The sequence below is a fragment of the Rosa rugosa genome, chromosome 2 (genome assembly GCF_958449725.1).
Source record: "Rosa rugosa chromosome 2, drRosRugo1.1, whole genome shotgun sequence".
NCBI lineage: Eukaryota > Viridiplantae > Streptophyta > Magnoliopsida > Rosales > Rosaceae > Rosa > Rosa rugosa.
This window is the reverse complement of record NC_084821.1, coordinates 46399242-46470075: the sequence shown is the minus strand read 5'-3', so window position 1 is coordinate 46470075 and position 70834 is coordinate 46399242. Positions and strand designations below refer to the sequence as shown.

General features: G+C 41.4%; 1 protein-coding gene and 1 long non-coding RNA gene across 2 annotated transcripts; both read right to left on the bottom strand.

Annotated features, from left to right (window-relative positions):
* Window positions 1-50625: 50625 nt before the first annotated feature.
* Window positions 50626-55018, bottom strand: LOC133728077 (uncharacterized). Its single transcript, XR_009855603.1, has 4 exons — window positions 54791-55018; window positions 54635-54697; window positions 53697-53760; window positions 50626-53580 (listed from the first exon to the last, which is right to left on the bottom strand). It is a non-coding gene; the product is annotated as an uncharacterized LOC133728077 (long non-coding RNA).
* Window positions 55019-60646: 5628 nt separating this feature from the next.
* LOC133730863 (rust resistance kinase Lr10-like) lies at window positions 60647-61733 on the bottom strand. The gene is made up of 3 exons (XM_062158375.1): window positions 61721-61733; window positions 61482-61564; window positions 60647-61210 (listed from the first exon to the last, which is right to left on the bottom strand). The coding sequence occupies exons 1-3, from the start codon at window positions 61731-61733 to the stop codon at window positions 60647-60649; spliced, it is 660 nt and encodes a 219-aa protein (XP_062014359.1).
* Window positions 61734-70834: the final 9101 nt, after the last annotated feature.

Below are 70834 nucleotides of genomic sequence, written 5' to 3'. Positions count from 1 at the left end.
ATATAAAAAGAAGGGGGGAAAAAACCTAAAAAGGGCCCTATCAGGATTCGAACCACAGTTGGAGTGGATGAATAATTTTCAGCCTACCCCTGCACTGATGCAAATATAGATGATTTATGTGCAAAGTTTATAGATATATATGAACTATATCAAAAATAAAATTTCCAGAGGCCCTCCGACAACCAGTGGCCTGAGGCGCCTGCCTCAGGCCGGCTCTGGACAATGCAAAAGGTTTGAATTCCAAACATACGAAAATACACGTTCTAGTGTCTTGTTTGAGTTCATGTACTAATTTGATGACTTCAAAAGTTCAAAGTTTAGCAATCTACTAGTCTACAGTTCAAACACTACTACTGATAAATACTTTTTATGTTTTTCTAGAGTCATGTCTATCACAATAAATTTATATGTAATTCTTGGCATTCGCACAACATTGATAAATTTTATTGAACTATAGAAGAATGCAACGATAAGATGCAAAAATGCATACATAAAGAAAAAAAACAGTACGAAAGGAATAGATGCACAAAATGCATCGAAAATACAAGGAAAATTAAAGGAGCAATACCAGCAGCATCTAAAAGCAAAGCTGATTTTACAGTATGGATTGCAGCCATGTAGTGAATTGAATAATTGGTGGTTTGACTACCCATGCAAATTCAATGCACAAAATGACAAAAGTCAATTTGGCGTAGGCCAGAGAGCAATCTTTCACCCAAAAATCGAAGCCGGCCAAGATTGTCAGAACATGGCCATATTTGCAGACGATCTTTCACAAACAGTTACCATAGACATGGTTTTCAAATACAATACCAGTAATGCACAAGAGCCCCAAGCCAATTTAGCAAGTGATAAACAGCCCACAAAGATAGTGGGCAGCAGTCCAAGCCTAAACCCCACTAGGATCCCAGATCTGGACCCATTTGCAAAACCCGCCCGTATCCCAGATCTAGATCATTCTACATAGTTGCCAGCTCGATCCTTAACTGCCAACCCAGCACCACAGCCAGTTCGATCTCTGATCGCTAGCCCACCAGCGGCCTGGAGAATTCCAAGAAAAAGATCGAACCAACCTGCATAAACAAAACTAGAATCCAATATCACAGGATCCAACAATCCCTAAACAGCCAAGCTCGAAGAGGATACCCAGTTGTTATCACCATCAGACATAACACACCGCCCTCGTAGCGACCTAATCACCAGATCCACCATTACCGGATCTATGTGAACCATCACCTGCGCCGACGACAATAACATCCTCCGAAGACCATGGTTGGCAGAGAGAAACACCACTGAAAGACGTGGACGATGCCCAGCCTCGAAACAAGATCACCATCGTCAATCGTCCTTGAAATAGCAGACAACCGCCATCGTCAATCTGATCTGCACAAAGTTAGTGCTCAATTTAAAATCCTATCAATATAGTAAGAATAAGTAGGGATCGTTCAACCGGGGATTAGAGACTTATTAATTTCTAAAAAATAAAACGTTAGACCAAACAAAACTATATATTATATACATATTCACAATATTTACGATTTACATATAGAAGGGGATTTAGGATTTATTTTCTAAATTAACAACTAATATATACATGTGGCACATCAAAACACAGAATCAAGTAGATTTATATGAATGGAACAAATTTAAATGTTAAAGCTGTAATACCCGAAAAAATCCAAATTAAATTCCGTGGATTTTTAGAAATGATTTCACGATAGTAGGAGCGAGTACGAAGCTTGGAGAAGTCGTGGAATTAGTTCGAACGATTTTATTTTCGAAAACGAACGTTTTTAGGGGGTCAACAAAGTTGACTTTTTATACGTTCAAAATTTGGGAAAACTTCCTTCATGAAAGTTGTAGAGCTCGTCGATACGAGTTCGTGGACATGTGGAACGCAATATTCGGAGTTCGTATGATTAAGTTATGAATATTTTAAAATTGGGTTTTTTCTATAAATAGAGAAATTTTCCAAATTCTTTCATTAAGGACGAAACTTTTCCCTTTTTGCTAAATAGTCCCTCCGGTTCTCTCTCTCTCTCGATCGAAAACCCTCAGACCCGGAACTATTCGACTGACCCGACCCGGACCCATCTCCGGCCTCCGGCGTCCTCCGGCCACGACCCGGCCCTCCTTGTGATCGCCGCAAGCCGCCCAGTCGCCTGGTGCCACTGTCTTGCACCACCGTTGCCCCCAAACCTGGATCGAAGCGACCCCAGGCGAAGTAACCGACCCGACCGGATCTCATCGACGCCGGCGTTGCACGGGCCGATCCTCCCCATTTTCGTGATCTCCTCCTTCCCCTGATCATCCTCATATCCTCCTTGCTTGACGATTTGGAGTGTGGAGTGAAAGATCACGAGTTGAAGATTTCGACGTCCCTGATTCAATCTGGAATCTGATCAGACGCACGAGATTAATCCAACTTCAACGCTTGATCTAGGACGATCTAGGCCGAACCAGGCTTAGCTCCAGGTATGAAAGTCGACCACCCTTTCATTTTGAACCAGTTTGTAGTTGGTCACTTTGCCATCTGAGGTGGTTGACCGGCGTTGACCGCCGCGTTGACCGCCCACTGACCACCGTTTGTGGCGGCGCATCAGACCATATTTCGAGTTTTCATTATCTAGGCGATGATCTATGCATCCATACGAGCGTTTTGATATATAACATGGTCATGTTAGAAAAAGTTGATAAATAGTGGATTTACGTTTTGACGTTACTATTTAACGTTTTTACGTTTATCTTCGGGTTACGATCTGTGAAGATCTGACCATCGGTTTTGCTTCAATTTTGGATATGTTGATCGTATGACTGTCCCGGTGACCTTGTGAGGTCACGGGCGAAGATCCGACCGTTGGATCTTCGTATAATTGAGAAATAGTGATTCGGAAGGCGATTCGTGAGAATCTGACCGTCGGATTTTCATATAATTTTGTGGAGATGTTAGTAAAGGCGATTCAGGAAGATCTGACCGTTGGATCTTCGTGATAATTTTGGAGGATGATCCTAAAGGCGATCCGTGAGGATCCGACCGTTGGATCATCATTAAATTCAGATCCGACCGTTGGATCATCGTTTAATTTGAATCTGAGCGTTGGATCGTCGTTTAATTACATATTTGAGTTGTTGGCTAAGTCAAGATCATTATTGGACTAGGTGATTGACGGTTTGAGTTGGTGGACGATTGTGGATCGTATTTTGAGCTGAATTGAAGACGCAGCGGGATTATCGAGGTGAGTAAACCTCACGTGGTTCATATTACGAACCCAATACAATTAATTGCTTTATTTTGTTGCAATCATATGAACTATTGTTGGTGTTACTAGACATTCCTGTGTGAATGTCTGTATATATATTATTACGTGAAATAATATGTATTGTTGGAGTTGTGTTGAGTTATTGTTGAGAAACAATATATTGTGAGAGATATTGAGTTTATTGTTGAGAAACAATATATTGTGAGAGGTGTTGAGTTTTATTGTTGAGGAACAATAAATTGTTGTGATCTGTGGAGATCACTAGGTCACGAGGTGACCATGGCATCTATTAGTGAATCACGCTCTCGTACCGGGCTGGTGGTTATTAATAGTATTAAATCGTAATCACGTCTGTGGCCGGACGAGTGGTTACGTTCAGTTAGAGCTCTAGTCTGTCTGCCAAATGTGGAGTGAACTTATGAGTGAAATTGAGAGTAACTCATAAGTGTCAATATATATATGGTAACCTTATGAGGGAAATTGAGAGTAACTCATAAGGGTCTATATATATATATGAGTCTGTCTACCAAATGTTGGGAAATCTTATGAGCGAATTTGAGAGTAACTCATAAGTGTCTACATATATATATGAGAGTGAGTGATCTTATGAGCTAAATTGAGAGTAACTCATAAGTGTCTATATATATATATGAGAGTGAGTGATCTTATGAGCTAAATTGAGAGTAACTCATAAGTGTCTATATATATATATGAGAGTGAGAAAGTAACGTGGGTTTGTGGTAGTCTTGAAATCTAATAAATCAACAATTCTTTCTTGTTTACTCATACTGGCTGTAAAAAGCTTACCGGGTTTTGTGTTGTTGCAACTCCCGGTACACTATTCAAATTGTGTAGCGGGTAATCCTACAGGACAGGAGAACCAGGACGGTGATCGTGCGGTTAGAGCAATTGTTAGAGTTTTACAACAATTGTAAGTTGTGAGGTGTGTTATGCTCATTTGAGCTTTATAATATATTGTGAGAGTGAATTGTAATAATGAACTCGAAGTTTCGAGATTTGGTTTTTTTGTAATTGTAATTATTCAGGTTTCGGATTTGAATTTATTATTCAAAATTCGGGGCGTGACAGTTTGGTATCAGAGCGTAAGGTGCATATTTGGTGATGTGTCAATACCTTCCGAGTGATGGCCCGTCTGCAGCGGATCCCCATCGTGTGCTCTTCGGTATTGGCTAAGTCATTGGGTATGCGTGAGTGTTGGGAGTTGTTTAGGCCGCTAGGTCGTTTAGGGAACGTGAATACCTTCCCTATAGTATTGACTTGGTTAATATGAATTTGTATTTGACTTATACTGTGTTTTAAGTGTTATACATGTCTTAGCCAAGCATACTATACTCCTTAGGTGATGGAGATTCGAAGGGGTTGTACTTAGAACCTTACAGTTGTCTTGTAGGTTCGTATTGGAATAAGTTCAGTGGCCGCGAGTTACAATCCTTGAGGAATAGGAACCTCTTGATTCAACTCTGTTAAGTCAACGAGGATTGTTTTATGGAAATGAGGTTCTTTTGATTGTTGAAGTGTTTGGTTGAAGACATGGTGTGGACCTATGCACGTACCTAGTGTGGATACGAGTATGAATTGTTATAAATTTTGTCTTCTTAAGTTGGACGTACAGATGTTTAGATGAGGTGTACGTATCAAGGATTAGATATCTTGTTTTATAAAGAGACGTCTTAGTGGAGTTTTGGTAATTGACATGTGATACGTGATTAAAGTGACTCTGAGGCAATTATGCTGACCTTGTGTGAGATTGAATTCTTAGTGTAGACTAAGAAGGTTGTGTGGTGATTTTATATACACTACGTGATGAACTTTTAGAAGGAAAAGTTATGAGTAAAAGTATGGGTTTTTCCCTGATGTCTATAGCAGACTTGTGAATATAGTTTTGTTCAAGTGAATGAAATTGAATTTTGAGGCCTATGTATGGTGCAGGAAGAAGCATGGAGGACATGTTAGAGTCAGGCAAGGGTTTGCCTTTGGTGATTGATTTTAGGTGATATAGTTAAACGCAATTTCAGATATTGATTTTAGTGACTTTGTTAGGTATCCATAGTGGTTCAAGTGAATTACTATGTGATATGGAGTTTGATTCGATTTCTGAATCGCTAAATGTTAGGGATTGAATTGTGGTGAGTTTTTGTTGAAGCAATTGATAGATGGAATTATCGAGATTCTATAAGAGTTGTAAGAGTAACTCTAAAAACGTGGGTTTTTCCTAGCTAACTCAGGATGTGTTTAGCTTTATAAATCCCTAATCCTATCGATGAAATTGTTGTGTTTGGTTTGACTCAGAGGATACTAGCTAGACCTCGATGCGACTTAATTGATTGTTGGATTCTTTTTGAGTGATTGTTTTTATTGCATCATTATGAAAGATGTGTGCAGTAGAGTTGTTTATGGTTTTGAAAATAGTATTGGGTGACCAAGGTTCGATCCTTGGTGTTGTTGTTGGTTAAACAAACAGGAAAGAAAACATGCACACCATCTTATTTTGTTTATATTACAAAAAAAAAAAGAAAAAAAAAAAAAAGAAAAAGGAAAACGAGGACTATGCTGTACTAAGCCTAGTCAGCAGCTCCGGATGGGTTGAGGCTGAGCTCAAGAGAAACTGGAGATCCACGGTTGTAACCGCCTGAGCCACCGAAATAGTAATCATGTGCACTACCTTCCTCGGAAGTAGTCTTCAGGTTACCAAAGACGTCCTCGCCGTGCACGGGGAACAGAGGAAGAGTTTGAACCTCCTGGTGATCTCCTCCTCGTTGTTGCAGGGATGTTTGTCCTCCTGTTGTGCCAAAAGAGTTGGACTGGTATTAGTGTTGAAGTGTGAGGAAGAATATGAAACAAAATTTAAATCAAGAAATCCTTCATTACCAGTAGAATAGGTGGAACCAAAGTTGAGATCAATGGATCTACCATCATCAGTAGAACTAGTGGACCCAAAATTGATGTCAATGGATCCACCAGCTGGCCCAAAATTGATGTCGATGGATCCACTAGCACCAGTAGAACCAGTGGACCCAAAATTGAGATCAATGGATCTACCAGTACCAAGAGAACTAGTTCCCATGGGCACTGGAGCAGCCTGATTACACCTATTCATCTGCTTCTCTCGAGCCCTGACGTTCTGGAACCAAAAGTAAATGTTCTTACCCTCAACATACCCATACTGGTTCAGCTGGAGACAGATCTCGTGAATCTGCTCTGTAGTTGGGCACTTAAATCCCTTGACATAGTAAAGATCCTTGAGGATTCTTATTTGTTCTGGAGTAGGAATCCACCTGGTACGGCTTCGCCAGAAATCCATGTTGGCACTACTTCCAGCTGCTTGGGTGTTTCCTCCCTCCTCTGTTGGTTGCTGTTGTTGTGGTTCCATTTGTTGCGGGGTTTGGAGCTCCATTAGTTGCAGAGTTCGTGGCTCTTGGGTCATGGGGTGAGAGGATGTGGAAATCGAGGAATACATGGTTTAGTGTTTGAGGGAGATTTTGTTAGAAGGATTGGAGTTGTTGAACTGGTGATTGGAAATCTGAGATTCTCAGAGGAAAGATGAGATCGAATCTTCAAATGGAAGAAAAGATCTGAGAAAGAAGGATTGAAGATTTGGAGGAAAAGATTGAAGATCTGAAAGTTCAGAGGAAAGATGGGATTGAATCAACTAGATGGGAGAGAAGATCAGAAGAGAAGGATTGAAATTGATGAAGAAAGGATTTGAGAAGAGAAAGGCTGAAGAGTTGAGAGAGAAAGGCTTGAGCTCGGAAGAAAATTTCTTTTCTTTTGGAGTGAACAGTTTTTCCCCAGAATGCACCTATTTATAGAACAAGGTGAGCAGATCTCCACCGTTGGATGAACGATCTCAGAATTTGAATCCACGCGTTGGATTAAAGTCATCCGAAAACCCGGAAAAGTTGTTGGCGCGTGGAGAGCGTGTAAGGGGACAGGCCGAACCTCGAGATGCTGTGGCAGACAGCTTTAGCCGAAAGCAGATTTGACTGCCGTAAATCACGGAAGGGATAAGCCGTGACACAAGTGGGCCGTACTTGGGCCTGTCTCGGATCAAGGCATCACTGTAGCTGTGGGTGGAGGCCTGATGGGCCGAGTTTCAGAAACAGTTTTGGACATGATGGGCCGAGTTTCTGAAACAGTTTTGGATGAGTTGGGCCGAATTGTTGAAACAGTTGAAACAGTTGGTTTAAATAAAAGGATTGGTATGGATAATAACGTGAGCAGCCGTGCTCGAGTGGTTGAGTGTACAGTTCGTGTACAAGAGGTCTGAGGTTCGAACCTCGCCTCTCGTTTATTTTTATTATGTTCGTTTATGACATAATAAGTATAAAATTTGTACACATTATATTAAGCACAGCTTGTGCTCCAGTGGTTGGGGGACAAAGGTTTCGTGCGGCAGGTTGAGGTTTCGAACCTTGCCTTCCCCGTTATTTTATTTATGTCACTTATGACATAATAAATATAACACGTGAGCATATATTAATGAAGGCAGCTCTTGCTTCAGTGGTTGGGAGCAAAACCTTCGTGTTTGAGGTCGGGAGTTCGAACCCTACCTCTTACAAATATTTTTGGGTCTCGTATATGCTTGATATACGGATGTATATACGGTATGTACGGTATACATACGTATATACGGTCTGTACAGTATGCATACGTATATACAGTTGTACGGTATGCATACGTATACACGATCTGTACGGTATGTATACGTATATACGGTATGTACAATTTCATACCGTAGCCGAGCTGGAAGTTGGTGGGCCGATTGGTAGGTCCAAATAGTAAGCCCAATTGTTCGGCCCGAATAGTAGGCCCAAATGTTAAACCCAAAGTGGTTTGGGCCGGTTCGAAATGTGGATGGTCCGATTTCTTCAGGCCCAATTGGCCAGCCCTAGTGCTTAGCCTAAGGATTGAGCAAGCCCAAGTCATCATCATTGGGTGACATAATTAATTGGCGTGCTTTTGGGGATGATTTGTTTTGAGTGATGCATCTCTATGGTTGTGAAGAGTGGTGCATGCTTAAGTTTTACTATGGAGATTTACCGTGATGCTAATTGAGTAGCGAAACACTTTGTGAGAGTGTTTACTGTGCTTGTATGCCAGCACAGAGTGATGATCTATGTGAAGATCTATGTGATGATCTATGTGAAGATCTATGTGAGGATCTATGAGATGATCCATGTGATGATTTTGTGTAATTGATGTGGATTGATGTTGAACAGTTGTGTTGTGCGTTTACGTTTGTGATGAAAGGATTTAGTGGCCATAGGAATGTATTTTTATACAAAGGGTTGAGGCTCTGTAGATTACTACAGATTTGGAAAAGATGGAGATTCTATGGTTAGGTCAACCTTAATCGAGAGGAATTGACTTACGCTCAAATTTCGGGACGAAATTTCTTTAAGGAGGGTAGATTGTAATACCCGAAAAAATCCAAATTAAATTCCGTGGATTTTTAGAAATGATTTCACGATAGTAGGAGCGAGTACGAAGCTTGGAGAAGTCGTGGAATTAGTTCGAACGATTTTATTTTCGAAAACGAACGTTTTTAGGGGGTCAACAAAGTTGACTTTTTATACGTTCAAAATTTGGGAAAACTTCCTTCATGAAAGTTGTAGAGCTCGTCGATACGAGTTCGTGGACATGTGGAACGCAATATTCGGAGTTCGTATGATTAAGTTATGAATATTTTAAAATTGGGTTTTTTCTATAAATAGAGAAATTTTCCAAGTTCTTTCATTAAGGACGAAACTTTTCCCTTTTTGCTAAATAGTCCCTCCGGTTCTCTCTCTCTCTCGATCGAAAACCCTCAGACCCGGAACTATTCGACTGACCCGACCCGGACCCATCTCCGGCCTCCGGCGTCCTCCGGCCACGACCCGGCCCTCCTTGTGATCGCCGCAAGCCGCCCAGTCGCCTGGTGCCACTGTCTTGCACCACCGTTGCCCCCAAACCTGGATCGAAGCGACCCCAGGCGAAGTAACCGACCCGACCGGATCTCATCGACGCCGGCGTTGCACGGGCCGATCCTCCCCATTTTCGTGATCTCCTCCTTCCCCTGATCATCCTCATATCCTCCTTGCTTGACGATTTGGAGTGTGGAGTGAAAGATCACGAGTTGAAGATTTCGACGTCCCTGATTCAATCTGGAATCTGATCAGACGCACGAGATTAATCCAACTTCAACGCTTGATCTAGGACGATCTAGGCCGAACCAGGCTTAGCTCCAGGTATGAAAGTCGACCACCCTTTCATTTTGAACCAGTTTGTAGTTGGTCACTTTGCCATCTGAGGTGGTTGACCGGCGTTGACCGCCGCGTTGACCGCCCACTGACCACCGTTTGTGGCGGCGCATCAGACCATATTTCGAGTTTTCATTATCTAGGCGATGATCTATGCATCCATACGAGCGTTTTGATATATAACATGGTCATGTTAGAAAAAGTTGATAAATAGTGGATTTACGTTTTGACGTTACTATTTAACGTTTTTACGTTTATCTTCGGGTTAAGATCTGTGAAGATCTGACCATCGGTTTTGCTTCAATTTTGGATATGTTGATCGTATGACTGTCCCGGTGACCTTGTGAGGTCACGGGCGAAGATCCGACCGTTGGATCTTCGTATAATTGAGAAATAGTGATTCGGAAGGCGATTCGTGAGAATCTGACCGTCGGATTTTCATATAATTTTGTGGAGATGTTAGTAAAGGCGATTCAGGAAGATCTGACCGTTGGATCTTCGTGATAATTTTGGAGGATGATCCTAAAGGCGATCCGTGAGGATCCGACCGTTGGATCATCATTAAATTCAGATCCGACCGTTGGATCATCGTTTAATTTGAATCTGAGCGTTGGATCGTCGTTTAATTACATATTTGAGTTGTTGGCTAAGTCAAGATCATTATTGGACTAGGTGATTGACGGTTTGAGTTGGTGGACGATTGTGGATCGTATTTTGAGCTGAATTGAAGACGCAGCGGGATTATCGAGGTGAGTAAACCTCACGTGGTTCATATTACGAACCCAATACAATTAATTGCTTTATTTTGTTGCAATCATATGAACTATTGTTGGTGTTACTAGACATTCCTGTGTGAATGTCTGTATATATATTATTACGTGAAATAATATGTATTGTTGGAGTTGTGTTGAGTTATTGTTGAGAAACAATATATTGTGAGAGATATTGAGTTTATTGTTGAGAAACAATATATTGTGAGAGGTGTTGAGTTTTATTGTTGAGGAACAATAAATTGTTGTGATCTGTGGAGATCACTAGGTCACGAGGTGACCATGACATCTATTAGTGAATCACGCTCTCGTACCGGGCTGGTGGTTATTAATAGTATTAAATCGTAATCACGTCTGTGGCCGGACGAGTGGTTACGTTCAGTTAGAGCTCTAGTCTGTCTGCCAAATGTGGAGTGAACTTATGAGTGAAATTGAGAGTAACTCATAAGTGTCAATATATATATGGTAACCTTATGAGGGAAATTGAGAGTAACTCATAAGGGTCTATATATATATATGAGTCTGTCTACCAAATGTTGGGAAATCTTATGAGCGAATTTGAGAGTAACTCATAAGTGTCTATATATATATATGAGAGTGAGTGATCTTATGAGCTAAATTGAGAGTAACTCATAAGTGTCTATATATATATATGAGAGTGAGTGATCTTATGAGCTAAATTGAGAGTAACTCATAAGTGTCTATATATATATATGAGAGTGAGAAAGTAACGTGGGTTTGTGGTAGTCTTGAAATCTAATAAATCAACAATTCTTTCTTGTTTACTCATACTGGCTGTAAAAAGCTTACCGGGTTTTGTGTTGTTGCAACTCCCGGTACACTATTCAAATTGTGTAGCGGGTAATCCTACAGGACAGGAGAACCAGGACGGTGATCGTGCGGTTAGAGCAATTGTTAGAGTTTTACAACAATTGTAAGTTGTGAGGTGTGTTATGCTCATTTGAGCTTTATAATATATTGTGAGAGTGAATTGTAATAATGAACTCGAAGTTTCGAGATTTGGTTTTTTTGTAATTGTAATTATTCAGGTTTCGGATTTGAATTTATTATTCAAAATTCGGGGCGTGACAAAAGCATATAATCATCAAGAACAAAGATGAACACATACAAATTTCTTTTTACTTCCCTTAATTAAATTTACTAGATGAACTCACCATAATTAATCCTATTAAGCATGCAATTACTAGTGATAGCTGATCACTAACAAAAACACTTTTAACGCATAAAGCACCATAGAAGTTTTATCAATTCAACCAAGAACACAAGTTAGAACGCTAATCAAGCATGCAGGACTCATTGTTAATTTACCTAAGTAATTTTAGGTTTTCCACTTAAATTATTAAAGCCTAGAACGCTAGCACTGACTTGATACACATTTACGCAAGCGTACGTATCATTATCAAGATAGGGAAATATTATGCCCAAAGTTTATTGTACCATGAGGATTAGTGGCTAACCCACAATCCTTGGGTAATAGGAAATAAAGACACTTAGCAAACAAAGAAAAAGAAAAAGAAAATAAATAAAAATGCTACTGTAAGGCACCAAGTCTTAGCAATGCTCAGCTTTGGTTTGCACCAAAGCCTAATCAAAACTAAGACCTAGTGATGACTATTTACAATGAGATAGAAATTGTCACCGATAATTGTAATTTGAATTTCTAATAACTAAAGTGTAAGAATTTAAATAGAAACTTTAACCAACAACTAAATTAAATAAAGTAAAGAAAACTAGAAAATGAATATAAATATGGAATCGGTAGTTAGGGATGAATCCTAATCCTAATTCAATGCTCTAGATGCTAATTTGGTTGACATGCAATTTATTAAAGATGGTAGAAGCCGTACCCAAGGCTTTTCAAGGCTCAAGGGCCAAAATTCCCTTTCATGGTTTTCCTACTCCTGTTCAAGGGCCGTAGGAACTCACTTGGCATAAATTAGAGCCGGTTCAAGGGTCACTAATTCACATCAAGAGACCTAGAGATCGAAGAATTAGGCAACCAAGCTCACCATAATTGCGATCAAGTTAATCATGTAGTGAACCATTCTTATATCTCCCACGATCATTAAATCGGGGTTCTAGCTCTAAAATCTAAGGATGTCATCCCCTAAATTTCAATCTAGAAATATTAAAACACATACCCAAGAGTTGACAATTCCTAAGCATGCATTCTAATCAATTATCATTAAACACAAGCATCCAATAATTAACAAATTCCATATACAAATCAAATTAAGCATCCATTACATCAAATTTGGGTTAGGACACACAACCCTAACCCCCAACAAAGAAATTACTCACAATCCATAATTATGAACAACAAACATACAAAATTCAAAGAGAAAAGATTATAGAAGTGTAGGAGAAAACAAAGGTAGCCACAATTAGCTAGGAAACTAATATGACTTCCCTTGAATTACAACTCCCACAAATAATACCTAAAGCTTGAATCTTGTAGCTCTTGATGAATGCTTGAAGCTTGTGTGAGAAATTCTATGAATACCCAAAAGAAAACTAAAACTATTATGAAAAATGGAGAAGGAGGGAGAGAGAGCAGCCCAAAGGACTGCCCCCTGCGGCTACTGTTTGTGTGTGCGGCGCTGTTCTATATGTTCCCAGAGATTGAATATATAAGGGTCACTTCGTGGCTATTGTTTGTGAGAGAGGAGAAAAGGATACGGGTTTTGGACGATCCGGTGCGTTTTGGAATTAAGACAAGGGAAGGAAAAAAATGAAATGATCCATGGTTGCTCCATCCCACGGGATTAGCTGCTGCATAATTTGAATGAAGACAAACGAGGTCCATGCCACTTGTCAACTCACAATTGGTCAGACCAATTAATTAGACCAAAACGTGCATGCCTGCTTAATTAACAAGTTAATTAACCAATTAACAATAGGTTAATTAACTAATGGTTAATTGGTTAATAAAGGTAAAATAATTTTGTCCTTCTGTCGAGAATTCCGACTTTCACCATTTTGCATCATTTCTGTGTCCATTTTTATTCGATTTCCGCAACTCCGCTGATTTCCTACAAATAAATAAAAATAGATTAACTACATGTTAATTTACTTAAGGATTAGCTTATTTCACGTGTTTAGAATGCAATTACGTGCATAAAAATGCGTGTAATCAAGCACCTTAATATGGATTCAATTACATGTTCATCAACCTAAGTATGCGTCCAAAGATCAATTAATACATAAAAGATGGGATTGAAGCTCGAAATTAACAATCATGCATAACATATTCAAATCGCAATTTATCAATTTAAAAACCTAAAACCTAAAACATGCTTCATAGTATTCGAAAACTACATATCTAAAATCAATACTTCACCATCACAAGAAATCGCAACATGTAAAACCAATAAGAAAACCAAATCGCAAGTTAATTAAAACCCGAAATAATTTTACAATCCAAAACGGAAAACAAAATAAGGTGTTCATGGTTACACTTTTTGATCTTCAAGGACGTAAGAAACTTCAAAAGGTGGTGGAATAGATGAGGATCACGGCAAGGATGCTTGAATGGAGAGGAGGATTGCTCATGACCTTGAACTTTTGTTGCCGAAACATGGAAGAGAAGGGGAAGTGTTTGTGGCTTTTGATTCTAAATTTTGTGGTGTGTAGAATGGCTTCAGAAACCTCCTATATATAGTTAATGACAAGGGCTAGGATATCAAGGTTGAAATCTACTTGTGACATCATCCGGCCAATGAAAATATTTCATGAGAATTGGAGAACAAGTCACCTCTTTATTTGCCGAAATCTTCCATGTACCCAGACCATATTTCAGCCTCCAAGTATGTAGAATGGAATCAGAAATCCAAATTCAATATTTATTCCTTTATTTTCTTCTCCAAAATTCCATAGAAATCCAAAACTATCCCAAATTGTGCATTGCCGAAATTCCTTGAATATCTCTTTTAATTATCACTGCAAAAAGCAATTATAAATGGGCCATGGACTCCTCAAGACGTCATGGATAATTCTAGAGACTGATATGCCAATCACATGCTTCAATCTTCAGGCCAGGCTTCTTCAAATGATCCAATTCGAAACCCATCTTCAAATGTAACGCCATTTTGCTTCTTCTAGAACATTTTTGAACAATCTTGAGTCATCTTCAAGACACAGCATCTCCTAGTCTCACCAGGTCTCCTAGTAGCATCAAGATTCCTAGTGTCATCAGGTTTCCTAGTCCAACTGGGACTCTGTCATTTCTTCATTTCTGAACATCATTTTTCCGAGCTCAGTCCTAGTTGAGTTAGGATTCCTACTTTGACTGGGATTCCTTTTTCTAGTAGAACTAGGAAAACTTCATTTCTCCATTTCTTCTCATTTCTGCGCCCTTTTACTCCTTGCCTTCCATTTCCAGACTCAAAACTACCTAAAAACACAAAACAAGTTAGAAATGACAATGTCAAGGAAATAACTAAGCAAACTGTAGAGAGAAATGTACTAAAAATATAATCGAAATTAGTCTCAACACAATCGCACCGCCATCGGTACTTTGGAGAGCGACGAGAGCAGCTAGGTACAGGCTGAAACCCGATAGTGTCTCCATGAAGATGGAGCATGTACAAGAACGACAAACCAAAGAGGCCGCTGATTCCCAAAACCTAGCAGAGCTAGGTCGGGTGCTCTTGATTTTCTTAAATTGACAGAGCTGCACCACATTGATAAATATATTTTCACTTTATAATTTCATGATCTTTAAATTATTGGGTACATCATAAATAATTGGATCATTAAATTATAAAGTAAAAATACATTAATCACAGTAGGAGTGAACAAGCAAGAGTGAAATTGTTATTGAGGCTCCACTTGTCTTTTATGTATTACACACATCTTATACATAAGACTTTATCTCCTAAAGTATATCAAGGGGTTTGCTTTTCAAAAAATTGGTCTCACAAAAGAACCTTGTTTAACCCAAATGTAATTTTTGGCTTTATTTTTATGCAAGAATGAAAGACTTCCAAGACAAAATCTCTAAAACAGCCACTTCCCAGCTGATCCAAATGGAAAATTGAGAATAAAGAAGAGAGAGGCAATTAAACCAAATTGAAGTATCCCTATTAGAATGGCCAAAGCTAGCTAACTTATCAGCATCAAAATTAGCCTCTCTAAACTTGATGTGTTTGTTTTATATATTTAGTGTTATTCCTAAATATAGAGATACATCTCTCTCTCTCTCTCTCTCTCTCTCTCTCTCTCTCTCTCTCTCTCTCTCTCTCCGAGTCGAGATTAGCTCCTCAGTGCTATTATAGGTCACTAAAGCAAAATCTTGACTTAACACGCCTACAATCTCAAGATTTTACAACATGACATTAATTGTACATATTGTAAGTGTATTCAAACGCTCAACCTTGTATATGTTGTGAAAATCTTGCAGTTACACAATAATATTTTTGTTTTTTGTTTTTAGGGCTCTTGACTTGGCCCAAGAAATGCCCATTTATTCGCAAGGTTCTAAAAATCGGCCTAGGCGCTAGTCGCCGGCGTACTGTTCCGATTTTGGCCTGGGCGAAGGTATTAGGCGCTGGCCTCTTAGGCGACTGCCTAGGCAAGATAGGCGGAGGTTAGGCAGCCTGAGCGGAGGCTGCGCAGAGTAGGCTTAGCGCTGGGCGCATGAATTTTTTTTTAATTTTTTTTATCCTCATTTGTCAAATCAACGATTGTCTTCTCTCACTCTCTTAGTTTGCTGACAACCCAGAACTGAAAAATCCATATTCTAAGCATACAAATCACAATTCAAAATCAGAATAATCTATTTGGGTGCAGAGAAAACATGGGATTTTTCTCTTTGGTTCAAGAAAAGCAAAAACTTCAATCTTTACTATAATCCCCAATTTTCTTGACCACATTTTATGGGCAACAAAACAGAGAGAGAGTAATAGCTTACTGTTAAAGATTGGAAATTGTAGGTGGAGATCTTAGAGGTCTCAGATCTGTGGTGGCCTTGCCTTGGGTCTTGACGTAGAGAAATGGAAGAGCTTGCCTTGGGTTTTGACGAACAGAAAAGGAAGAGAGAGAGAGAGAGAGAAGTAGTTGGTTTGGTTTAAAGTAGTGGGATAGGTTGGAATTAAGCTGAAGACTCCAGCTGGGATTTTTTTTTATTTTTTTATTATTATTATACTTATTGCTCAATTGACGTCTTTGTCCGTGCCATTCTTTCTATTTTCAAACATTGTATATATCTTATATTATTATTTAAATAATTATATGTTATAAAAATAAAAATAAAATATAAAAATTAAAACCGCCTAGGCGCCTAGTCCCTAAGGCGATAGTCGCTTACTCCACTAAAAAGATTATGTGTCCACTTACCCCATTTTAAGATAAAAAAAATATGTTTCCCTCCGAATAATTAAAAAGTCATTAGAGACTTTGCTGGAATCCATTGCCAATCGCCCGACTCCGATCACCTGTCACTAGTTGCCAGAGGTTACCGAAGGTCCCTAAAGATGTAGTGCCCCGGAAATTCATATTTATTTTCTGAGGATTTTTCAGAATTTAATTTAGTGATTATTGGATGGCTTTTGTGGCTCGTGGATGGAGCAGAAGTGTTTCGAACGAATTTTTGTTTGAAAAATATGGTTTTGGGGGGGGGGGGGGGGGCACGAAGGTTGACTTTCTATACACAGGGTTTCTCCGAAAACTTTCTTCACGAAAGTCGTAGAGCGTGTCGATACGAGTTTGTGGACATGTGGAATGCGGAAATCGGAGTTTGTATGTGGAAGTTATTGTCTGCGGAAGATTCGGATATTTTTGGAAACCTTCCATTTCAGGAAATTTACTATTTTCAGTTTGGCTTCCATTTCCGGAAATCAGAACCTCCGTTCTCTCTCTTCTTTGTGTTAGACCCGACCCAAACCCGGAAACCCGACCCGGCTTTTCCGGCGACCTCTAGCGGCGGGACCTAAACAGACCTCTTCGCCTCCTTGTTCCGGTCCTTCTGGTGTTGCCCTCTAGCGTCGATTCTCGGTCACGGTGGTGCAACAAAGCGGCGAACCATTGTGCAGTCGGACCCAGTCGGAAATCCTAGTTCCGGCGACGACAAAGGCTCAAACTCGGCTTCCTGAGTTCGCAGCAACCTCCTCTGTCGATCCTTGGTGGTTGTTTGGAGTGATTTACGTTGGAAGTGGTTCAACAGGAAGTGAACAGTGATCCTCTGCTTGCAGGCTTGATATAGGTTGAGTTGGCTTGAACCCCAAGTATTAAAGTTGTTATATTTGGTGTTCTTGACATTTTGGACGGTTGGATTAAGATGGTTTTGAGTTTTGGCCGGTGGTGGTTGTGCCACATCCTGTGGCGGTTTGGCGGCGTTCTGGCCAGGTAAGGATGGTTTCTTGTGTTATTTATCATCTACTCATCGATACGTGCATTTAGATATATAATATGCAATTTTTGGAGATTGTACGAAAATGTTATGATTTTTAAGGTTTCGAACCGTTCGATTATTCGATCCGTGAGGATTCGAGCGTTCGATCAACTTGTGGTTTTGGCATATTGATCGTAGTAGCATTTCGGAGATTTTGGGTGGTCTCGGACGAGGTTTCGCCTCGATTGGCGTTACTTTCAGGGTTGTTGTTCGATTAGGGGATTCGAACTTTAATCACTTGGTGATTCGTATACTGATTTGATACCCTTAGTGATTAGGTGCTTCTTAAGGTTATTTGGACAAGTTGTTGGTGAGAGTGTTAGTTCGGTTCTGTATAGAAGACGCAACAGGATTCTGAGGTGAGTAATCTCACATTGTTCATTTACGAACGAAGTTACCTTTATCGTTTTGAGAGTTATTTAGTTAACTGCAAACTATAGTTGGTATTAGTGGCAATTCTGAGTGAATGACCATGTATATATATATATATACACGTGAAATATGTATATTCTTATGGGTTGATGGGTGATTTAAGCAATAGGGATTGATGGGTTTCATTCTATTGTTTTGAGGCTTGACTTTTCGGGAAACATTGTTTTAGGAATTGGGAAGTTCTATTGTTTGAAAAGTGTCAAGATTTGGTGGGAGTTGCCTTTAATGAGTTTAAACGTTTTGATCTAACTACCGGGGGTCTGAAGATCTAAGAGTCACAAGTGGTGATTTCTCATTTTGATTTGATTTAACATTTTGGGTCCCGAGCGACTTGTTTAATGTTTTGATCTGACGACCGGGGAGGTCTGATGATCGGAGATCACAGGATGACATCTCCTTTTGAGAGTCGAGTAACTTTTGGTCCTGAGTGACCGCTTTGAAATGTTTTGATCTGACGACCGGGGAGGTTTGAAGATTCGGGGTTGCTGGGAGTGACCTCAGGCATATATATCGGGACTTCAAGCCTTTGGCCTGGTGAGTGGATACGATCAGTTAGAGTTCTAATATGTTGCCATTGTACATCATGGGGGGTAGCGGGGAGTTATTTGATGCTCATGAGTACGTGTTTTAAAAGGGAGTGTCGGTGATTTTTTTTTTTTTTAAATGTCCAGGGAGTACATGTGTATCATGTTTAATTGTTAGAGTTTTAATTTATATGATTTTGTCACAGGGTGACTTTTGTTAATTTGTGAACGTGTTTTAAAAGGGAGTTTCGGGGATTCTTTCTCTTAAACGTCTGGGGTGGACTTGTGTATCATATTTAAATTGTCAAATAAGTTTCAATTTATATGATTTTGTCACGGTGTGACTTTTGTTGTATTCTTTGGGGGAAAAGCATATTTGAATTGTCAGAGTTTCAATTAATATGGTTTTTGTCACGGGGTGATTTGTGTGGTTTTCTTTTGGGAAAAGAATGTGTTGTTTTGGGAAAACAGGGCGTGTGATCCTTTTTCAAGAGTTGATAGGTGTTCCTCGGTTGGGTGAGTTGTGCGTGTGTTTGAGTTACTCATACGAGCTTTCATAAGCTTACTAGGTTTGTTGTGTGGCAATCCGGTGCACTATTTAATGGTGTAGGAGTTAATCCTATAGGTCAGGATAATCGTAGCTGAAGTTGAGATCGTGTGCTTATCGCTATATGGTAGGAAGCCAATTTTTCTAAGGAGCATTTACTTATTATTTTTTTATGGCAATTTAATTCGTATGCTTGTGTAATATTTGACTTTGCGGAGCGAGTCTGTATTGACATAGTGGGTTCAGGGCATCAGTATGTACTTGGTTTAAAAGGAAAAAAGTTTTCCAGGTATTTTATATTGATAGTTGAACCATCACGCTTGTATAATTAAGGGATTATATATCGATTTTTATTTTTGTTTAAAAATTGGGACGTGACAAAAGAGATCATCGGAGATCTTATAGGTCACTGGAGAAGTCATCAGAGACTTCTATTACCGAAAATAAAACTCAATAATTTTTATTCAGGGGCAATAAAAGTTTATTGGGTTTTGTCATGGGGGGCAAGAAAAGTTTATTAGTTATTATTAGGGCGAAATAAAACCGGATGCTGAACTCCAGTCATCGGAGGTCCTTAAAGAGGTTATCGAAAATCTTATAAGTCACCAAAGAGGTCGTCGGAGACTTTTATTACCTCCAATAAAACACAATAAATTTTTATTGGGGGCAATAAAAGTTTATCGAGTATTATTGGGAGCAATAAAACCGGACGCCGGACTCCCATCACAGGTCGCCGGAGGTTGCAGGAGTTCCCCAAAAAGGTTGTCGTAGATCATATAAGTCACCAGAGATGTAGCTGGAGACTTTTATTACCCCCAATAAAACCCAATAACTTTTTATTGGGAGAACATCAAGTATTATTGGGGGGCAATAAAACCAGACACCGGACTCCCATCACCGGTCGCTGGAGGTTGCAGGAGGTCCCCAAAAAGGTCATCGAAGATCTTATAAGTCACCGAAAATGTCGTTGGAGACTTTTATTACCTCAAATAAACCAGAGAGGTCGTCGGAGACTTTTATTACCCTCAATAAAACCCAATATATTTTTACTGGGGGGCAAGAAAAGTTTATCGAGTATTATTGGGGGGTAATAAAACGGGACGTGGGACTTCAGTCACGGGTCACAGGAGGTTGCAGGAGGTGCCCAAAAAGGTCGTTGGAGATTTTATAAGTCACCGGAGACTTTTGTTACCCCCCAATAAAAATTTATTTGGTTTTATTGGGGGGCAATTAAAGTTTATTAGATATTATTGTGGGCAATAAAACAGGATGTCAGAGTCATGTCACCGGTCCGGAGGTCCCCAAAGAGGTCATCAGAGATTTTTATTACCTCCCAATAAAACCGGATGCCAGATTACAGCGGTCGGTGAAAGAAGTTTGGCAAAGTTTTCGATGACTTTTCTCTCTCTAAGTGACAAAGAGAGAGAGGGAAAAATTTTCCCAAAAATAAAAAAAATTAATTGGATATTAGCGCAAAAATATGTAATTTATTGGGTAAATGGATAATCTTATAAAATATTTGGGTAAGTGTAGCTCAAATTTGAACAAATGGACTTTTTTTTTTTTATCAAACTAAAATTTTAGATTAATATATTGTATTTAGAAGCTGACTGCAATTACAATACCCAATGATTATATCCACGAAGACCACCACTAATAAACTAAAACTATGCATCCTCACTCAAAATATGAGACTAACATGCCAATGGAATCAATGATGAGAACAAGATTGAGCAACTAACCAAATCAAATTAAGAAAAATTAGCAATAGTTAGGACATGTGATCACAACAATAAACTGTTGAATGAGCCATCCCAAGATATGCCAATCACATCTAAACAGGTAAATACTAAACCACACATCCTTAAATCGGCTAGGGACTGGGTCCTATTGATAACAAATTAACTACCTAAATACATATGCCCTTTGGAATCCAAGACTACAACCCTGACTCAAAGAAGTGTGAACTCAGTAGATTGAAATTTGCACGAAATAAAATAGGTTGAACTCACACGACTAAAGAGCGAGTCATTTACATGTCAAATCGCCAACATGAATGAACCTGTATAACTCATTATTAAAAGGATTAGGTTTGGTGAGTAATATTCACATGGTTATCAGTGACCAAGGATTTTGTGGTCACTCACCGTAAAATTTAATATCAAGGGTTGAGATTAAAAGAATAAAGTTAAAGTGTTTTAATCCCAACCCTTGAAATTAAATCCAAGAGTGAGTGACTACAAAATCCTTGATCACTTGGTGATCGTGGGATCATCGCTGTAAATTTGTTATTTATAATCCGCAGACACAATATGAGATCTCGGAATTTCGGTTTCCTATTTTTGAAAAGAAAATTAATTTCAAGCTATTTTTAGTTGAATTTCTATTATTTTAAAATTATTTAAATTTTTGGTTTGCCAAAATTTATCTTTCAAGCCCGTAGGATTAAACTAGACGTCGTTACGAGTTCATAGGAATTTTCGTAAGATTTTTCAGATATCCGAGCTATTTTTAATGATTTTTAGATGGTGGAATTATTCAGAAATTTAATTACAAATAGAATTTAGAGGCGGCTGAATCTGGAGCTTTCATTTCAAACACCACTGAATCTGGAACCTCTGCCGACCCGGATACGCACGACGGAGACCCGGCCCTTTCTCCGTCATCCGGCTGTCTCCCGGCTTCACACCGGTGGTGCTGGCTTCGTCTTTAGATCTCTGGCGTCATGGTGGTCCTCATTTGTCAAGTCGTCAAGCGAGGAAGGAGAATCAAAGGAGAGAAGGTGGTGGGCTTTTCCGATCGGGTTTTCCGATTCCGACCATGTCACGGCATCTCACCGGTGCCGGCAGCTTTGTCTCCAGGTCAGGAATCTTTCTCTGGTCTTCCTTGGTCCAAATAATGACCGGTGATTGAAAAACGAAGTCCGAAAGCTACGGTTGGATTTCCTTGTTTTTCCGGCGGTTCCGGCCATGAACGGCGGCGATTAAGGTATCAATATTCATCTACTCAGTGAGCTCTACATTTTGGTGTACTTGGTTTTCAATTTCAGTTCATGTTTCAAGATTTGGAGTGTTGGAGTTCCGGCGGGTTTGCTTAGTTTTCCGGCAACTCCGGCCTTTTTTCGGCAAGTATGATATCAGAATTTCTCCTCTCATCGAGCGCTATCTGTTTGTGTAATTGGTTTCAGAATTAGTTGGGTTTGCAAGAATTGGAATTCTGGGGTTTGTACGATCAAGATGAGTTTATTGGGCATGGTGGTGATTTGGTTTTCCTTAGCTAGGTTCAGTTATAATTCGTCTCTTTGGACATATTTTGATGCTTGTACAGGTAGAAATCATATTATTGTGAAGTTTGGAGTGAAAATCGCAGAACAGAGATGTAAGGTTTTGTGTTAAGAAGCTATGTTCTTGGAAACTTGCTGATCTTCGTTTGTGTTGGTTGATGAGAGCAGGAAGGTATTGGTATGGTGTTAGAGTTGTGTGAGGACGAGGGAAAGCTGCTAAGTTCTAAATATATGATTGATTAGCAGAAACTGGAAAATTGTGTGGAAGACTAGAGTTGAGTTATCGAAGTTAACCTTGATATTGTTGGTATGGATTTGGTGACTATTGTGAAACTTGCGAGAATCCTAAAACTTGGTATTGGAGTTGTGGAGCAATGGTTCAGGCTCTACTGGCTGTAGAGATCACATCGGATTCTGCATGGGTGTCCAGAGTAATTTATGAATCCTTTTAGGAAAATATATTTTCAAGCTATCAATGGTTATTTGGTCGACGTTATATTGAAATTCAATATAAAGTTATTTGAATAACATGTTCAAGGAGAAGTTTGGAAGAGGTTTAATATATTAGTTTCTTAAGGAAGAAGAAATTAATGTATCGAACAATGAACACTAGTAGCAGTTGGTATATTGGGTGTCCTTAATAATTTGTAGGATTTGCACCGATTTGGAAAATAAGGTAGTTCTCAGCTTTCGAGCGATAGATATTGTTTTGAAGTACTTCACCGACTGTCATTGATTAAAGATTCAATACGAGGATTGAATGATTATCGGCAATCCCAGCAGCATACCAATTTTGAGTATCGATGTAATTAAAGCTTGGACTTCCAGGTAGGGTCTCTCGGGGAACCTTGTCTGTTAAATTGATAAATAGTATTATATGCAAATCAATGAATTGTTTGATATTGCTTGACTTAACTCTCGGATGTTATCGCTTTGTATAAAGGCATGTGTAGTCGATGAGTTACTTATTGAATGTAATCACTTTCAATATAAGCATATGCTGGATATCATATTTCTTGCATTAATTGATATTCAAATTGGCATACATAATGCATGGAGAGGCATTGAGAGTATGCATTTGAAAGTGGTGTATGTGGAAAAGGATGTGAGCGATGTTGATATCCCAATGAGATCGAACGCAATGATCCTTTTGTGTGGTTGAGTTTGGCGTCATGAGACATTCAGGATCTATGATCAGCCCACAAGTGCACATTGAGGGAAAGTATACCCTTTTTCAACAATGAGTGTTGATAAAACGATCTCATTGAGTTTCGGGTCTAAAGATCATGAGCAAACAAGATGACTAACAAAAGGGATATGTGCATTGAGTTCTTATGGGTTGTTAGATCATATATTCAAAACATCTAGGGTCACCCTCGGTTAGTAAAATACAAGGTATGGGACGTGTAGGCTCTCTCGTTTTTGATATATGGACAAACGGGTACTTAAGTGAAGTTCATTTGGCATACATGCATCAATTGTTATCATTTATAAATTATTTGTTGATAACTTGATTGCTTTACATAGTTAAGAATAACCTAAAGAGGTTGAGCCCTACTGAGTGAAAGCTCACCTTTCGCTCACCCCTATAGATTTTGACTTTGTTCAGGACGTTTGACACGTTTATCAAGAGGACTAAGCGAGATATTAGTACTGTTTACGAGACTCCAATAAATTACAAAAGACGAGAGTGAGTTAGATTCAAGAGCAAGATGTAATTTCTCTTTATTTGAGCTCAAGTTTTGTTATTTTAAATGTTACATTTTCGACGATTTCTGAAAATGTATTTGGTATTGTTTTTAATTTCGTTTTACTTTTCTATCGTTGACACCTCGGATTGGGCGGTGGGTACCAAATCTCACATCCACCTAGTTCGAGGCGTCACACACAATCCATTAAAAGTAACTTTAAATTTAGGGCAAATTTCATTTCACCTCCCTAATATTTACACCTTAAATCATTTGTGCCCCTGCACTTTTAATTTCATCATGCATGCCCCTGTACTTACCAAATCTTGTCTAACCCTTGGCTTTTTTTGTCAACTATTATGTGATGTATTTTAAAATTGTAGTCACATACGGTATAATTTTGCATGCCACATTAGTGAATCATCATCATATAAGAAAGCCCATTAGAGCCACATTTTCAATTTACAAAATACTTGACAAAAAAAAAAAGAATTATGGACATGATTGATTAAACTGGAGAGCATCAGAGTACATGTGACGAAATTACAAGTGCAGGGCCACAATTGATTTAACATGTAAATGTTAGGGATGTAAAATGAAATTAGCTCTTATATTTATGGCGAAATTGTATTTTAAGTCCAAAATTTATCCTCTATGTTGGATGCAATCCACACAAAACCTTTTGTTAATTGCGGTCCAGTAACTCACCTGTCATATTGGAATTAGTGCATTAATTTTTATAAACTTCTTATATATAGGTTAAGCACCCAACAATCACAATGTTTCCTTCTTTTTCCTATTGAATCATCTCTTTCTTCCTTTGCTTCTATTTTTTTTTTGGTCGAAAGGTAGCATCAATTAACAAGGCTCAAAGCCAAACAACAGTACAAGGGACACAGCCCAATACAGACTAAGTCTGCAAAGCATGATCCACATGGTCATCTGCCAGAACAAGCAAGACCAGAGAAATCAACATACAAGAAAGAAAACAGCCGAAAGCAAAAAGGCCAAAGCAGCCCAAAAAACCCAAATCATAATCAAAGCTTCTTCTTCATCTCTAACTTGCAACCACCATAGCAGATTCGACTCCGGAGCTCCGACGGAAGTCATGAGCAAGGGCTGGTAACCAAGGGTGGTCAGCAGAGGTGAGGAGGACAGAGTCTCGGTACATTCTCCAGTTGACCGATTACGAGAAGATCTCGCATAAAAGGATAACAACAACCAAACCAAGATAGAACTTAGCAAAGAAACCTGAGATCTGAAGAGGTGATTGCAGAGGAGTTCGAACTCTTCCATGGCAGAGCAAGGTAGAGAAGAAGAAGGAGATTTGTTCACGGTTTGGACATCTTGAGGAGCAAAGACAGAACAAAAACTGAGAATGACCATGAGAACAAAACTGAGAATATATCTTAGAGATTCAGATCTAAGATCTAAAAACAGATTTGAACAGTGAGGACAAAATCAGATGCAAAAGAAGAGGAAAACAAGGAAATCAAAACACCACTTGGGTGAGGAATCACCACAGAGGATGAGGAATCACCACATGGGTGAGGAAAATTTAGGGAAGAAAAAGTTGTTGCAGAGAAGAGAGAGCCTGGGTAAGAGAGAAGCAGGAGCTTCTCTCACTCCTGTGGGTTTTTTTTCTTCCTTTGCTTCTTCCATGGCTATCTTTCATGCAACAACTTTTTTTTTTTTTTTTTATCTCCACTATTTCCCACTTTTGATGGGGCTCTAACACATGACTCCCCATATAGGAAGCCATTGTCTTAATTATCACCCCAGCAAACACATGCACTCATCTTTCTTCCAACACATGCTTTTCATTTCTTTGTTTCTTTCTTCTTATCTCATATTTATATCTTTGGTGTGACTTCTCATTTCTTAGTTCATTTTTATGTCTTACTAATCTGACTTCTTCAGTTTGTAACTACCTTTATTATAGACTTGGTAAGGAGTTTTTGCATACCTTTAATATAGAATCCATTATGGTGTTAGCCAATATTTTTCCTACAATTTGATTATATATTTTTATTTTACATTTATTAGCCTTATTTGTAGGTAAGATCTCACAAGTTTTAAAAAAATTCAAGTTTCTGTGTATCTCTATATCTGAGTTTATATTTAGGATTTCAACGTCTTCGATGAGCCAACTTGAGAAGTTTTACACTGTATGTTATTTCAAGATTTCATGCATAATTTTCAGTTAAGTCGCTAAAATGTCTTAAATGGATCAGAAGGTGGGGTGGGCTTTCAATAAGGACCATTAAAATGGGGACTTCATGAAGACTTTCTAATCAACCATAGTGAGACACATTTTTCGATCACACTTCAGCAAATCAACCGTTAGATGTTTTTAGATATTCATGAGTGGATCACTTATGCAAATTTTCATCCAAATTGAAAATGTTAAGGCATTCACCCAATCGTGGTGTATCGGTTATTAACATGAAAGGTTCAGATTTGACCGATTTATCATTTATTAGCATATCTAAACATCTAGCGGTTTATTTGTCAAAATGTAATTGAAAAGTAGGTCTCACAACCAGTGGCTTAGCCAGAATTTTTTTCTACGAGGGTCAAAATTTAAATATATAGCTATTACTATTATCTAATAACACATAAAATTCTAGATGCATGCATCTTACAACATATCATAGAAGATTGAATCTGTGGTTAGCTTGTCAACCTCTACCAGTGACGAGAAGAAATAAAAGAAAATGGCTTAACAGAAGGAACATAAAAGTAAAATATAAAACTTTTGACTGGAGGCTAGGGTTTAGAAAATAAAGGGATTTAATGGGCTTTGGCATTTTTTGTATTTATGTTTTTATTTCCTATTCTGTCTGAAGGGTCAAAATGTTGAATTATGATATTACATTTTGAGAAAAGTAGAAGGCATTCAACCAAGCAAATGACATTGTAAAAAGTTGAGAATATTCAATTGACCCTTCTAACTCCACCATATATAGCTACGCTATGCTCACAACTAGTGATTAGAAAGTCCTCATGAAGTTCTCATTTTAAAGTAGAAGCTCCCCTTGAAAAGGTAACCCTTTTATATGGTGAAAATAATTTATTAAATTAAACTTGACAAGACCTATTTATTAAACAAGTTACGCAAGTCATTGCGACACATTAATAAATAAGTTGCATTTGAGCTTGAGTTTGTCTATTATGACACATTTAATACTTTGACACAACATGAACCTCATGACTTGTGACAACCCAAAATTTTAATAAATATTTTTATTTACAAATTTGTATACATATATATGTGTGTGTGTGTGTGTGTGTTGTTTCCTTATATATACTTGTTTATGAAGAAAGATAAATACCAGTTCACTATATAGTCCTTGTATACAAGTATGTAAATTATAATTACAAATACTAATTCGATGACAATATCGTTGGATTGTTGTGTTTGTGAACTTGTATTGCATTGATAAATTTAGATGTTGTGCTTAGGTACTATATTTAAGATTATGGTATACTTGTACACATACGCTAGACATAGTTATTAGGAATTTATACATTTCCCCCCACACTAGTTTAACGTCCTTTATATATTTATGTGAAGAACTAGGGTGCAGCTACAGCTTAATTGAGCAATGAATTAATCTTTGGGAGCCATGTATCTACCTTGATATTATATGACCTATTGTTAAGTTTATAGTCCAAAGTAATTAGATCTTGATAGTATGAGTAGAATTGGAGGTGGCCGGCATTTCCTAATCTAAAAGAGTGATATGACCCTAGTGTTGGTAGCACAATGAAAGATTGAAGATTGGGATGATGAATCTCTTATTATTCATTGTTCATATCTAAGTGTGAGTAAGTATTCTATTTGGGTGATTATGCAAAGTTAGGAATTATAGGTGTTGATGAATCTGTAAACTAAGCTAGCTAGTACCTGGAGGTGGTGATTACACGCATTTTTATGAATGTAATTATATCTAAAACACTGTAAATAAATTAATCCTCAAGTTAATTATTATGTAATTAATCCATTTTCATTTATATTGTAGTAAATAAGCGGAGTTGTGGATTTCGGAAGAAGTTGTGCGAAATTGGAGGAAAATGGAAACTCCAAAAAAGGACAAAAAAATCAACATTGGTCAACTCGAGCGAGGATGCGGAAGCCGACTATCCCAAAGATTATCTATGTGGATGTGCTTGAAGATCGGAAGAAGAAACAATTGTCTTAACTAACTATTAGTTTCATCAATTATGCATGCCTAATTAACTATTAGTTTAATTAACTAAGCGTGCCTAAGCCAATTGCACGTGCATGCAATTAAACATTGTTTGCTTAATTGGTTTCTGCCAATTATATGGCTACACGTGTTCAACTATCCAAGACCTAATCCCTTTTTCCACCACGCAAAAAAAAACGGAGGCCTGGGATCTTCTCCTCCTTCTTGGATCAATCACAGCCACCCATTATCAGTTACACTCTCCTCTCACATTTTAACACACAGACCACGACCTAATTATCCATAGAGAAAATGCACCACCAGTGCCTCAACTCTTGTGCACCGGCCAATTTGATACCCACACTCTCAATGGTATCAATGTGATACCTGAACCCATATTTCGCTATCGACGAGGTACTTCCGTCAGATTTCGCTGATGGCTGCGTTAAAAAAGTCACGTGCAAAGCACGTGGGCCCAAAAAAAAGGGCAAACACGTCTTTTTACCCACACTCTGAAGCTGTTGAAGTACGAACTCTGTTCTCTCTCTCTCTCTCTTTCTCCCCGATCAAAACCTCCACTTTTCCTCCATTCTAAGAATCATCCAAAGCAACCAATTCTCGGCATAGGCTCTCTCGTCAACTCCTCCTCCACTGCCGGCGACACATCCGCCTTCGCCCATACCCGAATCGACTGGAAGGAGACCCCGGATGCCTATATCTTCAACCCATGACCCTGCCTTTTTTCTCCAGTCGGCTACACCTGCAAATCCACTACACAGTCGACCCAATCGCTTATGCAAAACCCACCAATTCTTCTAGGTTCGTGTATGGAAGAGAGAGAGAGAGAGAGAGAGCAGAGTTCGTATTTCTCTCTGATCATCAAATCCCGGCCATGCATCCTGGCAGTCAACACAGAAGCTTTTCTCGGTGACCAACGCCCAATCTCCTTTCGGTATCGGAACCCAGCGAGGGTATTAGTCATGTCAACCTCTTGGTCTCGGCATTGGCACCAAACTCGGCCTCGGTGCCCCATCCCTCTTCGCACCTTCCGATCTCAGATTCAATTTCAAGCGGCACCCTCGGCACCTCTGGATCTCGGTTTGTTCGGTTGTTCCTCTACTCTTATGTTAAAGCTTGAAGCTTTTAATGTGGGTTTGGATCAATGGGTTTCTCTCAAATTGGAAAATATTCTTCCGTAAGTGATTTCTGGGCAAGCATTGATTAATGGGTTTTTGATCTAGCTCGTAAGGAAAGCAAGCATAAAGCTTGAGTCTATGTTTACAAATGGTTTTTTGATTTTGAATGATGTCAAATGCCAATTGATTGGAAAATATATTGTTTTCCAGATTTTTTGGTTTGGTTTAGTTAGGGTTGGGATCATTGAGCTGTATGTGACTTGTGGGAGGGTGGGTGATGCACAGAAGGTGTTCGATGAAATGTCTAAAAGAGATGTGATTGTTTGGAATTTGATGATTCGTGGGTTTTGCAAGAGTGGCAATGTCGATACTGGGTTGTGTTTGTTTAGGAAGATGGGTAAGAGGAATGTTGTTTTGTGGAACTCGATGATTTTGCTTAGCGCAGTGTGGGAGGGACAGTGAAGCTTTGGGGTTTTTTAATGAGACATGGGAGCAGGGTTTTGAACCGGATAAGGCTACTGTGGTGTCGGTTTTGCCTGCGTGCATTCGGTTTGGGGATGTTGATGATGGGAAATGGATACACTCTCATGCAGATTCTAAAGGGTTTGCAAGAAGTTGTGTCTGTGGGGAACTCACTTGTGAGTTTTTACTGTAAACGTGGAGATTTGGATGTTGCATCTAATGTTTTTGAACGAATGGCCCGGAAGGATGTTGTTTCCTGGAACTCTTTGATTTCGGGGTATGCATTTAATGGGAGAGGTGTACTTGGGATCAACTTGTTCAAGGAGATGATGCAGTTACTTAACCCATTGGATCAGGTTCCAAAGAAAATGGACTGATGTGATATTATGTTACTAAAGTTAATTTGGAGGGAAAGTTGTATGGCAAATGAATTTTGGAGGGAATCAGTTGTTGGGAGAAGCAAAGGGTCATTCAGGTCATTTGCCCTTTTTTTAAGGCCCACGTGCTTGGCATGTGACTTTTTTAACGGAGCCGTCAGTGAAATCTGACGGAAGTACCTCTTTTATAGCAAAATATAGGTTCAGGTATCACATTGGTAGCACTGAGAGTCTGGGTATCAACTTGGCCGGTGCACAAGAGTTGAGGCACTGATGGTGCATTTTTCTCTTATCCATATATATAGATACCTTCTACAACAGCCGCAGACGGATTCGACCCCATTCTCTTTACCTCTTCCTCACCTGCAGCAGACCCCCAGATCCATTTTACTCTCCCTCACCTCAATCCCAAATCAGCCGAACCCACCTCCATCTCTCTCTCTCTCTCTCCTCCATTTTTAAATCTCTTACCATTTTCTCTCACCCATCACCTCACACTCTCTCCTCTTCCCTTCTTCATTTGTTAATTCCAATGTTTTGGGATTGGACACTTAAGGCCTCATGGGAATCATCATCAAGAGTACCACATCTTAATTTGGGTAGTTGGGTGAAGAAATTGCTTGATTCATACTAGCTCATAGCTAGAAGTGACCAAGCTAACTCTCCCCTCTCTTCCTTATTATCTATTTCATAATTTTTATATACTTTTGTTGATGGATTCTTGTATGGGTTGTGAGTAATTCAATCTTGTATAAATATTGATGCTTTAATTTTAATAAATGCAATTTTCATTGTGTATGCTTTAAATCCGAATGTATTGGTCCTTAGAAGCATGTTTCTAGGCTTTGTCACCCTTTGAAATTATGTTGTGGGTTATTGTGATGAATAGATTGATAAATTGACAACTTATTGGTCTTTTTGCATCTAGGATTTAAGTGTGGTAACTATTAGCTTGCTTAATTGTAGCTAAGCTTGCTTGAGTCTCTATTATCTTGCTCTCTAGGCCTCTAATTTTGGATATTGCGGCCTTAACCGGCGTAATGCCCAAATCAGAGAGTTGATTGTGGCTTTAACCGGCATAGTCAATACACCGAAAGGATAATTGGTTTAGTAGCCTTAACCGGTACTAGATACGGGACTCGACACATATAGGAAATGCATGCATTTGTGAAATTGACATCGATATTTGCAAGATAGTTAGTGTGAATCACCCGACACTCCCAAGTTCCCATTAATTTGAAAATCCAAATTTAATTTCTTGCTTGATAATTAGTTGTTTGCTTTTATTTTAGTTTGCATTTAATTTACTTAATTCCCAATTCAAAACTTCCAAACAAAATTCTACCTTCCATTGTGCATAACTCATTTGGGCTACAAGTTAGTGGCTTTGATTAGGTTTAGTGTGAGCTAAGCCGAGCATTGCCGAGGCTTTGTGCCTTGTGAATATTATTTCGCTTTATTTTATTTTTATTTTTCATTGTGTGCTTTTAAGTTACTTTACCGCCAATTACCTCGGTTAGGTCCAACGCCTAATCCCCGAGGTACGATAATCAAGGTTCAAATGCTTCCTTTACTTGACAACGATTCGTACGCTTGCGAGAGTTTATGAGTCAAGTCAGGTGGCATATCACTCAATTTCTAGTCTACTGCTATAACCTGGATATCCCCAGATTATAGAAATAGAGCTTATCTTATTCATATATGTTTTTATATATAATCTTGGTCATTAAGTTATATAGGGATAAGAGCTTTCATACCTATCTCTGCAATACTTACTGATGAAGGTTTCCATTAAGAGATAGGACTACACAAGCCCTATGAAGGGAGTCAAGGCCCAAATTCTTCATCTTTTGGACCCCACGGTCATGGAAACACACAATTTGGTGAACAAAATCATTATGGACAGCAAGCATCTAGTTACAATTCTCAAGGCCAAGGGCCATCTTTTGGTGCTCCAAATGTTTATGGAGGAGGCCTACATGACACTCAAGGGTTTGGTCAAAGTTCCCAATCATTTGGAGGTGTTAATCCTACACAAAATGCTCCTCCCGGATTTCAAAATAGGCAAGCACCACAACCGGAACCAAAGAAGTCTCATATGGATGATATATTGGCCACCCTAGCCCAAAGTCATACTTCTCTTACACAAAGCCAAGCGAAGACCGATCAAACTCTTAATATTCTTGCTCAAGGTCAAAGCTCACTTGCACAATGTGTGGGAAAATTAGAAGTCCAAATGGGACAATTAGCTAAAGAGCTTGGAGCACGTCCACATAGTGCATTACCTACACAACCGGATCAAAATCCGAGACATGAACAAGCTAAGGCTATTACTGCACTTCGAAGTGGGAGGGTTTATGACAATAAGGTATGCATGCCTAAATCTTCTAACTCCCCTTTGAATTTGCATGATGACATGTATGCTCCCACTTACCCCACATCACATTCTTATGATACACTTGTTTCCACCCCTATACATGATTCTCATTCTTCACTTTCATATTCTAATGATGATGATCATGTGTTAGTTGAGGATTACATTGATAATGATGATGATAATGTGTTGCATTCATATGGGGCCAAGGGGGAAGAAAATGTACCTCTTGGCCATGTTGCTAATGATAATGTGCATATGCATCGTACTTTTATTTCAAAGGAGGATGGGAACCGGGGGGAAGAAAATGTACCCTCGGGAATTGGAGTGGGTGATGTGACTTTGTATACAAAATGAAGAAATAAGGGGGTGGATAAGGAAGCCGGGGAGGAAGAAAATGTACTTCCCAGAGGTGCACAAGGAAGGAAGACCTCTTTATCTCATTCTACATCTTCAAAATCTCAAGCCTCTAATTCTTCATCCGCACCACCTAAGCATGTGCATTTTGGCCCCACTACTCATTTATCATCACCTAGGGATCTTCATCAAGGGGGGAGGAATAAGGCGGAAGCTACTTCATCTACTTCTATTGATACACATGGTTCATCCTCGGGTTTGAGTTCTAATGGTTCATCGCCTATTTCGTCATCTAGTGAGCATCGGGAACAACATCAAGGGGGAAGTAATAAGGAGGAAGACTATTCTCATGTACCTAGACCTGTAAATGGACCGGATTTTGATCCGGACCCGCTCCATATCCGTGACTATTAGACGGGTTTGGATCGAAAGTTTTGATCCGTTGATCCGTTAATGATCCGAATCCGTTAGCCCGTTTATTTAACGGATCAAATACGGATCTAGGTCGATCCGATCCGTTAATGATCCGGCCCGTTTTTGTAATAATAAAATATTATTTTTTATTAATATATTATTATTTTTAAAAAATATAAAATATAAAATATGAAGAATTTCTAATACAATTTTTTTGCAGAAATCTAAGGGACAGTCTATCACCCAAGATTCCAAGAAGCATTAAAAATTTTGATAATGTAATTCTACTTTTGGTGATACTTTTCATGTTGTTTTAATATTTTATTAATATCTTATGAGGTATCATGATATAAATTTAATATTACTATTTAAAATTTTATAATATTTGAAATTATAACGGGTCGGATTGGCGGATCGGGTATCCGTTAACCCGGCGGATACGGATTTGGATCGAGCTATCAACGATCCGCCGGGTTAACGGAGCGGGTTTGGATCGAATTTTTTTTTAAGTAAACGGATTTGGATTTAGGTCGATCCGATCCAAATCCGGTCCATTTACAGGTCTACATGTACCTTTGGATTCTAGGGATAGGAGTGGACCGATCCATTCTACACTAGGAGAGGCCTTGAGGGCTAAGAACCCTAGTGGGACGGTTACCACCCTTAGGGGTTCAAGGGGGAGTCTCACTTTTTCTCCACCTCTTGATTTGAACTCATCGGAGCCTAGACTTCCCTATCCACAAGTTAAGAGGGCTCAAGATCAAAAGAAGCGGAAGGAGACACAAAAGCAAGAGTTCATTGAGCTATTCAAGTCCGTTAACATCAATATCCCATTACTTGATGCCATCAAGCAAGTACCGGCCTATGCAAAATGCTTGAAGGACATGTGCACTAATAAGAGAAAGTTTGTGGAGAATGAAGATATATACTTAAGTGAGCAAGTGTCGGCCGTACTTCAAAGGAGGTTGCCTCCTAAGCTTAGTGACCCCGGATCTTTTACTATTCCATGCACCATTGGGTCACGAAACTTTGATCGAGCATTATTAGACTTGGGGGCTAGCATCAACCTTATGCCATATGATTTGTACAAGACTTTGTCATTGGAACCAATTAAGCATTTGAAAATTAAGCTTAAGATGGCGGATAGGAGAATTAAGTACCCTCGTGGTGGTGGAGGATGTTCTTGTCAAGGTAGATGAGCTTTATGTGCCGACTGATTTTGTAGTACTTGATATGGACTCTCCTTCTTGTGAAGATGATGATGATGAGTTACCTGTCATTTTTGGTATGGCGACCGCCGGGGTGAAGATTGATGTTCAAAAGGGTCTACTTACCATGACAGTCTTTGACACTACTATTGGGTTTCGTATTTTTGATGCTATGAGGAGTCCGTTATATCATCTTGATGAGTGCTTTCGGATTGATGTTATGGATGATATAGTTGGGAAGAACTTTATTAAGCATTCATCGACTGATTACATGGAGACTTACATTGCTCCAGGTGGAACTAAATTTGAGGGTGATGAGCACATTGAGGCTATTGCACATTTGGAGGCTTTGAGACCATATGTTCCTAGACGTGTTACACCAGTTTTACCTTCTACTCCCTCTAGTACACCACCTATTCCTTCATATGAGACACCACCAGATTTGGAGCTGAAGACTTTACCTTCGACATTGAGATATGCATTTCTAGGGGAGGGAAGCACATTACCGGTTATTATCTCATCGAAATTGAGTAAAGCTGAGGAACATAAGCTTTTAAGGGTGTTACGTGAGCATAAGAGAGTTATTGGTTGGACCATTGCCGATATCAAAGGCATTAGTCCATCCAAGTGTCAGCATCACATTTACTTGGAGGAGGGGTGTAAGCCCACACGAGAGGCTCAAAGGAGGTTGAATCCTCCCATGATGGAGGTAGTGAAGAAGGAGATTATTAAGCTTCTAGATGTTGGAGTCATTTTCCCGATTTCTGATTCACCGTGGGTTTCACCAATTCAGGTTGTCCCCAAGAAGGGAGGAATTACAGTAGTGCAGAATGAGAAGGGTGAAGATGTGCCACAACGAGTTCAGAATGGATGGAGGGTTTGTATTGATTATAGGAAGCTTAATGGAGCTACAAGGAAGGATCATTTTCCACTACCTTTCATTGATCACATGTTGGAGAGATTAGCAGGTCATAGCCATTATTGTTTCCTAGATGGATATTTGGGGTATAATCAGATTGCTATTGCCAAGGAAGACCAGGAGAAGACTACTTTCACATGCCCATTTGGTACTTTTGCGTATAGGAGGATGCCTTTTGGACTTTGCAATGCACCTGCCACTTTCCAGAGGTGTATGATGGCATTGTTCCATGACATGACTGAGCGCTTTATGGAGATATTTATGGATGATTTCTCGATTCATGGTGATTCCTTTGATGATTGTCTTCGACACTTAACCCTTGTTCTAGAACAGTGTGAGGAGACCAATTTGGTCCTCAATTGGGAGAAGTGCCACTTTATGGTGGATGAGGGTATTGTGTTAGGGCATGTAGTATCATCACGTGGCATTGAGGTGGATAAGGCGAAGATTGAGTTGATTTCTAGTTTACCACCAACGAAGAATGTGAAAGGGGTTAGGAGTTTCCTTGGGCATGCAGGCTTTTATAGACGTTTTATTAAGGATTTCTCTCAGATCACCAAGCCATTGTGTGACTTGCTAAGCAAGGACGTACCATTTGAGTTCACTTCAGAGTGTTTACAGGCTTTTGAGCTACTGAAGGAGAAGTTGACTCATGCACCTATCATGATTGCACCTGATTGGACTAGACCATTTGTGTTGATGTGCGATGCTTCAGATTTTGCTATGGGAGCTGTTTTGGGTCAAAGGATCGAGCGAGCACTCCGTGTGATTTATTATGCTTCTCGAACTTTGAATGATGCTCAAGTCTACTACACTACTACCGAGAAGGAGCTTCTTGCTATTATTTTTGCATTGGAGAAGTTCCGGAGTTATCTTCTTGGGAGTAAGGTGATTGTTCACACGGATCATGCGGCATTGAGATATTTGTTGAGCAAGAAGGATGCCAAGCCTCGTTTGATTCGTTAGGTGCTATTGCTTCAGGAGTTTGATATAGAGATCAAGGATAAGCCGGGTAGAGAGAACCTTGTTGCAGATCATTTGTCTAGACTTGAGCATGGCGGAGACTCTTCTAACATACCATTGATTGAGCATTTTCCCGATGAGTACTTATTCCGTGTTGACAGTGAGATGCCTTGGTTTGCAGACTTTGTGAACTATTGGGCTGGCAATTGTACTTTCATTTCGGATAACTATGATGCACGGGCCAGAAAGAAGTTTCTTAGAGATGCTCGGTCATATATTTGGGATGACCCGTACTTGTGGAAGGTGGGTAAAGACCAAGTGATTAGACGTTGTATTCCTCAATGGGAGGCCCCAGAGATTATTTCATTGTGTCACTCATCTTTGTGTGGAGGTCATTTTGGTGGGAGGAGGACAGCTTTCAAGATCCTTCAGTCCGGTTTCTTTTGGCCTACTTTGTTTCAAGATTGTCATTCTTTCGTGCTTCAATGTGATAGATGTCAAAGGACCGGGAATATGTCCTCCAAGGACTAAATGCCTCTCTCTAACATTATGGAGGTTGAGATTTTTGATTGTTGGGGCATAGACTTTATGGGGCCGTTTCCAAAATCTCATGGGAATGAGTATATCATAGTCACGGTTGATTATGTTTCGAAGTGGGTTGAAGCCAAGGCCACAAGGAAGAATGATGCTAAGGTAGTCACCAAGTTCTTGAAAGAGCATATTTTCTCTCGATTCGGGACTCCTAGGATTATTATTAGTGATGGTGGTACACATTTTATCAACCGGACTTTTGATGCTTTGTTGAGGAAATATGGGGTCAAGCATAAGGTTGCCACACCTTACCACCCTCAAACTTCCGGTCAAGTAGAGGTGTCAAATAGGGAGATTAAGAGGATTTTGGAAAAGACGGTCAACTCTTCTAGGAAGGATTGGGCTATTAAGCTTGATGATGCTTTATGGGCCTATCAGACCGCATATAAGACTCCTATTGGCATGTCTCCCTTTCGCTTATGCTATGGAAAGAATTGTCATCTTCCGGTTGAGCTTGAGTACAAAGCTTGGTAGGCTATCAAATTTTTGAATTTTGACTTGGAAGCTAGTGGTGACAAGCAGAAACTTGACCTTTGTGAGTTAGAGGAAATTCGGGAGGAGGCATATGAAAATGCCAAATTGTTTAAGGAGAAGACAAAGGAGCTACACGATAGAAAATTGGTGAAGAAGGCCTTTGAGCCCAAACAGAAGGTTCTCCTATACAACTCTAAACTTCGTCTCTTTCCCGGTAAATTAAAATCAAGATGGAGTGGACCCTATGAAGTAGTGGAAGTGTTCCCTCATGGTGCTATTGAAGTAAGAAATTTGAATGATGGGAGAATTTTCAAGGTAAATGGGCACCGGCTTAAACCATATCATGACTCCACTTTTGATTCTCATCATGAGGTGACTTACCTCGATGATGCTTCTTGAATAATGAAAAACTCTATGGACCGGCAATGAAGTCCTTAAACAAAGCGCTCGCTAGGGAGGCAACCCTAGCAATACTTGTGATGTTTTCTTTGTTTGTGGTAGTTTGTTGTTGTTTCTTTCTTATCATTTTTGGGAGGTTGGGAGGTGCTTGAGGTGTGGATAATAAGGAGATATTTTAAGCTACAATTCTTATATGGAGGTCATAGAGGACAATTTTGGGTCGTGGATTGATGAGATCAAGGCTATGAGCTTAATGGAGGACCCATGTCCTTATTCTTTGAAGTGGCCTATCGGGTGACGCATTGCTCTAGGACATTCGCTGTTCAAAATTGAGTCGATCATTTTATGAGCACCTTGAGCTATTATGGAGTATGCGGAAGGAAGTCAAGGCCTTGTGCCTTGAGGTTGGTGTCTCATATTGGTTTTCTCCAAGGGTCATGAGCAATGGAGGTGTCTACAAAGGGGGTTTTCCGTAACTTTACTCCGCCTTTAGATTTTTATTTTCATAGTTAATTTTTGTGCTTTCGCCCGGACTTCACTCTCATGCCTAAATCCAACACGGATTCTAGCTTTCGAGCTCACTTTACAACATTGAAGAAAATGTTGGCTTTAAGTGTGGGGGTGAGGGCTCGGGTGCCCTATTTTCGTCACTTAAAAAAAAAAAAATTAGATTAGCTTTATGTAATTATATTTTAGTGGTTAATGCCTTTTCCAACCCCAATGACGAGCCATGGGCTTAACTTGTTGTGATTGTGAATAGATTAAGCATGATCTAGGACTTTGAATTTGTTTTGTGATTAAGTGTATATGTGATATATGCTTGACTATATGTGTGCACATAGCCTATTGTTAGGTTCGTTCATCATAGTTAGAGAAGCATATAGATTATTCGATTAACTTGCATGCCTTATTTGTGAGCTTTTGAGTCTAATATCTATAGTGTATGCATCGTTCATTCACTTATTCTTTCATGTGTGTACAATTTCATGACATTGCGTATCTAGAACTTGCTTGAGACCTCTCGAGGCTACTTTTAGCTTGCGACGGGATAGAAAGGATTGAGGCAATTAGGCTTAATACCACCATGGCCAAAGAAGAATGTACCCCAAAATATTTACCACTAGATTGCCACTTTGAGCCCATTTATATATTTAGCCTTTTTGTTTATTCGCACCACAAATGCCTACCTAGCCTATACACTTTTATCCTACCCTTCCATGGTAGTTGGTGAAGCGATTCGAGAGAATGACTTTATGTTTGAGTGCTTCACAAGAAAGAAAAAGTCCAAAGTGTGAGGTTACAAAAGAATAAGTGTGGGGGTGAGTGATTTGTATAGAAAAGAAAGTCTCAAAAAAAAAAAAAAAAAAAAAAAGAGAGAGAAGAAGAAGAAGAAGAAAAAAAAAAGTTTGTGAAAATAGAAAGAATGTTTAAGGAAAAGAAAAGTAGAAGAACAAAAAAAAAAAAAAAGTAAGTTGTGTGAAAAAAAAAAAAAAAGTATTACGTAGTATAGTGTGGGTTGTACATTGGGATTAGAGTGAGTGAGTTAGCATTTGGAAAGCAAAGTCATATGTCTCTACAAGAGAGAGTTGCTTCACTAATTTTTGTGGACTTTGTATTTCCTTATCCTTCATTTCTATTAGCCATTTGCCCTTTAGCCCCATTACAACCAAATAAAGGACCTCTTGATCTTGAATGTTGTGAGCTACCTAGCGGAGATGAGATCGAAGAGCAAGCATATGACAGCGCGTGTTGTGAATTGCTTTTGAGTGAAACACATATAGCCCCTAAACACTTGAGCGGTAATATTTAGTGAACATATGTGAGTTTAGTGGGTTATATCGGGTCTTCTATATGTTTATTTGATTGTGGTGGATTGATTTGACACATGGTCAACACATGCATATACTTGAGCATTTCTCGCATGTGCATCTTAATTGCCTTACAAATTTATAATTTCTATGTCATGCTTTGTCGACTTCATGGTCATGTACATAATTAGTTTTCTGAGGGTTATGGTTGGAAAAGCTAATACTACACTTCCTTTATGTTTATGAGTTAGTAGATTTTCGGATTATGTTTCATTTAGTTTGCTTGAGGACAAGCAAAGTTCAAGTGTGGGGTGTGATTACACGCATTTTTATGCATGTAATTATATCTAAAACACTGTAAATAAATTAATCCTCAAGTTAATTATTATGTAATTAATCCATTTTCATTTATATTGTAGTAAATAAGCGGAGTTGTGGATTTCGGAAGAAGTTGTGCGAAATTGGAGGAAAATGGAAACTCCAAAAAAGGACAAAAAAATCAACATCGAGCGAGGATGCGGAAGCCGACTATCCCAAAGATTATCTATGTGGATGTGCTTGAAGATCGGAAGAAGAAACAATTGTCTTAACTAACTATTAGTTTCAACAATTATGCATGCCTAATTAACTATTAGTTTAATTAACTAAGGGTGCCTAAGCCAATTGCACGTGCATGCAATTAAACATTGTTTGCTTAATTGGTTTCTGCCAATTATATGGCTACACGTGTTCAACTATCCAAGACCTAATCCCTTTTTCCACCACGGAAAAAAAAAACGGAGGCCTGGGATCTTCTCCTCCTTCTTGGATCAATCACAGCCACCCATTATCAGTTACACTCTCCTCTCACATTTTAACACACAGACCACGACCTAATTATCCATATATATAGATACCTTCTACAACAGCCGCAGACGGATTCGACCCCATTCTCTTTACCTCTTCCTCACCTGCAGCAGACCCCCAGATCCATTTTACTCTCCCTCACCTCAATCCCAAATCAGCCGAACCCACCTCCATCTCTCTCTCTCCTCCATTTTTAAATCTCTTACCATTTTCTCTCACCCATCACCTCACACTCTCTCCTCTTCCCTTCTTCATTTGTTAATTCCAATCTTTTGGGATTGGACACTCAAGGCCTCAAGGGAATAATCATCAAGAGTTACCACACCTTAATTTGGATAGTTGGGTGAAGAAATTGCTTGATTCATACTAGCTCATAGCTAGAAGTGACCAAGCTAACTCTCCCCTCTCTTCCTTATTATCTATTTCATAATTTTTATATACTTTTGTTGATGGATTCTTGTATGGGTTGTGAGTAGTTCAATTTTGGGAGTTAGGGTTGTGAAGCCCTAACTCATCTTGTATAAATATTGATGCTTTAATTTTAATAAATGCAATTTTCATTGTGTATGCTTTAAATCCGAATGTATTGGTCCTTAGAAGCATGTTTCTAGGCTTTGTCACCCTTTGAAATTATGTTGTGGGCTATTGTGATGAATAGATTGATAAATTGACAACTTATTGGTCTTGTTGCATCTAGGATTTAAGTGTGGTAACTATTAGCTAGCTTAATTGTAGTTAAGCTTCCTTGAGTCTCTATTATCTTGCTCTCTAGGACTCTAATTTTGGATATTGCGGCCATAACCGGCGTAATGCCCGAATCAGAGAGTTGATTGTGGCTTTAACCGGCATAGTCAATACACCGAAAGGATAATTGGTTTAGTAGCCTTAACCGGTACTAGATACGGGACTCGACACATATAGGAAATGCATGCATTTGTGAAATTGACATCGATATTTGCAAGATAGTTAGTGTGAATCACCCGACACTCCCAAGTTCCCATTAATTTGAAAATCCAAATTTAATTTCTTGCTTGATAATTAGTTGTTTGCTTTTATTTTAGTTTGCATTTAATTTACTTAATTCCCAATTCAAAACTTCTAAACAAAATTCTACCTTCCATTGTGCATAACTCATTTAGGCTACAAGTTAGTGGCTTTGATTAGGTTTAGTGTGAGCTAAGCCGAGCATTGCCGAGGCTTTGTGCCTTATGAATATTATTTCGCTTTATTTTATTTTTATTTTTCATTGTGTGCTTTTAAGTTACTTTACCACCAATTACCTCGGTTAGGTCCAACGCCTAATCCCCGAGGTACGATAATCAAGGTTCAAATGCTTCCCTTACTTGACAACGATTCGTACGCTTACGAGAGTTTATGAGTCAAGTCAGGTGGCATATCACTCAATTTCTAGTCTACTGCTATAACCTGGATATCCCCAGATTATAGAAATAGAGCTTATCTTCTTCATATATGTTTTTATATATAATCTTGGTCATTAAGTTATATAGGGATAAGAGCTTTCATACCTATCTCTGCAATACTTACTGATGAAGGTTTCCATTAAGAGATAGGACTACACAAGTATATCTATTGAATGCTTGGTGATCAAATCATTAAGTGAAAGGTATGGACAAACACATCTTTATGCAGATTTAATTATGATTGTGTTTGCTTGATGGCCAAGAACCTGACTAGTATAAATAGCAGCTATCTACTTGATTCATACCCACAGTACAATGAGCAATAGAACAGAGAGAACATGAGAGTGAGGGAGATACAGAGAAGGGCTGCAGTAGCATAGAAAGAAAGAAAGAAAGAAATAAACAGAAACGAAACAAAAGAGAGAGAGAAAAGTACGTGAGTAATAGGAGCATGAAAGAAAAGAAGAAAACAAAAGAGAGAGATCAAGATAGAATAGAGGAGATTAGAGGAAATGAAAGAAGAAACAAAATTAAGATCATAAGAGAAACATGAGAAGCGAGAGAGATAACTGAAGTGAAGGAAGGAGGAATTAATAAGAGTAGTTTGATTTATATTCTGAATGGAATTCAAAGGTGAATTTAATCCTATAATCTATTTCAATTGTTATTCTTGTTCTTACATTTAGCTTAATTCCTGTCTAAGCTGGCTTAAGTTTTTGTACAGTTAGTAACCTAAATGATTTTCAAATAGAATATAAGCATAGAAACAAATCAAGATGATTAGAGAACTAATTCCATAAGAATGGGTGTCCTGAGTAATTCTTAGGTTGCTGTTTGGGTTAGAATTCTTATTTTATCTTAACAACAAGAGGTTAGAGTGATCAAAGAACCTATATACATCAGTTTAACAACCTTAGACTGAGCAGTAACCTCAAACATTAGTTTGTAGGCATTGGAGAAAGCTAGAACAAGTTTCTGCATTATACTCATTAGTTAACTTTGAGCAACCATATCCTTTGATCTAGACCTTCATTTTAGAAACCATTTGCATGTGTTGAAAGCTTATAATGTAAGCTTGATATTTGCACAGTTTCATACAATTTCATGTATGTTTAAGTGAAAATGGAATTGCAGAGAGAATTGTGTGTTTATCATTGATAATAGGAGCCCTTTAAATAGGGAATTACAGAGTACATAAAAGGTAATAGAATCCGAACATAACTAGGTAATCTAGAACCTTCTCCTATTACAACTCAATGACTAAACCCTAGTTTGAAGAGGCACACATTATGTCGACATCCTTCAACACTCCCCCTTGTGTCACTCAAACTTGGTGATGACACATTGATCGTTGCCTCGCTAAAAATCTTGCTAGGTAACAAAAATCATGTGGGACAAAAATAAACCTAGTCGAAGGACAAAAAGAGCACAACACGTCCTTCGCTCTTCGAGATCAAACATGTAGACATCATGCCTCCCTCTGAGGTCAATATCTCCCCTTGATTGCTACAATCATGGGAGTTCGGATAACTTTCTCAATCCAATGCTCTTCACATGTTTCTCGAAGGTGGATTTAGGTAACGACTTATTAAATAAGTCCGCTACATTATCCTCTGAACGGATTTGATTCACTTCAATATTTAGAAGCGCTTGTTGTTGCTGATTGTAAAAGAACTTAGGCGATATATGCTTGGTGTTGTCACCCTTGATGAAACCTAATTTCATTTGCTCAATACAAGCTGCATTATCTTCATAAATGCATGTAGGTTCATCTGTGGTAGACTTCAAACGACAAGTTCCTCGAATATGTCTAATTACAGACCTTAGCCATATGCATTCTCGCACGGCTTCTTGTAGAGCAATGATCTCTACATGATTTGAGGAAGTAGCAACAAGGGTCTGCTTTGTAGACCTCTAAGATATCACGGTGCTTCCCATGGTAAAGACATAATCCGTTTGGGAGCGACTTTGTGAGGGTCAGAGAGATACCTTGCATCAGCAAAACCCATCAAGACATCGTTGTCATTTTGATGGAGGGGAGGTGGAGGACGTCGGTCACCACGGACAGCGTCTACATCACGGAAGGTGGCGTTTTGCCTTGTGGGGTCCGATCCCACACTTCTGTCATTTTTTTCTCTCTGTAGGGATAAAACAAGCCCATATCAATCGTATCTCTTAAGTATTGAAAGATTGTCTTTATACCAATCTAATGGCGGTGTGTTGGCGCAGAGCTATGTCGAGCTAACAAGTTCACTGCAAATGAGATATCCGGTCTTTTGCATTGAGCTAAGTACAATAATGCGCCTATTGCACTTAGATAGGGCACTTCAGCCTCTAATAAGTCTTCGTCCTCATCCCTTGGACGAAATGGATCTTTTCCGGGCTCAAGACTACGGCCGATCATGGGAGTACTCACACGCTTCGCTTTATCTTTATTAAAGCACCTTAGTAATTTTTGAGTATATGCTGACTAATGGATCATAATCCCATCACTACGGTGCTCGAGTTCTAGTCCGAGGCAAAACCATGTTTTTCCAAGATCTTTCATCTCAAATTCGGATTTCAAGTATTTAGCAGTTTTCTTTAACTCATCTAGAATTCCAATTAGGTTCATGTCGTCGACATAAACTGCTACAATTGTAAATCCGAAACTTGTCCTTTTTATAAACACGCATGGGCATATTTTATTGTTCTCATATCCCTTCCCAATCAAGTAGTCACTTAGACGGTTATACCACATCCGTCTGGATTGTTTCAATCCATATAGTGAGCGTTTCAATCTTATAGAAAACGCGCTCCGTGGTTTAGAGCCACTTGATTTGGGTAATTGAAGTCCATCTGGAACCTTTATATGTATCTCTGAATCTAGATCCCATAGAGATATGCTTTAACCACATCCATAAGCTACATGTCAAGTTTTTCGGAAACTACCAAACTAACAAGGTAGCGGAACGTTATAACGTCCATTACTGGAGAGTATGTCTCCTCGTAGTCGATTCCAGGGCGTTGTGAGAAACCTTGCGCCACGAGGCGGGCTTTGTATCTAACAACCTCATTTTTCTCATTACGCTTTCTAACAAAGACCCATTTATGGCCAACATGCTTTATATTTGGGGGTGTCAGCGTTATAGGCCCAAATACCTGTCTCTTTGTTAGTGAATCCAATTCAACCTGGATCACATTTTTCCATATAGGCCAGTCTGCTCTTCGTTGACATTCTTCAACGGAGCGAGGTTCGATATCATCATGTTCTATAATTCCTTGAGCGATAGAATATGCAAACACATCATCAAGGATAATAGAATTTCGATTCAACGTCTCATGTACACTAGTGTAATTCATGGAGATCTCTCTATTCTCTGGAATTGGTTCTAACATTAGAGCATCCCCCAATGATGTCTCTTGGACATAACCATAATCTGGAATATCTTCATGAGACGGGTTATTTATATCGATGATTAATGGATCTTTTTGTGCCAAACTCGCTTTCTTTCTCGGGCGAGAATCCATTGAACCTTTGGGGCTCCGACGTTTCCTTGCTGGGAGCCTGGCCTGAGCCACATTGCCATCACTATTATTGGTGGCAGCGCCATGTCCCTGATTTTTAGGGACATCATTCCTTGCAGGCACGTTTGCAGCAGGTATATGTGATCTTGTCACTTTAGCGATATCAGAAAACACAGTAGGCATAGAGTCTGCTACGTTCTGAAGATCGAGAATTCTCCGCACCTCAGTTTCGGACTGTACGGTTCGGGGATCAAGATGAGACAAAGTGGGGATAGACCACGACAATTCCTGTCGTTCCTGTTGAACATTTTTGTTCTTATCTCCCCCTAACGACGGGAAGACTGTCTCATCAAAGTGATAATCCGCAAATCTAGTGGTAAATTGATCGCCTGTCAAGGGTTCTAAGTAGCGGATAATGGTTGGAGAGTCATATCCAACATAAATACCTAATCGTCATTGAGGTCCCATTTTGGTATGTTGTGGCGGTGCAATTGGCACATAAACTGCACACCCAAATATGTGTAAGTGTGAGACGTCAGGCTCATATCCAGTAACCATCTGGGATGCAGAAAAGGGTTGAGTGGTAGTAGGCCTCAGACGAATAAGCACAGCTGCATGCGATATTGCATAGCTCCAAGCAGAAACAAGGAGATTGGTGCGCATAACCAATGCTCTAGCAACCATTTGAAGTCTTATAATGGTAGCTTCTGCTAGACCATTTTGGGTGTGAACGTGAGGAACAGGGTGTTCAACCTCAATCCCAATGGACATGCAATAATCATCAAACGTTTTTTATGTAAACTCTCCAGCATTGTCAAGACGGTTTGACTTAATGGGATGATCAGGGTGGTGAGCCCTTAACTTAATGATTTGTGCTAGGAGTTTAGCAACTGCAGCATTTTTTGTGGACAAGAGAATGACATGTGACCAGCATGTCAATGCATCAACCAACACCATAAAATATCTAAATGGTCCGCAAGTCAGTTGAATAGATCCACAAATATCACCTTGGATTCTTTGCAAGAATGGAATATTTTCCGTAGTGTCGTTTGCATAGGATGGTTTAGATCCTAACTCTGCTAAAGAGCAGGCTTTGCAAAACGAATGATGAGCTTTGGAAGCAACCAAGGAAGAATTTGGTTGTGCCACGAAGTCACAATTGACTTTAGAAGTAGAAAAAGGAACTAAGGAGGCATTAATGGCGTCAATACCACTTTTGGGCCGCAGGGGGTAGGTGGCGCCAGCCCTTCCTTAGACCGGATTTTGGTTCTGACTTCTTTTCGATTTGAAAAATGGATGTCTGTGTGAAGTCTTTAATATACGGACTATCATATCACGACCTGGATGTCCCAAACGGTCATGCCAAAGCTTATATGTGTCAGAATCCCATAAGTCATCTCTCATGACATGGTTGGATTCACTAATTTGAATAGTGGTTGCATACAACCCACTAGAGCGACACATAAGTTTCTCTAATACTCGTTTATGTCCGTAGTCATTAGAGGTGATGCAAAGGAACTCTTGTCCATTCTCACAATGTGTTTCCACATGAAAACCATTGGCTCTTATATCTTTAAAGCTCAATAGGGTTCTTCCAGCCCTAGGAGCATATAGAGCTTCGGTGACATTAATACTTGTGCCATTTGGCAACATAAATTGAGCTGGTCCTCGACCATGAATCAATTGTGATGGTCCAGCCATCGTAGTCACGGAAGATCAACTATGCGTCATCCATAAAAATAGTTGCCTATGTCGCAATATAGTATATGTGGTGCCACTATCAACAAGGCATTCCAACTCTCCAGGAAACATACTGAAAAATAATAAAGTTCCGAATTAAAACATGCCCATGACATTGAATAATAATACGATACTTTATTAATAAAAATAGTCAATGATTACATCAAAGGTCCCAAGAGTCTAATCCAAAATAAAGAAAATCAAACTTAGACAAATTGTAGTCACTCAGTCTGTTTGGTAACTCCAATCAAATATGACCAGGAAAGTAGAGGGAGATGTTGGTGGAGCGAGGCTCTCTTAAGAACCACTAATCTCAATTACTTTCCTAGACATCATATTTTATTGGGTGCACCGCATAAGAAAGAGTTAATACAATTGTCATTTATTGACTATTACATAATTCTTGAAAAATAAAAAGGACTATTCTAATCAAAGTCTGCGGCATCCTTGTGCATTTCATCTTCAGCTTTGAAGTCCTCTATGGTGAGATTAACGTCTCCACCATTTTCTTCTTTTTCTGCAAGGTATACTTCTTACTCCCTCAGGTCCTTGTATGCCCTGTATCTTGCAGCTAGTTGCTCGCTCGCTTTGCATTGCTTGAACCAATGCTCACTTGATCCACATCGATGACACACATCATTGTAGTTGCCTCCCTTTAATTGAGGTGCACGTTGTGGGCGTTCCCTAGGAGGGTTGGTGCCACTACCACGACCCATGACGCCACCACCATGGCTAGGGATACCACGACCTCCTCTCCCACGTGTGGCATTGCCACCACGTGTATCCGCACCAAATTTGTGGTTTCCTTCTTGGTTAGGGTGGTTATATGGACCCATACATCCCTCATGTCCCTTATTCTTAGGGTTCCGCTCCTTGCGCCCTCCTTTGGGTGCATTATAATTCGCCTCATGAACGCTCTTAGTTCCAATGGGCCTTGAATTATAATTCGTCATGAGTATGTTATCATGTTTCTCAGCTATAGATATGATATTGATAAGCTGATGAAACCTCGTGATCCGTCCAGCATTGACTTCCGTACGATATTGCTTTGAGACCAGAATTGCTGAGACATGGATGGTGGAGAGAGTTTTCTCAATTAGCTCTTGCTCTGTGACAGGTTGTCCAGGGAGGAGGGAATCTTGGACATTGCCAAAGCGCTCTTCTAGCGCTACCCATAGCTCTCTTGCATCCTTGATCGACATATACTCCAATCTGAGTGCTTTGTCCATATGACGTCACATCAAGATAACTGCTTGAGCATGCTTTGTAGGTGTTCGTACGAACACAAGATTCGGGTAAGGTTCCTGGGTTATGGGTAATATTCCCTTTGAAGTGAGGTGGTTGTCAACATCGGTTACCCAACTGTGATAATCCGAGCCTATTGAGTCAATCATAGGAAAGTCGAGCCTTGGTTCATTCGACATCCTGAAAATAAGAAGGGAAGATGTAGTAGTTTCAGAGCTAAAATTCCACGAAAACTAAAATAATAAGATTTCTGAGCTATGCTACCAAGAAATCAATTTCCAAGAATCTTTTGGATTAGACCAAACAATGATGTTTTAATATGGTCACAATTCGATGCTTGCGGACGCTCTTAGTCCGAATATTATGAACACTCTTAGTTCATTGATTATGAACGGTCTTAGTTCATTTATCATGAACACTCTTAGTTCATTGGTTACGAACACTCTTAGTTCGTTAAGCGTGAATCCCCACAATTCCGCTTATTAAATACTCAAAACCATGTTCATATATTTCAAAATCCTGCAGCAAATAAATGAATTTAAAGGACAAGAAAGCAGCAACTTTAAACATAAAAACTTACTTGATGATTCGGGACTTGAGAACACGCGCATGTTAGAGCAGGCGTGTTAGGGCATTAGTAGCAACAATTGGCAGCAGCAACAGCTAGTGGCAGCAGCAGGTGGCGGGGCAGCAGCAGGCTCAGCGCAGTGCAGCAGCGGGACTTGTGGCAGTGGGCTGCTCGGCTTGAAACCGTGAAAGGATTGCAGATGCTGCTTTAATCCTAAGCTAGGATTGCGGTGGCTGTTAGATCCTAAGCTAGGATTGCAGTGGCTGTTTGATCCTAAGCTAGGATTGCAGTGGCTGTTCGATCCTAAGCTAGGATTGCAATCTGTTTGCAATCCTGGTCGTGGTAGAGGGCTGGAACGCAGGGCTGCAGTGGGTTGCAGGGCAGCAGGGGGTGCGGGCAAGCGGGCGAGTTGCTTGGAGGACTGGCAGGGGCACGGGCGCGCTGGGTGTGCGGTAGGAGCGAAGGAAGACAGCAGCGCATTTGATACGCGGGGCAGCAGCAAGGCAGGGAACGTGCGAGGTAGGCTGCAGGGCTGCAGAGGCTTCAAGGCTGGGTGCTGGGTTATTTGGCTGCAAGGACAGCAAGGAGGCTTGTGGCAGGTGGCAGGCGGGGCAGTAGGCGGCCGAGGGTAGGTGCACTGCAGGGGACGCTGGCAGGCGGCAGTTTTGGTGAGGGAAGTTTAGAGTTTTTTTTTTTCTTTTAAGGCTAGGGTTAGGGCTCGTGTTGATAACGTGTTTAAGTGAAAATGGAATTGCAGAGAGAATTGTGTGTTTATCATTGATAATAGGAGCCCTTTAAATAGGGAATTACAGAGTACATAAAAAGTAATAGAATCCAAACATAACTAGGTAATCTAGAACCTTCTCCTATTACAACTCAATGACTAAACCCTAGTTTGAAGAGGCACACATTATGTCGACATCCTTCAACAATGTAAGATTCAGTGGTTAATTTTGATGCTAAAAACAGAGGTTTGCAATCTGTTGTTTTTGACCCAGTTTTCTTTTTACTAAAAACTGTACTTTTCGGCTGGGTATTTGAAGTTGGTGTCTTCATGAAAGTTTCAGTAGACGTCTCAATGATCATTTCAGAATTGAAATCTCATGAAAAAGAATTTTCTAGAGTAAGTTATGATTTTTCGAAGTTGATGGTCTGCATCAGGAAATTCTGCAATTTTCATTATGTTTCTATTTATTCCATTTCGTTCCAATCGTTTCCTTTATTCAAACTTGTTTAGGTCGACCACAACCTGAACACAGAGATTCTTCTATTTTTAACAAAACTTGTGACGCTATTTACTGAATTCATTTGAGATACTTATGTCATTATGAAATCAGTTTTTCACATCAGTTTTCCTTCGCAATAAATCTGCAAGACGTTTTGGTTAGTTATTTAGCACTTCAAGTGAAAATCCAAAATGACCTGAGATTTTAGGTACCATTTTCTTAAGACATAAGCTCGATATTGAAATATGTTCTTAGGGCAGAATCATAGCTTTGTGTTTAAAATAAATTATGTGCTTATGCATAGAAAATGTGAATTGTACTTGGATATTTACTTTTTATGCAGGAACATGTATCTATACAATAGCTTGGAATCCAGGTAGGGGGATCTGGGGAACCTCTACTCAACTGTATTGTATGCATATATGTTGCATGACATGTTTGTTATAGAATGAATGAATATTTGACGCAATTACATTGCGAAGTATATATTATCAATTGATGCATCATCCATTGAGTACATATGAAGTATAAGGGTGGCGATGGTGATATGTGTAATGTTATTGTAGATACCTCTACTAGCAAGCTACTTTGCTACTTCACCGAGCATAAATAACACCCTCTTTGGGACACCCGTAAGCCATGGAGAGGCCCAACCGCTACTTGCATCTTGTAGCCCTATGTTCAGGCTACGCTACGGTATCCGGAAGCGGCAAATACGTCGCCGAGAAGCCACCTTCCCGGCCTTGCCAACATGCCTTCACAAACATGCTTTCTAGACTAGAATAGTGATTTCTACATCCCACATTTAAGAAAATGTAGAGGAGATGGCTTCCTTCACCTATAAAAGGAACTCTCCTCCCACTTAGAACATGATCCCATTACACACTTTGTAATCCCCTTTGGGCCGCAAGGCTCAACACACTAGTGTAACATTCAAGTGGACGTAGTTTCCCGCTAAGGCGGGAGACGAACCACTATACATCTCGTCTCTCTCTCTCTCTCTCTCAAGCTAACTAGAGATTCCCTCGGACCTCTAACGTTAACATTGGCGCTAGGACTCGACCTTCCTTGCCTTGTATTCTCAATCAAGCCTTACATCCGCCGCTATCCATCCTTGGCGGTAACAAAAAAAAAATTCAAACATAAATTTGTTCCCAGTGCTTGCAAGGTTGCAAGGTTTCAACGCTCGTTCAAACATCAGATTGGGGCCGTTCAAGGTTGGTCAACGCCCAACTCAAATAGTCAACGCTGACCTAGTCACAAAAAAAAAAAAAAAAAATTGTGATGATTTACTCTGGACACCAGAAAACTTCTCTGGGCACCCATGCTTTCTTCTTTCGATCGATCATCAACAGTTCAACACCAACAGCCAGCGCCTCCGCTGAGCCCCAAGCCCCAAGCTTCCTCCTCCAGCGAGCCCTTCCGCCGGACAACCCACTAACTCCGCCAGCCACCTCCGCTGGCAGGCCACCACTAGGCTACAGCGCTAACATCATCAACGAGTTTCGCTCCACTCAGCGGCACCGCTGACCCCCAGGAGCATCGTTGCAATTCGACGATCATCATCGAGCGAATTCCAGTCCGGTCCAGGTCTCCACCAAATTCCCGCTATGAGCCACCGGTGGCAAAACCTCCGCCAGCCGCAAAACCGACGGCCAAAACTGCTCTAGCGTCGAGCACCTCTGCTCCACAGTTCCGATTCTCCGCCCAACTCCGAGGCTCCGCTCCGCCGGACTATCTCTTCTAGCCTGCCTCCGCCGGCCATGGACAGAGCACCGCTAATCAGGCTCCGCTGCATCGCTGATCTGTTTAAGCTCCGCCGAACGCTAGCCATCTTCGTCGGATAATCCTCCGCTGCCATCCAGCTGCCTCCGCTAAGCACCACCTCCCAACTTCCTCCGCTGACTGCCAGCCATCTTGACCCATCAGGCAAAGCCTCCTCCGCTAAGCTTCGTCAGCGGGAAACTTCACTACTAGGCTTCGTCAGCCGGAAGCAAAGCTCCGCTAAACATCCATCAGCGGCACTTCTTCCGCTAGGATACATCAGCGACAATTGACCGCAATTCCCTTCTTCGGGCTCCAGTGGTCATCAGGCTCCAGCTATAGTCAAACATGAAACCATTGCTCATCTCTGTGTTCTTCTCCGAGCGTCCACATCTCAATTTTCTTTGAACACCTGGCCTCTTCACCAAGTTCATTGGCAGAAAAGTCAACCAAAAAGATAAGTCTTGTTATCTCTTTCTTTGATACGCACATGGCCATCTATAAACTGCTATAACATAACTTTGTTGAAATATAAAAAATAATAATAATTATAAATAATGAATATATGAGGCCAAAGAGGAGCAAAATTCCATAATGCCGTGCTACACTTTGCTGGTAGCTTTCTTTATTATACAAGACAAGATAAAGTTCCAGCTAAATAGTGATAAAAAAAAAAAAAAAGAGAAAGAATATGAGCAGCAGGAGAGAACGTCTCAATGAAAGATAAGGACAATTCATCTTCAAGAGCCTTGAATTAATGAGACTCTAGCTATTTCATTCCATGTGGAAGTCAACAACATCCATGTTAAACTCTCCATCAGTCCACTATATAAAGCTAGCAATAGTGACACGGAGGGGAGACAGGGAAAGAGGAGAAGGTAGCCGAGACCCTGCTGCAAGCAAGAAGAATCCAACAGCATGAAGTTCACCACAAAGGTTGAGACTCCCTCCCTACCATGATCTCCACTTTCTTTGTGTTCACAGGTTGCTCAACAATGCTGCATAAAAGAAAACATGTCAGAGCAGCGTCTCTGATGAACATGCCGGAGCAGCGTCTCCGATGAACATGCCGGGCAGCGTCCCGATGAATCATGCTGGGCAGCGTCCCGATGAATATACCGGAGCAGCGTCTCCGATGGTCTATAAACAGAACAGTCCCTTCCATCATCATGTCAATTTAAACAGGGCCTGCCTTTTGTAACACCAACACGAACAATCTCCCTTCCTCCCTCGTCTTTTTTTTTCAAACCACCATACCATATAGCCTGTCCCCAAATTCCATGCTTGCTTCCCAAAAGCACCAACTTAGATAACACACGGAAAAAGAAAAAATAAATAAAGTCTAAATAGTCAGACTCACCCTCAAATTGAAACTCTGGAGTCTTGACTGCAGTTGCTGTCCTCACCTTATACCTGCACAAAGGGTTATCAAATTCAAATCCTTCAAATTGCAGCTTTAGGAGTTGGCAAAGCACAAAGATAAATGTTTTCGGTGCAAAGAAACAAAGAGAAAACGATCGAAGACGCACCAATTGAATCAAATTCTGGAACTCCGGAATTTGTGACACCACAGCTCCTGTACTTGATTTGTACCTGCATAAAAGATAATAATAAGGTTTTGTGTCAGATTTACAAAAACCTTGAAATTGCAGCAGTTGGTAATGCAAATGAAAGGCTAAAGCTCACAATGAAACAAAAGCATTCTATCGAGATCAAATGACAATTGCACAAGTTACCAAAGTACAACAGGAAGGAAAAAGGGAGCAAGAATGATGTTCAATCAAATTGTGCAAATACAACGAGACTGACAAAAGCAAATGACAAGCATGTGTTCGTAGGTGCAGCATGTCAAGAGAAAAAAAGTTGAAAGCTTAGTGGTGGAATGACAAAATACGAACTTGAAGCTCTATTTAAGTGCACAAGACAAATTGACACTCTATTAATTTGTCAGAGATGTGTTGAGGTGCAGGGCATATAATAAAGCCAATCTCAACCTCCTCCAGGAGACTACAGCAAGTTTTTGATGCAAGAGATCGAAGCGGTGCCGACATAAAAAAATAAATAAATAACAAAAGTCTCTAACGGTGGCATCCTTGTATAAAGATGAAGCTTTAGCCCAAGTCTTGGTTAATGGCAACAAAACAATCCCAAAATTCCATAAAAGCACAAAGCAATATAAAAAAATAAACAAAGAATGAGTATTCTGGTGATGTTGCAGGCCACAAGATAATTTAATTAAGCTATATGCATAAGACAAAAAAGCTTAATTGACAAGGTGCACAAGGCCATGGTAGAAGCTGACAAAGTGTAAAGCAAAAATAAAAGAAAGGAAAAGTGAGTGGTGGCGTTCCAGACCTTCAATTTATGAAACAAGACAAAAGCTTAATCAACATATTCAAAGCAAGAAAGGTCAAGTTTCAGCAATTCAAGTCAATTGGGTATAAGAAAAAAATGGGTTTGGCCTCACCCACAATATGCCGACCTTTGAAGATGGCTCCCCGATGCACAAACCTCCTCTTTTTCAAAATCACTGTGAAATGTTGTGGAAGAAGAATGGGCGTTAGTATCTGGCCTTCTGGATCATAGTACTAGCTAGAAGCGAAAGCACGGAGAAAGTCTTCACCTGATTTCTCACAGAGAGAAGCAAGGCGCTGAGTTTCAAGCTTCCAACACGTTAGGACTTTTCGTTGAAGACCCATGTATTGTTCCATCTCCGATTTGGCCTCTGTCTTCAAATCCATCTCTAATTCGACTTCGCAGAAGATCAGTATTGAGCTCGTGTTCTACTTGGTTTGGGTTAAGACGGGGGCGATATGTCTGGAGAGAAAAAGGAATAAGAAACAACAAAAAGAGGAGGAGAATTGAAAGTAAAAGAGAAAAAATGAAATAAACTACGGCTGGGTGTCCTTATCAAATTTGGGACTCTGGGAAGATTGGGCCTTTGAACAGTTTGATGGGTGTCTGGACCTTCAAAAAGTCTTTCTAATACCCAAAGTAGAAGTTTGATGCATGTCTCCGAATTCTACACAAGAAAAATTGAGACTCGGAGTCCGCTCGGTATATTGAACGTGCCAGTATTAATTTTGGCGCCGAAAAAGCTTCACGGATCGAGGAACATGATTCGCAAGGATACGAAGGAGGCCCATGTCTAAATTTAGGCCCATTTGAAGAATTCGGCAGAGCATGACGCTATGGTTTTCCATTTCCAAATACCCGAGCTTAGGTTTCGTAAAAAAAATGCTCCGGAACCTAAAAAAATCCTTTTGGTACAAAACCAAGAAAAATCCCAAGTTCCCAAAATCGTTCGAACTACAATGGTTTGATCCCTTTACAGGGTATGTAGGCAATCTAGATTTAAATCTGGATGCAACCACAATTTAAACCGAATCCCTGGTTCTTTCAAAACCAAATTCACTCAAATATCTAACCAAAATTTTTCAACAGGTCGTCTACCTGTTGAAACCCTAAAGCCACAAAAATTGAACTACGAGTGGCTTGATCCCTCCCGGGGTACGTAGGCAGCCTGTAAAACAACCCAGGTGCAACCGCAATTTTTCACAAACACACACATCTCCATATCTTGACTTTATACTTGGAATCAAAGGGTTTTCCCTTAAAGTGAGGGATTGTAATTAAGAGATTATTGTTATCTTGAATGGGTCGAACCTAACATAATAAAAGTTCTGTTTTCATCAATAAAACAGAGCGAAATTGTGTCGGGTATATTTGTTATAATTTTTGCTCAACAAACTTGAGCACCTAACACACGTGCCCACCCCTGCAAGCATGCAGCTCACCTTGGCATGCATAGCTACGTCCGCTAGCCACATTATTTATTTAGTTACTTGCAGCCACATATATGACTAATTACTTGCTGACAGGCGGTGTATATAGCTATCTCTACTTCACATATATACCTTCATCAATTCTATAATCTCAATTACGTAGCTCATGATATATATGTGCCCCCACCACCCAAGTGCCACTAAGTGTGGAACACATCATTTGGTCAGCATACAAGCATGCAAGTCTGAACTTATGCCATCAAAATTTCAAGTGTGTTTATAAGGTGTCATCGAAATCTCATGTCTATTACTATGCATTTAGGGGTATGGATACATATACACCGCTGCATAATATGCATGCCCAATGGTCATCACACTCGTGCCATATAACTATTACATTTGCATATAAATGATGCATTTTCACCATCACCACCATGCTTCAATGGTCATCGCACATAGTGAGAGTTTGTATGTTCCCCGCAAATTCGGCATTCAAATAGACATGTATACATGTTATTTGTCATCAAATACTACACTTGCTTATACACTTTGCTTAAAATTTTATCAAAGTACTTGTGCAAATTATTTGTGTTGATTTTACAAATCCACATATTAATCACCTATTTTGTTTCAAGGAAATTTAATTATTTCTATCAAGCAGTCAACCTCAACTACGAGTTGACATACATTATCGAAACACTTTATTCAATGGGGTGTCATGCTTGGACAACTCCAACATGATTTGGGTACTTACATCAATTCCAACTCGCTCCAAATCGGCATAAGATAAGTAACTATATCTTATCTTTTACGCTCTTGCGATCCGAGCCATTGCCATACTTTTACTACTTTTAAAGCATGCCTATAACATTTCGTAAATTTGGCAACACTTTCTAGGCCTCACATGCTAGATATGCCATGCTTCACATACCGATCTCAAACGATCCTAAGCATGTTTACAAAATGCAAATATATTATTAGCAACTTTACTACAAGTACATGCTATACACATATGCCATGCTTCCATTTAATTACAATTAAATAAACATGTGACGCTTAGACAAACTATGCCATGCTTATTTGTTGTTCATACAATTAGCAAGATTTACATGTACACTATATGTAAAACATTTTGTCTAGCCTCTTGGCCACCATATTTTGTCAATCCCTCCCCAGGGGAAGGAGACCTAAACGGATCTAAAGACTCCAAAAGTCGATGGTCCACGACCAACCGCCAAGCGGTAAGGCAATGCCTCATAATGACAGTGACCGCTACACGACATCGCCGTCAAGCTTTTCTCCTCCGGAAAAGAGTAAAGGGACCGGTTAACACAGCCCACGCCAGCCATTGATCCGGTAGTTAACCCCCGACACTTATGTATCAAAGATTAGGTTCGCTACCTAACACCCACTGCTTAAACGCAACTCCCCTCATCAAAAAAATTTCGAACCATACGGAGATCTATAACCAGGAGTTGGGGACTCCTCGGAGGGCCTAGCAGGGGCCCACCCGAAAGGGCAAAGGCGTTCGCTCCGACCAATTCTAGATGGACAATGCACTCGCACTAATTATGTTTGATATACGGCACAAAGCTACGCTTTGGTATCAACCCCGCAAGAAAACCTCCTTGATCGGGGACTTCTGGGACTTGTACATACAGCCCAGCATAATTAGCAACGGTTACGCTCATGCCATATGGCATCACCTTTGAGCTACCCGTTCATGCCTCAGCGGCAACTTCGAGCTTTTACGCTCTCGCCTCAACTCCAACTTCGAGTTTTTACACTCTCGCCTCAGCGGCAACTTTGAGCTTTCACGCTCTCGCCTCAGCGACAACTTCGAGTTTTTACGCTCTCGCCTCAGCGGCACCGCCGAGCTTTTACGCTCTCCCTCAGCGGCACCGCCGAGCTTTTACGCTCTCGCCTCAGTGGCAACTTCGAGCTTTCAAGCTCTCGCCTCAGCGGCAACTTCGAGCTTTCACGCTCTCGCCTCAGCGGCACCGCCACGCTTTTACGCTCTCGCCTCAGTGGCAACTTAGAGCTTTCACGCTCTCGCCTCAGCGGCAACTTCGAGTTTTTACACTCTCGCCTCAGCGGCAACGCCGAGCTTTCACGCTCTCGCCTCAACGGCAACTTCGAGCTTTCACACTCTCACCTCAGCGGCAACTTCGAGTTTTTACACTCTCACCTCAGCTGCAATGCCGAGCTTTTACTCTCTTGCCTCAGCGGCAACTTCGAGCTTTCACGCTCTCACCTCAGCTGCAACTTTGAGTTTTTATACTCTCCCCACAGCGGCACAGCCGAGATTTTACGCTCTCGCCTCAGCGGCAACTTCGAGCTTTCACGCTCTCGCCTCAGCGACAACTTCGAGTTTTTACACTCTCGCCTCAGCGGCACCGCCGAGCTTTTACGCTCTCGCCTCAGCGGCAACTTCGAGCTTTTACGCTCTCGCCTCAGCGGCAACTTCGAGCTTTCACGCTCTCGCCTCAGCGGCAACTTCAAGTTTTCACACTCTCGCCTCAGCTACACCCCTGAGCTTCCCGCTCAAGCCTTTGCGACACCCCCGAGCTCCCCGCTCACGAGCTTACACTCATGCCTTCGCGGCACCCCCTAGCTTCCCGCTCAGGTCGTCGCGGCACCCCCGAGCTTCCGCTCACCCCGAGCTCCCCGCTCACGAGCCTCCCGCTCATGCCTTCGCGGCATCGTCGAGCTTCCTCTCACACCTTCGCGGCACCCCCGAGCTTCCGGGCAACCTTGAGCTTCCCGCTCATGCCTTCCCGACAACCCCAAGCTTCCCGTTCATGCCTTCTCGGTAACCCTTGAGCTTCCCGCTCATGCCTTCCCGGCAACCCCGAGCTTCCCGCTCATGCCTTCCCAGCAACCCTTGAGCTTCCCGCTCATGCCTTCCCTGCAACCCTTGAGCTTCCCGTTCATGCCTTCCCGACAATCCTCGAGCTTCCCTATCATGCCTTCCCAGCAACCCCGAGTTTTCCGCTCACGCCTACCCCGGATTCCCAAGCTTTACACCCATGTCTACTCGACACACCACACCTTAATGGAACATTGAATTTTTCTACCATTTGTCGTTTACCGATTGCGACAAATTGAATTCTTTTCGCGTTCCATTAATACGAGCGACAACCAAACAAACACAAGCGTTCGCGTACTCATCATTCACGAATTACAAACGCTTGCCTTCGAGGCACTTATGCAACTTACATCTCACGAGCGTAACCCCGTCAAAACTCGACCTCGTTCGTTCCCTTACACCCGTCACACATTTATGCAATCCATATGCTCACACAAACATATGCGCCCATGAGTCTATACGACATAACCGATCGTACTCGGCGCCATCCACATGTATACATCAACATGTATCATGCACCTCGTACACTCATATATGCCAAAGCATATCAGTGCAACTCACATTTGTTGCCCAATGCAACGAGCATTCTACATATGTGTGTTTTTGTCTTTGTTGTGCAGGTTAACGAGTCTCTTCTTGCTTACAGAGTTCAGGGACTTGTAGAGGCTCCGTGCCGCCTAGTTACTTATGCTTGATGACTTCATGATTATAACTCCCCAACACAAGAAGCTCCTCTTACTTGGGGACTTCGGGGACTTGTAGATACCTCTACTAGCAAGCTACTTTGCTACTTCACCAAGAATAAGTAACACCCTCTTTGGGACACCCACAAGCCATGGAGAGGCCCAACTGCTGCTTGCAACTTGTAGCCCTATGTTCAGGCTACGCTACGGTATCCAGAAGCGGCAAATACATCGCCGGGAAGCCACCTTCCCGGCCTTGCCAACATGCCTTCACAAACATGCTTTCTAGACTAGAATAGTGATTTCTACATCCCACATTTAAGAAAATGTAGAGGAGATGGCTTCCTTCACCTATAAAAGGAACTCTCCTCCCACTTAGAACAGGATCCCATTACACACTTTGTAATCCCCTTTGGGCCGCAAGGCTCAACACACTAGTGAAACATTCAAGTGGACGTAGTTTCCCGCTAAGGCGGGAGACGAACCACTATACATCTCGTGTCACTCTCTCTCTCTGAAGCTAACTAGAGATTCCCTTGGACCTCTAACGTTATGTCCTATACATCTGAACCTCTTACCACGTTCATTTACTCAAGACTTGTAAACGTTGGTTTCACTTATGTCCTATATATATATATATATATATATGTATAACTGTTTGAGAGTGACTTTGGAATGCCAAAAGATAAAAAGATAGCGATTCCACACTAGTAGAATTATTAGAAGCACTTTCGAGAGAAGCACCACAGAGATGTTCTGGTCAAACTTCATTTAGCTAAAGCAAAGTGCTATTAACAAAGTGATAGCAAATGAAAGCACTTGAATACTGTCAAATAGACCAAACTCGATCTAAGAGATATATTCTGGTATAAACAAGAGAATTTCTCGTACTATATGTTCGACCGCAAATAACAAAAAATATTGAATACTAGAAATCCATGCATGAAATTTATTAAACAATTGGAAGCAGTTTCTTAGTATATCTACTAATAATACATCAATATAACAATCTTATTCTATTAACACCTGAGCTTGACTGGTTGCTCTTGCTGGCACATGAATTCTCATTCAACTCGAAGATGAAGTAAAGGCAAAAAGTGATTAGGAGGCAGGGTCAGATTGTCACCCTCCCTTTCCAACATTTAAACAACTGTTTTCATGGAAGGACGGTCTATTGGATGCCATTGGATGCACCATAGACCCACAACTGCAAGTTTCCTAGCAATTTCAACATTTCCTTCGTCCCCAATATGGATGCGAAGGTCGTTCCCTTGTTCTAAGAGGTTATAGACCCATTCTGGGAAGTAGACTTGGCTGGTGGAGTCTTCCATGACTTTAAAATTCTTTCTGCCCCCAACCATTTCAAGAAGCAATGTTCCAAAACTATATACATCTGCCTTATATGACACGTTACCGAAGTTCCTAGAGAAGACTTCTGGTGCAATGTAGGCCATGGTTCCCCTCGCTGTAGTCATGGATACCGCACTTTGATCCTTAGAACACAACTTGGCTAAACCAAAATTGGAAACTTTTGGAGTGAAATCATGGTCTAGCAACACATTATGGGGTTTGATGTCAAAGTGGAGGATTTGTTGTTCACAACCTTGGTGAAGATATTCAATTCCTTTCGCTATACCTAAAGCAATATCTTGCAACTTATCCCAACCAAGGAACGAACTCTCATCATCTGCTGATGATAAGAAATTCTGGAGTGGTAAAATCGAGTAAAACAATGCCAAAAAAAAAAAACAATCTTTGTTGTCTTTGTCAAAAAATCATATGCAGCATGCTTCACACAACTTGGAGCTCCGAGATATATACTTACTTGCCGGCTAATCTAAAACAATCAGTGACCGACTTGGTTCGTCATCTTTCGAGAACCGGCCAACTACTCTATAGTCTTTACGACTACAAGTAGCGAAAGTGTCCATTTCTTGCCCCTAAGTGTCCTATGACTGATTCACCATCGGTACTCACCTTTCCTCTACGCACATAGGAGGATAGCTCCCTCCGAATGTTCACAGTTATTGACACCGTAGGATGACTAGGAATCAACGAATCTAGGTCCCATTCACTTTCAGGTCACAAGTACAAACATACAATGGGGTACAATATCTCAACATACAAGTCTAGCTTCGGTTTTCGCAATCAGAAATTATCAGTTATGCAAACACATATATCACGAGGTATCGACTAATGAACAACTAAAAACGTACTTCCAGGCAACATACTATTATACTAGAGCATTCCTCATATATAGAAAAGCCTCTAACAAGAAAGACAGCTCACCCTTCCTGGAAATGCCGGTGTATTCCACACTATGGTGCTTTCCGCTTAAGCTTCCTTAATGATTGTGTTTCCAGAACCATTATGTACTAATACGAGCATTTGCCTATGCATAATTAGCTACAATGAGCCACACTCATACTGCCGCCAGAGGTACTAACAACTATCGAGGGTGTTACCAACAGAGACACAGCCAAGCAAGCTATCACGATGAGCCCCGGCTCATCCCTAGATCACCGCTGACGCGCAGTTCCAAGGTCACCTCGCTGAAGCATCAGAATCTGGGAACTGAAGCATATCAGTCCCACATCGAAAACTAGGAAGAGATCAGTCTCTTCCCCACCTTTAAAAGGTTCACTCATCTCTCCTCATTAATTACGCATTTACTACTTACCTAACGTTATTCTGTCAACACAAATACATTGACTAACTTAGGCATCGGAGAAGTGAAGGCCGCCAACCGCAGTATCCCTTTGACGCCCTTTATATTTCATTTGACAGATAGCTGTAGCAATATGACTATCACGAGTAGCGGTTCGCCCCTCGAACCAGCGTTGACCAGGATTCAACTACCGCTGAATCTTAGACATTAACATTAGCGCCGTCTGTGGGAATCCTTAAGCAAAAGGTCATCCCACCATAACAATCACCATGACTAACGGTAGCGGGGAAATCGCCGAAGGGCAATCGGACCAGTCTGTCAACCCCCAACCCAGCAACCCCGCGACTAATGTTAACCCAATGGTTAACGTTAACCGCGCACTATTTAATACTCCTATCGACCCCAGCGTGGAACCCCAGAACACGGCTCAGGCTCCACAAACCTAATCAACGGGGGATCCTCGTCCGGACAACAGTCGCCGCCCTCCAGGCCAGAACCTCGCCGCTAAGTACGAGCTGGCATTGGTGGATCTCCACAAGGCAAACAGGGAGTGCGAACAAGAGCTCAAGGAAAAGGCTGAGGCCCAGAAGCAGGTGGCAACATTGATGTCAAGATTCGACGAACTGAAGAATGCTCTGGAAGTGAATGCTAACCCAGGGCAGAGCGAGCAGTCACAGAGTACCAAACGTAGTCGACCCAACGGCGGAAGATTGGTACATGCACCAATCATCTATATGCAAGTCTCACTGAGCCCATCTGAGCTGTTGGAAATGGGTTCCCCACCCCCACCACGATTGATGATGGAACAAGAAGCGGAGTCACAACCGCGCACCAACCGCTCAGCAACCAAAGCAAGAACGGAGGGCAACCCGCCTACCCCCAAGTGGGTGTTGGTTCAGCGGAATCTCCAGGCGAGACCCGCTGGCGAGGCAACAACCCTAATCTTGGAATGGATACAGCAACTGGAGCAAAGATTGATCCGGGCTGAGACAGGCGCCCCAGGGCAAATCCCAAACCAGCTTTTTACGTCAAGGCCAGAGCCATTCACTACCAGGATCCTGCAGGTTGTCAGACTAGCACATGCAAAAACACCAAAGATGCCACAATACAGCGACCTGACAGACCCCTTTGTCCATCTGGACACCTGCAAGAAAGTCACTAACAACAAGGGATTCGATGACGCCACCCTCTGCCACTTGTTCAATGAGACGTTAGATAGTAAGGTGATGACCTGGTTCTTCGAGTGCCCACCAGGATCCATCGACTCATTCTATGCACTATCGAACGTTTTCCGGTCACGGTTCATCCTGCTGGCTGCCGGACATCACAACACAAGCCAGTTGTTCGGAGTCAAGCAGGGTGCAGAGGAAATATTGAAGGCATTCCTCACTAGGTGGAGAGTAGTGGCATCTCGGTGCTGTGACCTTGACAAAACAATGGCATTGGCAGCCTTTAAACAAGGACTTCTAAAGGGACCATTTCTCTATCATCTCAACTACAATCATCCAAATGCCACGTATGATCACGTCATGAGAGAGGCTGTCCTCCATGCACAGGCAGAATTCATCACATACGCAGAAACCCCACCACCTCTGCCAACTCCAACAAAGTCCAGTCAACCTTCCTCCAGCCAGCAGGAGACCACTAACAAAACCGCTGCTACGCTGCCGATTGACAAAAAGAGAGAGTGGCAACAGGGCAACTACCAAAGCAAGTAGCAAAAGGACCAGCATTACTATAAGGGCAACCGCTCGTCCCATGGGGATAACCGTAACAAGCAGACGGAGTCCTCCTAACGGTATGCAATGTTCACGGTCCTCACGGCCTCTTATGAAGAGATCTACAATCAATGCAAGGACCAAATCTCACTACCACCTCTAAGAAAATATCCAAGAGTAGGCAAGCCAAGGAACATCGGCAAATGGTGCAAATACCACGAGGATAGTGGTCACAACACCAATAACTGCAACGCTCTTAAGACGGCAATCGAGACTTTGTATCGTGATGGCAAGCTGGAACAATTCAAGGTACGACAGCCACCGCCGGTAGTCACCAATATTGTGCCCCTGCTCCACATCAACACCATCGACGGCGGCGCTCCAATCACTAATATGTCTCAGAGGGCAAGGAAGCGTTACACACGCGCCAACCACCCAAAGAGGTTTGCAATATCTGCTATGAGAGATCCGCTAAACTACCAAGATCGGGGTGGGAACCTATTATCTTCTCTGAAGAAGAGCGCGGAGTACATCTCCCCCACGACGATCCATTCTTGATCGAATCTACACTCGATAAATAGTCAGTAGGAAGAGTCCTTGTTGACAATGGCTCCGCTGTCAATGTCATCTTTAATGGCTACTACAACCAACTCGAACGGAATAGAAAGCTCCTCCAGGATCACGAGCCGCTGCTCAGCTTCTCCGGTGACGTCACACAACCATTAGGTTCTGACTATATGCGCTTATCCATCGACGCTATCCCATGCCCAGTGGAGATACATACAGAGTTTATTGTTGTCGACTGCTTCAGTTCATATAATGCCATCATCGGTCGACCGGCACTCAAAAAGCCGAAGTGCATCTGTTGATATCACTTATATTACATACCGCCAAGCATAATCAACGACCTCATAGGTGGGCCCCGTGGCATGGCTAGCCCCGCCTATGGCATGCATCCGGTAGGCCGACACCCGAGCTACGTTGCCATGGTGGAGGTCGGCCGGTATCTAGTCAGGAGGCCACCCTCCCATGCTCTCCAAGAGGCTTCAAGAGAAGCAATATATGTGTTATTGTCCCACATCGAGGATATGTAAATAGAGTGGGACTTCCCTTAGCTATAAAGGGAAGTCCTCCCCTTCTTAGATAGGATGGATCCATGATCCCCTCACTTGTATCACTACAAAGGTCACTTGGCCTCACTCATAGTAGAAATCTCTAAGTGGACGTAGTCTTGCCTCAAGGGCAAGGTGAACCACTATACATGCTTGTGTCCCTTTCTCTCTCTCTCTCCATCATGATCCACACTTAGTTCCCGTTACCGTATTCTCACACAGAAACATTGGCGCCGTCTGTGGGAATCGATACAAAAAGTCATGTTGCTCTTCCCGCTCATATTCAGCTCGCCCATGATACCTATCATGCTTCATAGAGGGAGGGTCCCTAGGAGTTAGGGTACAAGCCTCCGACCTTGAGCAAGGGTCATGAGGACAAGCCATCCGGGTACATGAGTACATGCGGGTACTTGAGTCAGCGGGTACCTCCACCCCTAAGCCTCCGGTACTTTCACAAGTCAGCGGGTACCTCCACCCCTAAGCCTCCGGTACTTTCACAAGCCAGCGGGTACGTGCACACCCCGCACCCTCAACTCATTGGCCAAATCTCATTTTGGCACCCACAAACTCAAACCCTCCCGGGACCATATTCTTCCCGGTGACTACCATCGGGCCAAGTCTCCGGTACCACTCATGGTCACGCTGCCACACCACCACCCATCAAGGAGTCAAGGTCCAGTTGACAACGAGTTCCCACTTAGCCTGGCCAACAACACATCGGTGATATGCACCATTTCATCACCGGTACTCGGAAAGTTAATTTGAAACTGTATACTCAACCCAGAGATCACAAGCCACCGGCAATCCTCGGTGCTCCCACTCCCGGAAGCAAAGCAACCTTGCTTAATCTCAAATCTCGAAGTCACCAGTACCTCATCATTCCCGTCGATCATCTGATTCTCTAAACAAGCTTCTACGGCCCTCGACCCGCCCGAGACTCCGTACGTGAAGTTTCAAGTACATCCCGGTCAAGGAGCTACACAGCTACGCCTATCTTCATATGCGACTTTGGGATCCATCCGTTCGGGATTTCGGGTACCTGCATATCCTTCCGGGACATCCATGGCTCCTCCGGGATTCAAAAAAAAAAAAAAAAAAAAAAAAAAAAAAAAAGGGGGTGATGGATCTACTCTGGACACCCAACCCACCCCGGTGACTCACCCTCAGCGTGACAACTTCTATCGAAGGGTCCCGTCCGGGACAAGCCAGTTCGTCACCTTCCGAACTGATCTAAACTGGTATGAATGCATCCATGCACGAGCAGTTTCGAATACGACCCGAGTCAAGGAGCCATCTTTCCGGCACTTTGGAGTACTTGCACACTTCGGGGACTTCTTTAACTTCTTCCCCACCTGGATCATCACCGACCGGGACCTCTTTGCTACCTCCTCCGAGGGGAAACACACAGCAACCCGCTCACTTTCGACAACCCGGATCCTTTCTTGATTCCCGGTCGACATCGTTTGTTCCCGGGTTCATTTGGCAACCGGGATGCTGGTTTGGACACCAACCCGGTGAGCATAGGCCACCGGGAACCACCCAAGCAGGTTTTTGGCAACAACCATCCGGGGTTCTATGGATCTACCTAACCCGGAATCTTCCTCGTCTGGTATTCTACTTGCAGCGCTGCCAGAATTCCAGAGCTCCCGGCAGTATACTTCGATGAGCAAGAAAAGCTAAGTGTTTACCATTTCTCAAATTTATCAGTAATCATATCTGTGCATGATGCTGCTCTTTGTGCAATTACTGCCTACTCTATATGCATCGATCTGCTTTCAGAAAACGGGTACCGGTGTTCAAATATAGCTGCCATGTATATCTTCTTTCATGAGAATCGAATGTCCACCTTTCATAAACTTTTCTTTTTCCTGAACTAAACCACCATGTGGTGCACATGCACAGGCTTAAAGGCTATAAAATGGATGCCCCGTCCAAAGTATATGTTTTGACAGACATGCATGTGGTTCTTTTCACTCGGAACAAGTTCGTGTCAAGCATGATATTATAATATCAAATCCAAATATTGCATACTTGCATAAAGTTATGCTTCGTGGCTTTATATTTGAGGCATGATTATGATCTAGAGGTACACATGTCAAGCATGCATGGCTCTCTTAATTCACATACTACATGCAACATCACACGGGTGCATCACAATACAATTAGCTACTTATACCATGACTTTGTCAACTGTCATTTTGATCCCCATCTTTTAAATAACCCACTTGTCGCATTTGCTGCATGCAAAGACAAACTTTGCGCACATTACAACCGAGCATTCCTCATGCTTCATGTCTGTCTCATTAGAGCGAGATCAAATATTAGCTTAATTTTTCATTATTGGCCTCACACATTTTAATTACAATCCAAACGGTCTTTCGTTGCCAATTAACATGCTAGTACATGAGCTCACCACTCATGCCTCTCAAGTTTCATTCGAAAATTATATATTCAGTTTGAGAAATGTTCAAACATATATTTGTGCATAATTACATGATTCAATGAAGTCTCGGCTACATACATTCAGTCCATCAAATTGCCATGAACAGTTACTAGCATCTTTGAGTACTCTCTGTTTATGCATTGGTACTATATAATCAAAATGCCTCATACACTTCTAGTTTTCAAGGCACTTTATATCCATATAAACACATCCTATATGTGCATCGCCTTACCTGCCTCATAAGCTACATATGAGCAAATTATTGATGTTGTTGATTAACAAACTTAATTATATGCTAATCGTTTCCTTTGTTTTGAGGTTCGATTATCCTTCTTGGGAACTTCCTCACAACGGAACCGATACCTCCATGGTCGATTGGAACACTTCAAATAAAGCCTCACGATTGTATACTTCAATTCTTATCACACCATTGAAGTCTCATCCTATCGCCTCCAGATAAGTCATTATCTTACTTTCTTTCAAGTGGAGCCAATCCCATGCTTTACATGCTTCAATAGCGATCACTATCGTCTAAGCATGTCTTTAAATGCGTCCAATTTTGATAGCATATTCATTTATGCCTACGTGTTATTACTTTATTTAATTGCCCGACAATTAAAATTGCTACATATATACATGTGACACTCACTAAATAAATGCAACATGCATCTCATAAATCCCCGCCCCGAGCGAGGTACCCCAACGGAGTTACGAGGCACAAAACCATCATTCTACCCGGGACCAAGCCACCGGGTACCAGAGGCCAAAGCCACCGGATACCCCAATGGGGTTAAGAGGCACAGGTCCTCATTTACCCCAAAGAGGTTACATCATTCTACCCGGGGCCACGCCACCGGGTAAAGGAGGCCCACCGGCCCTCATTCAACCCCATTGGGTTAAGGAGGCTCAAGCCCTCATCAATCCCACCAGGATCAAAGGCTCACTCACCTCATCGGGTACATGAGGCCCAATGCCAGGCACCCTCATCGGGTATCGGAGGCCCAAGGCCATAGTACCCTATTGGGTACGAGACACCTAGCTCTCAATTAAATCCTCTACTCGAGCGAGGTATCCCAACGGGATCACTAAAGGGTAGCTCCCTTACAAAAGCCAAGGTCCAGTCCCTTGCATCCAAATCCTTGCCCCGGGCGAGGTACCATCAAGCCCTCATGCTACCCTATCGGGTACTAGAGGCATCATGCCCTTATGCTACCCTATCGGGTACGAGAGGAATCAAGCCCTCATGCTACCCTATCGGGTACTAGAGGCACCAAGCTCTCATGCTACCCTTTCGGGTACTAGAGGCATCAAGTCCTCATGCTACCCTATCGGGTACTAGAGGCACCAAGCTCTCATGCTACCCTATCGGGTACTAGAGGCACCAAGCCCTCATGCTACCCTTTCGGGTACTAGAGGCACCAAGTCCTCATGCTACCCTATCGGGTACTAGAGGCACCAAGCCCTCATGCTACCCTATCGGGTACTAGAGGCACCAAGCCCTCATGCTACCCTTTCGGGTACTAGAGGCATCAAGCCCTCATGCTACCCTATCGGGTACTAGAGGCCTCAAGTCCTCAATCTACCCTTCCGGGTATCAGAGGCTCAAGTCCTCATTCTACCCTTCCGGGTATCAGAGGCCCAAGTCCTCATTCTACCCTTCCGGGTATCAGAGGCTCAAGCCCTCATGCTACCCTATCGGGTACTAGAGGCATCAAGTCCTCATTCTACCCTTCCGGGTACCAGAGGCTCAAGTCCTCAATCTACCCTTCCGGGTATCAGAGGCTCAAGTCCTCATTCTACCCTTCCGGGTATCAGAGGCCCAAGTCCTCATTCTACCCTATCGGGTACTAGAGGCATCAAGTCCTCAATCTACCCTTCCGGGTATCAGAGGCTCAAGTCCTCAATCTACCCTTCCGGGTATCAGAGGCCCAAGTCCTCATTCTACCCTTCCGGGTATCAGAGGCCCAAGTCCTCATTCTACCCTTCCGGGTATCAGAGGCCCAAGTCCTCATTCTACCCTTCCGGGTATCAGAGGCTCAAGCCCTCATGCTACCCTATCGGGTACTAGAGGCATCAAGTCCTCATTCTACCCTTCCGGGTACCAGAGGCTCAAGTCCTCAATCTACCCTTCCGGGTATCAGAGGCTCAAGTCCTCATTCTACCCTTCAGGGTATCAGAGGCCCAAGTCCTCATTCTACCCTATCGGGTACTAGAGGCATCAAGTCCTCAATCTACCCTTCCGGGTATCAGAGGCTCAAGTCCTCAATCTACCCTTCCGGGTATCAGAGGCTCAAGTCCTCATTCTACCCTTCCGGGTATCAGAGGCCCAAGTCCTCATTCTACCCTTCCGGGTATCAGAGGCCCAAGTCCTCATTCTACCCTTCCGGGTATCAGAGGCTCAAGTCCTCATTCTACCCTTCCGGGTATCAGAGGCCCAAGTCCTCATTCTACCCTTCCGGGTATCAGAGGCTCAAGTCCTCAATCTACCCTTCCGGGTATCAGAGGCTCAAGTCCTCACTCTACCATTCCGGGTATCAGAGGCCCAAGTCCTCAATCTACCCTTCCGGGTATCAGAGGCGCAAGTCCTCATTCTACCCTTCCGGGTATCAGAGGCCCAAGTCCTCATTCTACCCTTCCGGGTATCAGAGGCTCAAGTCCTCAATCTACCCTTCCGGGTATCAGAGGCTCAAGTCCTCATTCTACCCTTCCGGGTATCAGAGGCTCAAGCCCTCATGCTACCCTATCGGGTACTAGAGGCATCAAGTCCTCATTCTACCCTTCCGGGTACCAGAGGCTCAAGTCCTCAATCTACCCTTCCAGGTATCAGAGACCCAATACCTGGCCCAAGTCCTCATTCTACCCTTCCGGGTATCAAAGGCTCAAGTCCTCAATCTACCCTTCCGGGTATCAGAGACCCAAATCCTCATTCTACCCCATCGGGAACCATAGGCTCAAGCCCTCACCTCCCGAGCATTCTCTATACTTGGGGGACTTATTCATACCACTTATCACACGTGGAGGTAGTACCCGACCGGGACTATCATTGAGCTTCACGCTCATACTTTCGTGTTATGGTCTATTAATGGAAATATTGAAATTTTTCACCTATTGTTGATCGCAACAATTAAATTTCTTTTACATCCCATTAATAAGACCATAGGACAAAACTCACACCCACTCAACATGAGCGAGCTCATCTCTTACGTTCCCGTTACACATGCGCCAAACAATCAGGTTATGGCTTATATGTTCGGGTTACGTAAGTTAGAGATCCTTCCTCTAACCTATACTCGGGGACTATCATGGTCACGCCATAGTCTTGCTAGTATTGTCAATGGTTGCTTCGATACCGGAGTTTCATTCTTAGCCTTACCGGCTTCGTCTAACGT

Coding starts and splice junctions, on each gene's coding strand:
- LOC133730863 (XM_062158375.1), bottom strand. Junction 61,211..61,481: donor CCTATGTGCGTAGAGGAAAG/GTGAGTACCGAT, acceptor TTACCACTCCAG/AATTTCTTATCATCAGCAGA.